Here is a 72,089-nt window from a genome sequence, read left to right as displayed (position 1 = left end):
AACACCACGCAGAGGTAAGGCCTCCTATTGCTAGAGAACTCAGGACTTGAGGTTGCTGGGATTTATTTGACAGTAATGAGGACAAGAACCAAATGAGCATCATTATAGGCATATAATAAGGCATAAATTGTAAATGAACTCCCTCAGAACAAATAAAGACCAACAACCTAGTTTAAGAGTTGCAAAATTATCCCTTACCTTTTTTGGATCTAATTAAGCGCTGCTTGGGTATTGTGCATAAATTTTAGTTTTTGCTTGTTTTTGTGTTTTGTATTACATTACAGTACATTTTGAAGTAAATGAGGTTAGCAGGTGTTTAACTCAATGAGTGGATAGAGATGTGGACTTGGATACAGAGAGATGAAGTGCTGTAGGTTTGAGCTATGGCCTTTCATAGGATTAGTTTATCATGTTACAAGGAACAGGAAAGAGTGGGATAAAGTCAGTTAGACAATGTAGCAGAAGAGAAGAGGCATGTTTAAGATCTGCAGAGATCAGGGTGACCTAAGGAACCACAGAGATTCTCGGCAGAGGCAGAAGAAAAGCCAAAGAGCAGCTTTGTTTAATCTTACAGCTGACTGGAGATTTTTACTCACGCACACTACAGACCTCTCTGAAAATACCAAGGCTTATGTACTTAAGAAGAGTGGGTTTCTCAAAGCTACAGTCAAATATTCATAAAGAGTTCAGTAAAATTCAACACAAAAGGCAGCACATACAATACGCAGAACATTGTAATAATGCATAAAGAGCAGCTAATAATTTAGCAAAATAATAAAGGTATGTAAAAGGTGTGATGTGATATTTCACTATAACAGCAACAAAGCCCATTAACAAAACAAAAAAAAATATTGAATCAAATACCAATAAGAAAAGTGAATGATTGTGAGAGGCTAGTGCTTGAATTATGAAACTAGAAATATGCTTCGCTTCCCAGCATACTGAGCAAGGCAGTGGCCTGTCTGCGTGAAAGTGCTCCAGTCTCCTTCCAGGGACAGCAGCCAATTGTCAGGCAAGAACAGGAAGCCTAGAGAGCAAAGGTCATGGGAGGAGGCCAGAGGAATAACTGTCATGCTGTTTGGCAGGTGCAAGAGGAAGATGACTCATCAGATTACAAAAGGAAAGAATGAAGATTCACAGAGTGTGAAAATATGATACTCTTTGTAGATCCCCTTTGTTTTGCTTTTTGGTGAAGTTTCATAAGTTGTTTATCTTAATGTTTGTTACATATATTTGGAACACTAACAAATCAAAGTGACATTTTAAAATAGACTGGTTATAATCCAAACAAATTCCCAACACAAATGAGAGGTAAATGAAAATGTATTGCTACTCCTCAGTTTTTTAATTAGAAGATAACTTGGTTCTGCTTATGACCTATGCTTAAAAATAATTACATTAAATGATATTTAAACCATTGAAGTTCAAGTTTGCTGATGGAAAAGGATCTTGCAGTATTGACATGTTGCTGTGACCTCAGAACCTTCTGATTCTAAGAGAGATTCCTCCAGTTGTGCAAGAGATAGTATTGCATTTGCCAAGCCAACTCATGGCACTGTCTGTGTTGTGGTTTCTCTTGCCTAAACAACCTGTCCTTTAAAAAATAATTTAAAAACCTGTTTCCTTGTGATACTTAATTAGTTGTTTCACATTGGAAAAGGAGTCCAGTGTCAGTTGTATTCCGAAAATACTAATCCTGTAGTGGTTTATGGGCATGAACGATGAGACTCTTCTGGGAGCAGAAGGTCTACTGAGGATTCTTTCACTGGGAACTGGCAGCCTCTCCTCCTCCTCTCAGGGAGAAAGGGCTGTGACATCTGCCAAAGAAGAAGTAGGTGAATTATTCCTGAGGGCCTAGGTGTGATCCTTATTGACCATGTCAGAGTGTATTTCTGTCACCAGTCAGCAACCACCTGTCTCATCAGAGATCTCCAAGCCATTGCAGAGATGTACCCAGTGGAGGCAGACAAACAAGGACAGGAGAGAAGCTTGTTTGTCTGCTTGGATTTCAACATAAATATTGCCACCTTGCAGAAGTCCCAAGTGCCTCTCCTTCCTACCAAGTTGTCGTTTCTCATAAAGTGTTGGATGGCTGTGCTTCTGCACCGTTGCGGCTTTGTCCTGGCTGGAGTTAATTGCTTGTCATGGGTGTAGATGACCCAGGAGCCAAGGAAAGAAGAACAACTGCTTGGCAGGTATCCAGCTGTGACAAGATTCAGCACAATAAGCACACCTGCTAACCTGGCCAGGTAATGAGTGCTTACCTCCTCTTTTCCTACCGTCAAATGAAACTCCCAGATTCATAGGTGTTATCCGTTGCTCAGTACACTAGATGTTAAAGAGTGTTTTATTTTATTTTTTTTTGTGTTAATTTCCTGTGTATTGTTCTTTGTTGGGTGTTTGTTTTCTGAGTGGGTTTCTGATCAAACACAAAGCATTTATAAACTGCTATTATTTTTACTGGACCCTGCATATCTTTTTCCTATTGTAATACTCATTTGGACAAGAGATTCCAAGTTAGATTGTTACACAGTAAACAGGTAAACAGTAAGTCAAGTAAATGCTGACAATATTCCTGTGTTATCTTAAAATCAACACAAGAAGGAAGTTTCCATCCACACATAAATAGCACCTCTTCTTTAGAAGAGACTTGCTTAGTACTGTAAGATCCTTTCCTGACAAAATTATGCAGTTGTTGTGTTAGTCAAGGCAGTGTCCCTTAAGAAGTCCTTTAAAGAGTTAATGATTCACATCCAAGGAAATCTGGTATCCCTGAGTGCAAATTAAACCCCCTGCTCCTGAAGATCCTTACAAAAAATCACACATACCAATTAGATCTTCACAACTAAAAAAGTGGGTGTATTACAGATTTAAGCCACTGTAGAAAAAGCTTTCACTGTAAAGATAGGATATCAGTGCAAATCAATGAGAGAGCAGTTCATGTGTGTTCCTATGAGCTCCAGGAGTTCCCTCCAGGGATGGGCTGGTCCCACGGTGGGGATAGCAGGCTGTGTTAGAGCCGTTAGGACACTGAGCACATGGTGTTTGTGCTACAGCTGCTGATGCATGAAATAGAACTCAGACAAGCAGCCCTGCGTGAGCCTTTCCTTCTCTTCCATTCTGCCACTGCATTACGCCATTGATTTTGCTTGAGAAAGTTAAAAGAAACGAGCCGATCCACTTGTATTAGTTTGACCTAATGTCCGTGTTTGAAAGTCAATGGCAGATCCTTGACTTACAAACACATGCTGAACCAATGGGGCTACTGACAGTCATGCAATTGATGCAGAAGCTTCTGGATTCACAAAACACCTTTTTATAAAAGGCACACCCCCTGCACGAAAAAAAAAACAAATGTAAAAATTAACTACCATGAGGTATTCTTGGTTTGCAAGCTCAATCGTTTTTATTTCTTCTAGGAGGGTAGCATGGAGACCAGCACTGCTGCCTCATAGCTCTTAGTTCTGAGCTTGATTCCAGCCTGTGGTGCCTTCTGTGTGGCTTTCACATGGTTTCTCCAATTTTCTGTGGGTGTTTTCTTGTTGCACCTGTTTCCTCCCACCATCCAAAGATATGCTATTAATTGGTGTTTCGGAACTGTATGGGTGACCTATACTACAGTTCTATGTTGTCATGACTTGTAGCCTAGAGCCCCAGTACAGGCTCTCCAGGGTGCTGTAATGAGCACAAGGAATTAGCATCTTTATGATTTTTGAAAATGCCTGGGCCTTACTTATCATTCACCAGCTGTAAGCGGAATTCCAGAGACAGAGGGGAACGATTTAGGAAACTCTATAGGCAGCCAGCCAACCTGAAGTGGCTTCAGGAAACCTGTAATCCATGGAGCCCAACTACACCTGAAGTCTAAAGAGACAGAAATTAAAATTCTGTTTAAGAACCATCCACTGTTGTTAGTGATTTTATTTTATTTTTACAAAAATAAAAAAAGAAAGTGAAAAGAATTATAGTGCACTAAAGCAATTTCTTATACAGTAAAACAAAATAGGAATAAAGGAGTAGCAAAAAAACATTTTACAAACTGCTTATGCACACTGATTTTTCTATTAATCACAGTCAATTGAGGCCTATGAAGAGAGACTTCTCTAGTCCATACATACAGCACGGTCTAAGAGAACACCCTTGTAATTCAAATGACCATTAATTTAATTTAATAAAAGCATGAGGTTACCAATTTTATGGATTCCTATTTTCTAAATCAACAATAATCTAATTCATTCGTTAATTAATTCAGAGAACAAAATGTCGTGTTGTACCTCAGTGCTTGAACATTTACAAAACAGAAGGTATTTACTTGAAGAGAAGTTCGCCGTGCACTTACACCATGACCTCAGTGGATCCTAATGAATGGGTTTTGATTAGGGCTGATCCTCCCTGCCTCAGCTTGTAATCAGAGTTTATTATAACCTTGAGGCTGCAGCCTGGTAAGACTTTTTCATCCAAAGTCATTCGCAGAAAATGTTCTTTTGTGTCATTCTGAAGAGCTAAATTATCTGCTGCATGCTTTTTAAGGTTTGCACGATTATTTCTGAATTGTATTGAGTTATTCATTTTATCTTAAAAAGTTAAATAAATCTCATTATATATGCTTTGCATTTAATATAATGAGGGCAATGGCTTTTAAATGTGAAGATAAGATCACAAAATGTTAAGGAAGGCAAATCAAAAACTATTTTTTGCATTATGGACTTTTTTACAAAGCGTTTGTTTATTATTGTAATTGTACTCCTTTGCAGGTGATTTGGTGTAAATAAAGCAATTGGATGTGTATTTAAATGTTGATAATAGAGCAAAGAAAAAATCAGTTTTAGGTCCTACATGTAAATAATTTAGCAACCAAATAAAGAATCTTATATAAGTTTTAGATGCAGCCTTTAGAGTGATTCCACAGAGCTCCGCACAATCACTGGATTTAAATACATACCTAACATTAGAAAGTTCACGGGTTTGCAAATGATAAATGGTTAATCCTGATCAATACGAGGCATGCTACTGTTAGTCGCAAAATCAATATTGTTTCATTTGCCATTACTATCAGCTGTCTTGTTGTAAATGAGGGTCATAACAAAGTTGCTTGGAAGCTGAAGCTGTAGCCAGAGAATCCGGCTTCTGTTTTCATCAAGGGGTCAATTAGCTTACTGCTAATTCCCTGGTGGCTTGGAAAAGGTGCACCTATATGCTAATATATATATATAGCTTCAGTGCCTTAAACTGGGGCAGGACACAAATATGCATTATGAATAGAAATGCATATTGTTAATTCTTCCTATTTGACAGTAGTTAATCAGTTTAGAAACCGAGCGAAAGAAGGAAGTACAAAGAAGAATGCTTTAGTTATTGTTATGCTCTAAAGAACATTCTCTGTAACAACCCTACACTGGAGCCGCAATCATGTTCTGCATCAGGCTTTGTGAAACCTGTACTCTCACTTTCACCTCACTCATGTCACAGAAATATCTCAATGTCCTGACAGCCAGTGGTTTCCTTCAAGCAATGAACAATGAACCCTAATTCAAAATCTGGAATGAAGCATTCATAAACTCAGTGTATTTTAATGTATTACAATCGACACAAATATTTTAACAGACAGTTTTTCCCAAACTGTACAAGCTGCCCTTATCTTTCGCATTGACACACTTAACTTCAGTTCCAGACTGTTGCTGACATTAAGATTTTGTCCCTTTAGTAAACCTGAGGAAGTGTGATGGAAGCACTCTAGCAATTCTGGAACAAAAAAAAATCTGGAATCAACAGAAAATGACTGATACAGAACCAGTGACAGGTAGGATGTGACTTCAGTAATTGGGCAGAAATTGAAAGAGAATGTTCCACCATTTTGATTTGTGTGTTTAATTTTCCATGGGTTCCTTCTGTATGTAAATGTCTTTATCTCACTGATATTATTAGCTTTAATCTCGGTCTTAGGGAGAACTGAAAGACTGAAGATGTTCCAATTTCTGGATGTCGCAGCTGAGAGATGAATGCGTTGAAGTACACTAATTAGACAAGAGAAACCACAACACAGACAGCGCCATGCGTTGGCTTGGCACATGCAATACTGTCTCTTGCACAACTGGATGAATCTGTCTCTTAAAATCAGAAGGTTCTGAGGTCATAGCAGGATGTCAGCACTGCAAGATCCTTTTCCTTTAGTAAACGAACTTCAAACAAGGAAGATTTGTAAGGATGAGCAGATGTCATCAAAGCAGATCCTCAGTTTCGTTTAGCCATTTATAACAGCATCTTAGTGCCTTTCATTTCCTCACGTCTTTGGACTTTAGCAGTGATATTAAAAATGATGGATTTAGTGCACATGCTTAAGTTTCATTAGCTAGAATAGCATCAGAACACATCTTTACAAAGTATGCAATACTTTTACTGATGAATACCTCTGTCTGCTGTAAATAAAGACTCATCAACTCATCAACTTTCCTATACATAAAGAAAAAAAGGAAACAGAAGCCAGACAGAGATATGACAGATTCATATCTTACTGACCTCTCATCCACCTTTTATCAGCATGAATCTTATTCCTGGTGACAGTCGCAACAATGCAACCTGTTCTGGAAGATCAAGGCTCAAAGTGGGATTCACTCTGCATGGGACTCCAGTCACCTCTCATATCAAGTTGTGCTCACTGGATTAGTAAATTCAAAGGCGTGTCAAGATCACGTCTGCCAGGTAAACTCTGGTATTCTGTCGCTTGCTCAGCTGGCAGCAGGTCCATGCATGTGCTTTTAGATGACGCTCAGTGATCCATGCAGTGTACACATGTCTCAGGCCACAAGGCTGCTGGCACTTGTGTTCCTCCAGGAACAGTGGAAAAAAATCATTTCCTTGTCAAGCCCCTCAGACAAGCCGTCTGTGAATAATTGGTATAAGAATGGTAAAAGACACAAGACTGTGAGAGCAGGCATGGAAGATTTATTCTGGCATTTCCAAAAATACTGTCATCTGCACAAGGATACCTTGCGGCTGTCTGGAAGGAGCAAACTGGGCAGTTGTGGGCCCAGATCTTAGGGAGCCCCCTGCTGCTGTACCCTTGAGCAAGGTACAGTACTTCAGTCAGACTGCTCCAGTAAAAGCTATATAAATGGGTGCAACTGCATATACCTGGGATAAAGGTGTCAGGCAAATAACTTAATAATATGATATTGAAACATCTATTCCCTGTGGTCCTATCAAACATTAAGGACACTTATTACTAAGCTTCAGTTTGCATGTCAATAGTTCTGGTGCTATAAAAGGTCAGACCTGTGGGGTGCATGAGGTCGTCACCCTCAGCCCTGTAGCCTGTTTCATTAGCACTCCTCCTACAATGCTGTTCATCCTCTCCATTACCCAGCTTCTCAGTGTCACGCCCACATTCACAGGTTCTCTATAGCACCTGAACCTCTCTTAATGTTCTTGTTTTTTGTCTTCTGTCTCATTTAACTCATAAGCATATCGCCTTAAAATACATAGAGATATAGTTCCTCTTTAAAAGTCTTTATTCGTTCAGGCATTCAGCACATTCAAACACTGAAATCAGAAGCAGATGACAATAAGTGACAGTTCAGCACACCTTCAATTTTACCATGTGCTTTTAAGGGCTCATAAACTAAAAATAGTATTAAAATTATTTGGAATGAATGGAATTTTTGAAAAATATTAATAACATTTTCTTGTGTTTTTAAAAGATTTCTATTGTTAGACCCTTCTTCTGACCAGATCTTCCTTCATTTGTAGAGACATCCCTGTTGCTCATCAAAGCATCTTCCAGCCTTTACCTGCCACGGAAATCAGGCAAATTCCCAACAGGTGAGGAACCACAGCCCTGATCAAACAAGTGCTGTTTGTTAGCTTAGTTTCTGGTTTGTGTTTAGCTTATCTCTTCCGGGTATAATTCAATTAGAGTGTTTTTTTAAAACTAGGGTTAAAGAATAATCTTGATACCTCCAATATGATTAATGGGGCATAGTATTATTATCTATCAAGGATTTCTGTGTTCATTTAGTGTTCCTCTTAAAAGATGACAGGAGACCTTTAATATTTTTAGCACATTAAAATGGTTTGCAATATTCCCAGTGATTTATGTAAAGCATTATTTTTAATAAGGATTTACACTAATCAGACTGCTAATTTTCACACCTTAATTAACATATAGTAATCCCACACTTAAGATAAATTAATTATTCTATAGTAAAATGTTTACCGTACTCCTGCAAATTGCACTTTTGTTTTTTCCTTTGTTAAAATGTGCAGATAATCATCCTCAATTGCTTTTCAAGATTCTTATTGGTGACAGGTAGGTGTAAAATTTACCCCTGTTTCAATCTCCCCACCGGGCTCTCACACCCCCTGCTAGGGAACAATCAGCTCACACTGCAATTAATTGTGCTGGAGGAGCTGCAGCCGGAGCTCAGTGCAATGTAGCTGAAGAATAAGCGCTCTGTTTGTGTAGTTGCAGCTTCAGCCTCCTTCACAGAGCAATAAAACAAGAGCAGAGGAATGAGATGCAGGAGACATTTGACACATCTCCTTAAGCCAATATCTACTTTATCATCTTTGGCAGCTCTTATTGGTCCTGCTAATCAAGTGGAAGAGCTGAGCGGAGTCACCACCTACTACACAGTGTGTGACAAATATATTATTGACTTCAGTGAGACGTGTGACCTTGCGTGTGTCACCTGAGGACCTGCCTGTTCTTGCTCCTCAGGCAGGAAACGACCTTCATATTAAATCCCTGCAGAGGTCAATAAACTAAATAATTCACAAAGGTTATTCACTTTGCGCTGAAATCCACAAAAATAAATGCCAGTTCCTTAACCATTGCTGCGCAGTGCCCTACGCCTTTGTGTCAGAATCGGCACCACTGAAGATTCTCTGCCCACCCAGCTCTGTTTGTATTTTGAAATATTGTATACACAATGATTTATAATAACAGTACGTTCTTTGTAAGTGTTCTTCAGAAATCCCAGATTGCTGTAAATTAGTATATGAATTAAATGAGTTTTAAAAACATTGGCAGATTCACAGTGCTGGACCAAACCAGGCTCTTTTTCAGCCCAGATAGATGAATGTGCACATTAATTGGTATGCAGATGGAAAGACATACCATGATCATCAAACGACACCAAGGTTGTGAACAATGGCATGGTAATGACCATCGTTACATAGTTGTTTTTGGGAGCCAGTCTCCTCATAGTTTAGTTTACAAATGTTCTGTTACATTATTATCTTAATATCAGACTGGCTACTATAAAGTACAATTAAATATAATTTGCTCGCATCTGCCTAAGTCTGCAGATAACTCTGAATGTCATTAGCACAGCAGTGAAACCCAAAATCATTCTAGAGGAAACTGTGACCATGAGGGAACATGTACAGTATATGGTTAACAAGACAGATCCCAGTGCGGAACTCTGTGGAACTCCGAGTAACTGAGCAATACAGCCAAGTTCCAGTACATTCATAAGTACCTTCCCATACTATCCAGTAAAATGGAATGACTGAGTGTATTAAAAGCTACATTTATACAGTCGATATATACCAAAAGCTTACCTTTGCACTAAGGAAGACAAATCTTAAAAGGTCCTAGTTAGAAATAATTGGCAAATCATTACCTTAAACAAGGGCTATTACAGAACTGCGTCTCGGTTTAAACCCTAAGGTAATGAAAGGTACAAAAGAACTCATTAGATGACAAAATTGCAACTAAGCTGCAACCACTTATTTCATTTTGGTGAGGAAAAGCAAATTAGAATAAGAATAGTATCTATAAGGCACTTAAGCACCTAGAAAAGTTTATTGTTTTTTTACCACAAGTGTGATGGTAGCAGGATTTAACTCAAGTCTTATTTATGTAAGTAACAAATGGACAAAGAGCAAAAGAATTACAGTATGTTTGAGTAGAGAGTAGGAAAAGGGTCCCAAGCACAGGTAGAAGGGCTCATTCTAGCTACCATCTCTGTCACATGAATAATATCAGCTGCAGTAGAATGAGGGAAACTCAAATCTGTCAGAGCAGGAGAGAATGTGACAGCATGAGGCCAGCTGCTGATTATTAATTTTGTGTACTTTCTTGAGATAAATTCTATGAAGGCTTTACACTGTTCAGCAGAAGGGAAAAAACACTTATTAACAGACTTAAACAATTTCTAGACTACGGAAAAAAGTGACTGTAGGATTACTGCAGCCCTTTACATTTTGACTAAATTCTGGAGTCCTTAAGAGCATCCCAACAGGGCAGCTGATACTGTTCATATGATGAAAAAGTTACTCTTTGCTTTTATATTTTTAAATGACTCTCAATACAATCCCATTTGTTAATGATACTTGTTTCTGTGCTTCAGCAATCAACCCAGTCCTGTCACAGATTTGTAGGGATCTTTAAATGGCTGTTGCTCCTTGCATGGGTATTGTGGAAGGAACAGATAAAACAGTATATTCCAGGGTATGTGTGTGGTGTAAAATCTTCTCAATGAGTTCCAGAAGGAGGATGTCCTCCCAAATGTTCAGGTGGTATTCCAGCACAGCAGGGACATTCACTAATGTAAATGCACTGAGGACAAACTGGGATGGTCCAGAAAGGTCACAGGTCACTCATGCCAAATGGTAGGGTCACCACAGTTTTGCCTTCCCACAATTCACTAGTATTTCAGTTCAAAGAGATTGTTTCAGTCATGTTAAAATAAAGTTAGCTTTTATTTTTACAATATATATATTCTGTAGTCTTACTTATATTTTTAAGTCGTGAAGTTGTCTTGCTCCCTGGCATTTACACTTCTTAAGTCACAAGAAATCATTAAGTATAAGCCTACTCTCTTTTCTAGGACCACGTCCCTAAGCTGATTCATAGAACTGGATGCGTACGATTCCAGGTTCCATGATGTTGACAAAGCTCTTGTGAAACTGTTCCAAAATGCTAATATTAACCATCCTCGTTTCGTGACTAAAGGGGATTCAGCGGAAAAGGTCCAATGCAAGTGAATAAGCAGAGCAATTAGTTGGTGAAAATGTGTGTTGGCACTGGTCATCCCAACTGCGTCTGGGTTGAGAATTGCAGGTTCTCAGTGTAGGTGTCAGCCTGCTTAGTTTCTTTATCTTGGATGAGAGAAAGCATTTCACTAAGAAAAGAGGCAGATGTTTGCAATGCAAATCTGAGGCAGAACATTAATAATGTAAACAAAAATCAACAAGATAAATAACACTAATCACAGGAGGTATCACTTTTTCCAACTGCTTTGTTATCTAATGCTCTGAGGCCCATGTGAGCTGGCAAATATTAGCAAGGTCCAGGAGCAAGGACAGGCCCACACGGAAGCCGAAACAAGGAGAAGAGAGGGAGGGCTTCACAGTGTAACTTGCTTTTGTCTCTGAGTGGGCCAGCCTTCTGTGGAGCAGTGCTTATCTTAACACCTCAGCTAAAAAAGGATTGCAATTTGTCAGAATGGTGAGGCATGCTTTGGCAAACACAGTCCCCCACAAGGCTGTTTTACACTTTAAAATAATTTGCAATTTTATTTCTGTTATTTAATCTTTTTTTGCAGTCCAAATCCTTTGATCTCTTTTCATGCAACTGTTACCTATAATGTTTTTATTTAAACAGAGTTGTCTGTTAGCTAATACATATTAAATCTCAAAGTACAGTGAGAATAGAGGAACATCCAAAGACATTTGCTTTTCTATTATGCATATTTGGAACAGGATAGGGCAGAGTGTTTTACAACATGTGGCCTGGTATCTATTTTGTATGTGACAAAATCAAGCTCTAAATCAATCTGTCTCAGGCATATAGTCCAAGAAGATATTTTCCAATAATGCCACTGAGGAATAACGAGCTTTAAGAATTTGCCCCCAGTGAGCTTTTATTTTTAATTATTACTATTTCATAATTCATTTACTACACGATGAACACAAAACACAGGAACTTTTGAACTCCCAGTGTGTTTGTTATTTTATACACTATTAATGGTTAGTGATAGTAAATTAATCCAACTCAGTGCATGACATTAATACACTGCTGTACAAAGAAATACTCATGTGCGATGTTAGATATTTAACAAAATCACAGAAGATCTGAATCTGAAAATATGACTTGAAGAATTAAGATATATTTTCAGTAGAGATATGACTATCAGTAGCTCAATGGTTTTGTCAGATCGGTTCCACAAATGTTCTATTGGTCTCAGAAAAAAAAGCTGGCCAAAGACTTCCATAAAAATGTTTTCCTGACATTACTCCCAGAATCACAGCACTAAATGGTTTGGATTTGCTTGAAAATCCACACAGCTTGCAAGAACAGAAAAACTCTCTGTGATCAAGGATCACAATGTATCACTGAGAGTAAATTTGTCCTCGGTTTGCACCAAAGGCATTTTTCTTTAAAAGAGATTTTCCTACATCATCATACTTACTGTACATTACCCTAACAATGCCACAGTCAGCATAATTTTCACCACGCCATCTTCACGTATGATGTCTTCTGTCAGACCTGCAAGGGCAAAAAGGTGAACGAAACTACCCAAGAGCATCCAGCTCAGATGTTTTCTTACCCACAGTTAGTGGTGATGATGTCTCTCAGCCATCAGTGTGTTACTGCTGTCTTGCCTCCAAGCAGGCAGATCATTTTCATGCAGACAGCTAGAGTCATTCTGCTGATGCACAGGTTATGTGTTCCTGGAATTTCGTGCTATAGCCACTGCAGTCTGGAAACGACTGCATAGATGAATCAGACAGACGTGATGGTCCTGGGCAGGTGTAGTGGGCCTTCCAGGACATCGGCTGTTCCTCCTTGAGCTGGTTTCCTGTTTCCTCTAGACAGGGTTTGCTGATTAAAGCAGAACATCCCTTTCTCCTGGCGACTTTGGGCAATGCATTGGCTGCCTTCGATCATACCAGGCAATCATCATTGAACAAGCAATCCAAGGTCATGTCTTTATTCTCATTGTATGATATAAAACAATGTATTTTATAATGGACATATTGGTTGTCCATGAATTCCTTGAAGTTTAATGTTGATTCAATTAACAAGCACTGAGAACCCAGTCTTTTTCTGAAACAAGATTAGGATAAGTTGTATCGCAAGAAACATAAACCTTTCTGCTCACTATTTAGAATCAGAATAAAATTATGTGTAAGTTCAACAAACTTTTGATGAAAAACGTAGACTGTGGTGTTTTCATTGTGCACCAGTCTATTATTTCAGTTCATTATTGATTATTTACAACTGCTTTAGCCAATAAAAAGCCCCTAAAGTGAGACAGGTCGTTGCAAAGAAGTCAGACCTTTTCTTCCTTATGTGTGCCATTTTTAGACATAGTTGCATAACTGACATCTAAAAGATGCTGATACTGTAGTAATTTTTGCAAATACAGCATCTCCTGAACTATTCTATACATCAAGGATGTGCCTGGACACATAAATGCCTTATAATTATTATTTTTTTAAATGCAGAATTCTGAAAGATCCATGTTGAATATTTTGACAATAAGGCATGTACGCATTCAGTATTCACAACTAGTGGAGTTCCTGAGAAATGAAACAGGTAAAACTGTGATCACTGGACTTCGTACCGGAACAAAGACTTTATGACAACTGTATAAAACCTTATAACGGATGTTGGTGTGCAAAAACAGATTAATAATGGTGTGATGACTATTAGTTCAATGGGACACTCAAAAGTAAACATACTCATAAAACTGGCACCAGACAGATATGCTCAGCGAGAGACGATAGGCTTGATGATGGCATGAACGACAAGGTCAATGACCCACATATCACTTAGAGGATTGTATTCCAGTTTCACTGCAAGGTCAGACTACTTATTTTACATTTGTGGTTTTCATAATCTGTTTTTTATTTAGTAAGCAAGGTTCTATTGCTGGCGAAATTACAGGCTAGCCTTCAACAGGCAATTCTACAAATCCAGTGTACTGTACATTTGTCTGTTCCCCCGAATCTCTGGAGTAACTGTGATCCTGTCTTCAGTAAAGCGCTAATGAGAACCGATTGATTGCTTCTAAAATCTTGTGCCTTTGTGCCATTGCTTACTGTAAATACATTCAGTGATCACTTGTGACAACATAGAACGTTTCAAGAGATAAATAGACATGTGTCTATTGCAGCTAAGTCACATACTCTGAGTTAGCTAATGTTAAGGAGCTAACCAGTGATGTGTGGAGATACTGTACTAATGTTTTGGGCTTTGCAGAGTGGCCACGAGCATGCGTGACTGAAATGGCAGTTTGAATCCAGTGTGCCTCAGTGAACCCATGGAGACTCACATTCACCAGAGGATACCTTCCAAAAAAATGCAGCCATGGCTGCTATAAACTAGTACTCTTCATCAGAAGACAGGATACAAAAAAATATTAAAGAAATGTTAATGTCCACCTAAACAGTACCTGTGCATGTTTATATCTGTGTGGAGCACTGCAGCATAGTTGCCTCATAACAGATGGATTTGAGTTCAAGTCCTCAGTGCTGACCTGCTATTGTACCATGAGAACTGTCCTTTACCTCAGTGGCTACAGTCCACCTAGCTGTATGAATGGGGACGAGCACTGCTAGGTAATCCCTGTGATAGATGGGTGTCCTGTCCAGGGAGGGGGGTTACATGTTCTCTTGTCTTAACCCCACAGAAACCTGAATGGACACTGCCTTGTGTCTTGTGTAGCTCTAGTTCATGTTTTCTGGCCAAACAAGAATGACATATTAATGTTTTTGAAGATGTACCTTTTAGAAAATATAAAGGCATCTTTGAAGCATTTCTGCTGTTGTGTCAGACATGGTGGACAGCAAGGTCTTCAAATTCCTAACAGTCATTAATTGGCTTTGCAAGTGAAAAAAAATTATTATAGAGGAATCACTGAAGTCTTTGGTTTGAAGAAATGAAAACTAACACTTCACTGACCTGGCTGGTCTAAACATGCCTAGAAGTCTTTATTATCTATAATAATTTTATATTCTCTTTTGCTCACAACATTAAGCTATGCAATCACATCAAAAAGCTCCACTTAACCAGAATAGAAAGATAATTCTCTGACCACTTGGGTATTTGTCATTTCAAAACATTAAATGCCTGTAGCAATCATTGACTCACAACTTTAAAAATGTGCATTTAAATAACACTGTGTTCTCAAAATAAATGTCAAGCTAAATCTATAAATTACTGTAGTACATTGAAAACCCCAAGATTAATTATTTATAATCAATTTGGTATTCATTCCACAGAAAAAGTACAGCACTATTCAAAGGGACTTTATTTTCAATCCTAAAACACCCTGGCTTACAAAGTTATGCAATTAAATAAGAAGATATAGAGTCCACAAGACCACCACATTTTACAGTTTAAAGGTAATGCAGCAATCAATATTTTTGCAGTTCTTTATAAAAATATACTGTATATGCAACCATACCTGCAGCTTTGACATGTTCCGTATGTTTGCAATTTTTGAAACAGCCAGAGGGTCAGCATGGTACCCTGAGCCACAGAGTGTGCTGGGTACACTTCCAACCTTTATATGACGAAATGGTGCTCTAATGAAACACTGTGTAGTACATCTTCTCTATCACTGGGACCTATGACACCGTTTACAAAAAGAAAACCCTTGCTCAATGTGTCTAATCCCTTGTTTGTAACTACCACGCTCCTGTCATACTTTGCACTTTCTTAAGTCATTTATAATAATACTATCATTAAGTCATTGAGTCATTAACCCATTTGGCTTTACTGCAGAGTTGGGGAGGATGCTGTGCAGTGGGATCAAAGCAACAAAAACCTCACCGTGTTTTTGTGTGTAAACCAAGCAGCACAACACTAAAACACCTATCACTGCCAGTTTAATAAGTAGACTAGAATATTTAAATACAACAAACAAAGAATATAACACGTGGACTAGAGGTTGTTAGATCTGTAATTAATTGAGAGTTGGTTTAATTATCACTGCACTATGACCACACAAGTCCGCAGTGTTCGGAAGGAAATTTCCCATGCTTCAATCAGTACAGTATCTGCCTCAGTCCGTGTTCCCCTGTTTCAAAAGAAGAAACATACTGACTTCACCTAACCTTCAGCATTATAACTGCTGGCGCTCAACACCTTTACCTTTCATGACACTGACTTTCCTTCTGTTTGACAGACATCAAGTTCTTATCTAGGAACTTGCAAGAATATGCACACAATCCATGTGCCACAAACACCTGGGCACTTCTGAGCACTCTAGCATGGTGTTCATTGCACTCAATTAGGTTCCTAAAGTAGGAGCAACGGCAGCAAACACATTGTATCTCTGCCCACAGCCAAGAAGGAAGGAAGAACAAAAGTAACGTCATGTTTGTTAATCATCTAAATCAGAAATAAAGTGAAGAACGAGAATGAAGATGGACTGGCATCTTTGTACCCTGCCATGCGCCTGTTTCTTGCTGGGATAGGTTCCTGCACATCTGTGACCCTAAACTGAAAGAAGAGATTAGAAAATAGATGGACTGATGGATGGATAAGGATGAAGATAAGTTCTGTTTGCTAAAAAGACTTTGAAGATTTTATTTCAGGATGAGAGGGCATTGTGGCAGTAAGTGTTGCAGGCTCACAGCTCTTGGGTAACAGGTTTGATTCCACGACAAGGACACCTTTTGTGAGGAGTTTGTATGATCTCCCTGCATGTGCATGGGCTTTGCTAAGTGCTTAAGACTCATCCCACCTTCCAAAGACTTTGCAGGTAAGTTAACTGGTATCTCTAAATAGTCAGTGCATGTGTGTGTGGAAGTCTGAGCATGCCCAGTTGAGGACTGGTGCTCCATCCTGCTTTCAACGTGATTCTTCAAGGCAGGCCAGACTCAGAACTAATAGCTTTACAATACTGGATTGAGGAATTCACTGAATGCCACGATGGGTTGCCTCTAGAATCTGAGCCTACCCCCACCTCTCAGAATATGATCTGTAACACAGGCCATATTCTTGATATCATTCTCTAGATAAAAAATTAAAAAGTTCTTTAGAAAATATGCAAGATCTTCTGATGATCTTTGTAAGTGCAATTCTTCAAACCTTTCTTAGAATCCTCCTACTGTAAATCTCAAGTGGTGATGAATTAAAAATAAAACAATAATGAAGCTAAAATGTTCTTCTTACAGACTTTTTTATCCACCTATGTTTGAAAACACTAAAAAAGGTTAAGAAAAACTGTATATATAAACTATAATACATCTAATCTTTTCTTTTAATCATACAGCCATCTGACGTCTACAGAATATTTTGAGAAAATGACCCCACGGGTCCACTGCCCCTGGACCTTGGTAACCTATGGCAGTGAGGAGTAAAATGCCCCAGACAGTTCCCTGCTGATCTGGTAATGAGTAATCAGAGCAGCTGAATGTCAATAGACCTGTGTGCACTGAGGTAACCCCCAGCAGGGCCCAGGCTAGCCAAAGCAGGAGCAGGTAATCAGCTTGACCCCAATGACCTTGCGAGGGCTCAGCTCCTGTCCTCCAGGCTGCCTGCCTGGGGGACTGCCCACAGTCCGCAGTTTCTTCACACACAAACATCGCCTGCTCAGCCAGCAGACAGTGGTGAATGGAGACGCCTTTGTACTGTTTGTGTCCATGTGTGTGCACATTTCTGGCCTTAATTAGTCCAGCAGTAAAAAGAGATGCATATATATATATAACAACAAATAATAGGTTTATTACATGCTGAAAAAATAAGAAACTCACACCTGAAGAAGGCTCCACAGCTGAAACATTGTGTTTTCTTTCTTCCTTTTTCAGCATGGAATAAAACTATTACTTGTTCCTTTGCAGCCTACGCATGCTGACGCAGCTACCCACCTGAACTACTGCATATATATATATGTGACCGAGTAAATTCAAATCTCTACAGAAAGCAAATTTCCATAAAACTTTTCTTAGAAAGTGATTAAGCCTTTTCTTTCCTTTTTTCAAATTAAAATATTGAAATTGACTACTTAATAAGTAGAAGCAGGTTAATTGCTCTCTCTGCCCTAATTAAATACCAGTAAGGTAATTACTCTTGCTCCTTTTAAATAGTACAAGTTGATTGAAATCTAATTAATCAACTGTGAAATAAGCATACTTAATGAGAGGAAAGATACACCTTTCTTTCAATGAAAATAGAAATTGAAAAGTTGTCTGAGACATTGAAAACAATCTTCTTCAGTGATCTCTTCAAATGTTATCTGTGGTATATATTGAATTAGAAAAAATGTAGTTGTAAATTTATAGTCTATAGCTGAACTCTACATCATAATTAGAAAAGTAACAGACAGAAATTAGACTTAACACTGATGACTTTGAGAGGCAAATTGTACTACAAAATTATGGTTTTCCTTCATTCCCTGCTAATCCCTTGCATACATTTTAACTGTTGTACTAATTAAGGCAGTGTACTAATTATACAGCATGTACCCTTCCATCTAATGCAAACTGAGCAAATCACAAGTAGTTTACCTAAAATCTAAACAAAGACTTGTTTTATCTCTTTGTAGTTTTAAAACCTGAAACTATTTGTTCAGCGCACAGCTGGCAGAGTTTGGACAAATGCCAGCGATTAAGAACAGTTGGCTGGTGTCTTTTAGGGTCAGTTTTAAACTGGGAGGATCTGAAATCTTTTCTTGTCCTGTTTTTGCAATCCCAAGCATTACAGTGAGTTGCAATATGAAAAGAACAAGTCTTGACCTTTCCAAAGTTTGTAATTACTAGTGGAATATTACTGCAGTTCGGTTTCTGCATTTCCAAGCATACTTTTTTATGTTGCTTCATTTAAGATTTTCCTAGAAAATGTATTTTAATGTATTTTATTTTGCTATGATTGGAAATTGGTATATTATGCCTCTCTGCATTCCTATAAATTGTGCTTTACTGCATTTTATATATAATCTATATATGTGAATTTTTTTTCTTCTTGTCTTCAGAACATAATAGAACATGTACTTTGCTTTGTGTCTACTGTACCATATGTAGTTTGTACATGTACTTTGAAAAGGAACAGTTCATACAGCATACAATTTTAAATATTATATAATTAATAAAAAAGTAACAAAAGGCATTTTTCAAATACTTAAAAGCCTTGTGTGTACCTAGTCAGGAAAAGGCTTTTGAGTTTTGAATATGCATCATTTGAAAGTCTCATGCTCTATGCTTCTGACATGTAAAGATGTGCACATGGAAAACAAATGCAACTTGCTTGTGTACACACAATCCTTCAGCACTCTGGCACTTTGCATAAGCACTGGGTCCTTTTGCAAATTTTTCTTTTTTTAAGAAGAAACTGGATGAAATTCTGATCCTGCGTCCTGCTAGGAACTGCTGACAATTCCGCTGAATTTGCCTGTATCTAACTTTTAGTGCAGTGATTTTCCTGCCAGATTTGTATTATGGGTCAGACATAAAAAAGTATTCAAAGGGCATAGTTTTGGGGGTATGCTACAGCTCACCAAATTCAGTTATCATTACAATTCAGTCTTGTTCAATGAAATCAGGAATGTGTTAAGGAAGACGTGTTTATTGTGGGTGAATTTAATTTTCCTTGCATACTTTGTGGAGAACCACCGGGGGCAACAAATGAAAATGAAATGGTACTAATGTAATCAGCAGGGAATGAATGACAAAGGCTTCAAGAGATTCTGCTTGAAGAACAGAACAGATTCACCTCTGCTGTGCCAGTGAAGCAAATTAAAGGCTTTTTAAGCAGTAGCTCATGTGAGATAATAAAACATAAAGAATAACATTATTTGAAAAAAAATGCTTCCAGTTTAAATAACAAACTGCGAACACATTCGAAAGGATATTAGAAAGGCCAAGACAGAAGAAAGAAAATGGCTGATAATAACATAAGAAAAGCAACAAAACAAAGGTGACCACTTGGCCCATCTAAACCACTTGATTATCATCGGTACCTTCTTTCTTGGAAAGAAACTAGGGTTTCATTTTCAACAATATGGCTGCATAGCTTGTTTCATACCCCCACATCCCTTTGCCCTTTAGCAAAGCAGTGCCTCTTGTTCTCGGTTTAAGCACTTCCATGTAATTGTAACCATAACCTTTTCTGGGTTTGTCTTTCACTGATCATTTGGAAGAAGCCTGCTGGGTTGACATTCTCTGTGCCTCTTAGGATTGTGACTGCTGGTATCGTGCTGTCTCATAGTCTTCTCTGTTCAACTGAAAAGCTGACAGCTCCTCCAGTATGCCAGTGCAGGACATTCCCATAAGTCCTGAAATGTTTCTGGTGATTTAAGCTTTAAAAATAGGTTAGTCTTCCATACAAGTTTTTTTTATTTCGTCTATACATTTTAATTTTAAAATGATGTAATTAATTAGTATATTAACTAAAGAATTGTGCATTTGCATCACAGTGCAGGATCATTCCACTGAAAGGGAAAGGTAACTCTGGAAGATCACTCAACTTTGGATGCACATTTGTATATTACAGATCTTCTTTCATATCACAAGCTTAAGAAAACATACAATTTGTCTTACGGGAATAGGCTAAAGATCACACTATTACAGTTATGTTAAGATTCTTTAACATGACATCTAATGCTGTAGTTGAAAATAGAAGAATTATCAATGTGTAGGAGAAGTTTCATCATCATAATCATGTGGCAGAAATTAGGTCAAGCACTGTAAGGAACTACACGCCATACACTCAACTTTAGATATCCCCTGGCAAACCAAACCTACAGGTTAATTGAAGAGATTCTGTCTTCGTCTTCAGATATTTTAACGAGAGACTTCTTAGAGAGGGCTCCACCCAGACCACCCATTGAACAGCACCGGATTAGTGAAAGAGCACAAAGTAGGTCAACAAGACACGGAAACAATGTGCTGAGGATAATGAATAGCACAATACAGTCCTGCAGGTTTACAAATCTTATCTGATTTACCCAGCTTAGTTTTCACATGACATGCAAGAGCATATATTATATATACGTGGATGATCACTGACCTGCTTTTCACATTTGAATAGCAACTGAGAAATGTATTCAGATTCTTTCATTGGTAAATAGGCCTCTCTAACAAAGTCTTTGTTTAGCACATGACAAGAGCATTTTGTAAATTGATTCATCGATCAAATGCAAACCAATTTAATGTTGTACACTGATGTATTTATGTGTATTGTCATTTCTAACATGAATACAAAGAATGTTGTGCAAAGCACTTAGACACAATCAGGAATTACAATACATATACAGTATATAATGAGCATCAGCAATTCACTCAAAGCATACGTTAAAGTCGACTGTTATAATGATCTTGGCTAATATAAATACATCTGAGTTTGTGTAAAAAGAACCCAGAATTGCCATTTAGCATTTTTACTTCACATTGATGAGAATGTAAAAAACCTGAATATAACTCATTCTAAACAAAATGAGGAAGCTACTGTATATGAATTGTAGCACCTGTATATGTATATATACTGTAGCAACTGTATATAATTATAGCACCTAATCCATCACATTTATATTCAGATCTTATTGACTCATTGTTAAATCATTAACCTCATTTGTCCCTCTATACACAACCATAAAGCAAAAAGGATACTTTTCATACTACAAAATACTGCTTACTTAGATGTTCAGGTGTTCTAGATCTTGCTTAAATAGATGTTCAGCAGAAGATTGCCAGAGTCTTGCTCCTGCATAAAGAAGGGAAACACTGAGTGAACAGAGAACAGAAGGGCAAGATGTCTAAGACTTGCCAGAGTATTTGATCTACACTGGGAATTACTCAAATTGTATCTGTTTGGAGTGTAAAAGATGGCCCATTGACTTGTTTCTGAGATTTCACAGCTGGTCATTTTTAGATTCACTCAATGCTTTTTCCAACAGCCTTCCACCTCTCCTACCGGCAGGAGATCAGCAGGAATCATTCTCAAAGCAGGGGTCACAAAGCATCCAGGGCAGCCTGCAGATCTGCCTGGAGCAGTCAGCCCACTCCGGTTCCCTTCCCCGACACACATATTTTTATATGATCATATTTCATGCTGATGACCTGTTACAGGCACAGAGAGTTTAGCTGTAGTATATGGGGTGCAAGTGTGATGCAGATCAGAGTGCAATGAAACATGCAAGTGCTGGGTTAGCTGGTGCATTGGTTCCCAAGACAGGGGCAGTAAGAGCTGTGAGCACAGAATGGCAGCAGTGATCATTTTTGCATAAACAGTAGCCCTGTTCCACCATGTGTTAACTCTAATAATACCAGAATGATACATTTCCTGTCTTGACCAAGCACTTATTAAAGAGTGCAGATAACAGTACTGGGTGCACATGGTTTTCACACACGTGATTGGCCCACAGTGCCCAGGTTTTCCAAAGCAGCAACTTGTCTTCCCCATCGTGGATAGGAACCCTGATTCCAGCTGGGTTAGTGGTTTCACAGAAGAGGTCATTTGATTGTCTTTTAACAAGTACCAGTTGAATTGTCCTGAGCAAGTCAAAATCATTGGCATGGTTTAACACAATGTGCTAAGTTTCCAGTTGGCAATAATTTCTTTCAGAGAAAATGTTTTAAAGTAAACAAAATTTTGCATAGAGTCCAAAGTTGGGGTGAAAGACTACAGTGATTTATAATATTTTGAAAAAGGTGGAATTAAAAAACAATACCCTAACAATAATAGGACTCCTAAAGCAGATTCATTGCTTGAAAGCTCACTAGAGTTTCTAAAATGTTATTATTGAAAAGGTGAAAAGGTTTGTTTCAGATTTGGTATCAGATCTTAAACAGTCATAATAACGACCTTTCATTCTATGAAACACATTGCACATGCAGTGCACTTAAAAACAACAAATATTGATTGCTCTGGGAAATAATGGGGATCGCATTGCCAGGCAATGGGCTTAATCTGCTCAGAGTATGTGTTAGCCTTTTTCAATTTCTTCTCTTTATTTAGTCTCATTACTTTTTTAGAAAAAAAAAATTTTTAAGAAAGTTATATTTCAGAACCCTTGTTCCAGAAGTATATATCTACAAGACTGGATAGCAAAGCAGCAGCTGTCAGCTCATTCTGTGCTTCTTACCAAAGAGATAAACGAGAGGGCAAATCTATTAAACAACAAGGCATTCATTAAGATTACCTGTACCTGCACTGCTGACTTCCTTGCAAAGATCCATAGTTGCATCTAACATTAGATTTCTCCAGGGAAGACCTTGTTTGTCTAGATAATGACTTTTCTTTAACTTAAATATGGTTTGGCACACACGCATTGCTACACAAGACACAAATATTCAGATTCTTTTTTAGATGTCTTATCCAAGGTTCTATTTCACCCAGTTAGGGACTGGGGCTGGGGCCCAGCACTGGAACTGATTCCATGCTGAACAAAATTCAGATTAAAGTCATAGTAATCAATATCACTATTTACTTAATTTGATCATACTAGAAGAAGACTGTGATATTTTCTTAATCATCAAGGTGAGAGTCTGTTTGAATGATTTGTTAATAAGTCAGCATAAAATTGTCACATGGTCATTTCTAGCTTCAAGATAGAATCTCTTCTTTGGTGAACCTAGTGCTGATTCCTTTATTCTTTTGTTCATTTGCCATTCCTGAATTTCCATATCCTTTGTTTGTAGCCCCAGAAAAACCACACTGAACTTGTTAATCAGTAATTCACCTCTCCTCTTTGTTTTAGTGACTAAGCCAGCTGCCCAGAATTAAATACAAAGGTCCCGTTCCAAAGTACACTTTCTGCCCTCATCATATCCTTGTTTGCACCTGCCCAGCTTCAGAGCCTTCTGCTCTTCCTGCTCTGAGTAATTTTAGCTTCAGTAGGAGTTCAAAGGTCAATGTTTGCTGGCACTCTGACTAGTTCCCTTTGTAACAATCAGGCGTCTGAGTCTAAAGTCTCCTGTTTAACCCCACAGACAGAGACACTAATTTTTGTTGTTGTTAGGGTGAAACTGCACAGAATGTATCTGACAGTATTTGGCAGGATTAAATCATGTAGGTGTGCAGTTTCTGGAATCTTTTAGCCTTTTTTCAAAACATGCAGTTAACAAAAGATATAATAAAAACTCCTCTGGTGTATTCATACAGACGATAATCTGTCCTAGTAACCAAGGATTGAACTCCTTGAGGTCCTTATATCAAAGCTTTTTGTGAAGAGGCAGAGGAGTGTGATTAAATTTAATCTCTTCCTGCTGCTTGATTATTAAATACATAGTGGATATATTATTTAATGGGCAGAAACAGAGATCGAGGTAATTCATTGTGTTTATATACCACAGAATTAGTCTGTTTTCTATAGCACTGCAAGAAGACTGTTTTATAGTCACTGCCTTCACCCTGAGTTGAGGAGACAATTAATCAGTCAAAAATTTGATACTATTCCAGTAAAGGATACACATTTTAAAATATCATAAAGAAAAAAAGACAGCTATGTCATTCAGTCAAAAGTTTCAAACATGCCATTAAAAATTTGGATATTGGACATTTTCTCTGCTTATGAAAGAAAAATGTATTTAATTTGGGAATAAAACGCTTAATGAATTTTACTACTTGTGTAACATCAGAAAGAAGACTTTCTTCCAACCAAGATTCAAGATTTTGATGACTGTTGGAACACAGCACACTCCTCTAGGGTACAGTAATTCAGTTTTTTATGTAATTGAAATTTGGCAAATTCTGTGTAGTTTAATCAAAGAGAATTAATCTGCCACTTAGCATAATTAAATTGGATTCCAAAAGCTACATGATGTTCAAGTATACAACTATGTTCTCTTCTCTAGTGGTAAAAAAAACTCCTATGGAGGGAAAATCAAAATGCATTTTTGTTCTTTTGTTTACATCTCAGCTAACAGTCAGTCGGGTATCCTCATGTCTGCACATGTCTAAATATGCCTACAAGGATCAATCTCACCATTTGTGTTGTGGGTGATGCTGATATTCTCATGCTTGTATTATCTGAGGGTAAAAAAACATTAATGTCTTGTTTAACAATATGCGGCAGAGCTCAAACACAGCACTCTTACAGATGACAATAATGAGATTCTAACTCAGAACTTGTGTTGTCACATGCTTATCAGCTGTTTGAAATGGTACACTTCCAATGAACGTGTTTTCCCAGGGATGTAGGATGTTCTATCCCCTAAATTGGACGAAGATAAACAGGTGCTAAATGTGTGGATGTATATTTCTGAGATTTTCACTCTGAAATGCACTGTAAGATATAAATTAATGCAAACTTTTAAAATGGGGACAAAGCGATAGCTCCAGTATAAGACAATAAAACAATATCTACGGTTTCTCCAACAATACACTATACAAAAAGTGATGAATAATTCACTAACTCTGTGTATATATCAAGAAAAGTTTCTCTTCAATTCTTAATGCATTGTAGTAAAGGAAACTAAATTATTCATTGGGACAAATACGCCCGAGTTCACTATGTTCAGAATAAATAGTTCAGGAAAGAGTGCTGAAGAGAAGGGCTATATTTTTCCATGGACATTGCTCTCACCCCTCAGGTCTCAGATTAGCCTGACAGTTACTCTATGGACAGCTCTCTCTCCACAGCTCCCAGCCTGACCTGGACAGTGCACACAGTGATTAGGACAGCAGTGTGGGATTTAAAGGCTGTGGCTCATAAAGCTTCAGGGGCCCTTTACAAGAACTCTTAAAGTGGTTTTAATAGGGTGTTAACTTAATGGCCTACTAAAATCTCACCAGGTTTTATTTAATTTCTTTTTTTGGCAAATTATGAAAAAAAAGTTATTCTGCTTCCTTTTTTTCCTATGTGTGATTTTTAAGAATTGGGAATATTTAATAATTTCCTTTACCCACCCATCTGTTATCAGAAAGTCATTTCTTCCTGATAAAGCAACTCTAAGAAGCATGGGTGTGAAGTGGGAGTGTGACACCAGTCCATCACTGAGCATGCACTTGAACTCATGCACACACGCAAACACAAACTCAACTCACACACACGTACACACAAATTCAACTCACACACACATGCGCACACACACAAACTCAACTCACACGCACACACACAAACTCAACTCATGCACACACGCACAAACTCAACTCACACACACATGCACACACACAAACTCAATTAACACACACACACACAAATTCAACTCACACACACACGCACACACACAAACACAACTCATGCACACATGAACACAAACTCAACTCATGCACACATGAACACAAACTCAACTCATGAACACATGCACACACACACATGCACACGCACACAAACTCAACTCACACACAAGGACACATGCACACAAACTTAACTCATGCACACATGCACACGTGCACAAAGTCAACTCACTCACACATGCACATGCACACAAACTCAACTCACACACAAGCACACATGCACACAAACTAAACTCATGCACACATGCACACACACAATTTAGTGGCCTAAATTTCTTCTCAGTAAGTCCTGAAATGTAAACACCAGGAGATAAGAAAGGGGCTCTGGGAATTACCTGCAAACTCCACACAGAGGGCACTCATATCCACCCAGGACTGTGGAGCAACAGCTTCGAGAAAAACAAGTTAACAATCTTTTTGTAGCACAAGTCGACTGCTTTATTTATTTTAAAACGTGTGCTCAAATTATTTAAAAATGTGTGTACTTTATGATTACCATATGATTACCATTAGTCATATTTGTTAGAATTTGCCATGTATCATATTTAAGAAAATTAAAAATGATCATCCTTGAGAAAGAGTTGCTTAATTAACCCTGTTGGATTTCCTCGCAGTGTGGAAAATTACTTGTTTTTTTTTTACACACCAAATGTTGAAAACCATGCTCAATCAGTTGCTCCATGCAGGATTTATATTGATCCCATTTACACATTATTATGAAACACTATTATCATTTTATAAAATTCTCCATATTAGCTACTACAAATTACTCTTGTAGAACACGTGGTGTTTTCAGTCAAGCTCACTGGGTCGAGCACATTCACTTATTTTACATAATTCCCCTGGATGATGCAGACTCACAGTGTCCAGAAGTCTGTCTGCCTGGAACTGCCACAAGGCAAAGTTTTAATTTCCAACCAGCTCCCTGTGAATCCCTAGCAGGAAGGCAGGGGGAAGGGTAATGAAGTCGTGGTGCAGATCTGGTGTCACCTCACAGGGTATTTCAGGTCAAAGTTCAAGAAAGAAAGGTCAGGAGTGTACAAGTTTCTATGGCCAGATATAGGTTAAACTACTGATGATATGCATTTAACAGACACAGGAAAGTCATTTAGGATTTGGTTTTGAATTTTATCAACAAAAACTGAAAATGAAATAAAAATTGAGCTTGTTTTAATTTGAATTCTTCTTTTAAAAATGAGGTTCATATGTACTTTTAAAATAAAATCTAAATCGTGTTATCAATATATTGTATCCTACATACTTTACATTTAATTAATTTTCTATTGTTTTAATTCTATGAGATCAACATTGGAGCATTTTTTTCTGGAAAAAATAAAATGTTTTGTCATGTGTCATTTTTACCAAATAACTCTACAAACGTCCCTCGCACCTCAGGATTAACACAGAATGCTGTTTGGGTGGCCTTCGACCTCACTGTTAAGGTCATATTCTCCAAGCACATAACAATTATTTGCATTTTGTATTTTTACGTGTACATTATATTGCAATACGATATAACTGTATAGTGTATATACACTATACATTGAAAACATCACTCCCCTCCTTAGACAGAAAATGCTGATTTCAGCTCACCAAGAGACAAAAAATCCCTGATCGTGACAGTCACGAACGTTTGGATGAGTTAACAGAGATAAAAATTAAAAAAAGTATAAATATAATAGGCTGATTACAACAAAGGCGTTTAACGCTTTTATTACATGATTAGGATCAGCTCAAGGATTTACCATCTCAATATAAAAACACATTTTTGCCATGATTTCAACTAACCTTACTTTTATAGGAGTCATACCTTGAGTTCTAATTCTTGACATGGGGTCGCAGTGCCTTACCGTTTAGTTGCTATTGCTACGACACGTTTGTTCATACATTTCGGGGGGTAAAACCGCGGGTTTCGGAACAGGGTCGTGAGATCAGGCCCTGCACGCAGAAACTCAAAGTTGCTCTATTGGCGAAATGAGAGCGCCGCAGGGGTGGGAGCTCTGGGGGTCTCAGCGGGGAGCAGGAAATGTGTTGCCCTGCGAGAAAAGTGCAGGTATCTGGGGACGGGTTGGGTACATGAGGATTCAACGCTTCTCATTCACCAGAGAACTAGGAAAAACCACCAGCAGCTAACAAGCTCCCAGCATGAGTCACTTAAGGGACTGGAGGAGCCTTGGCCTAAACCAGCTCTAACACGAGGTGTTATACCATCAGCAGTGCTGTTCAAAGGGCTGCCAGTTTTCTTCATCATCTACCTTCCAGATCAGTGAGGGCTTTTTTCATTTCTATTTAAGTCAGCCTGTATTTGGGGGAGTAGTAAAACAAACGTCTGATTTAACACAACGACAAAACCATATTTATTTTATTATCCGCAAACAAACATCTATATTGTTAAACGAAACTGTATGATATTTTAACGTATGTACTTTTCTTAAATGGTTCATGTCATGGTAACGTCATTTTTGGAGTATTAAAAGGCACAAAGAATTGCAACCACTGACACTTTGCCACGTACCCTACACTAAACAAATACTCGACGATCCTAGTGGAAAGTTATTTGCTTCGAACTGATAATTTCTCTACAGAAATCTGTTGTTAGCTTCTCCTTGTGTCCTTTCTTGGGAAATTTCGATCAATCCGAAGCAACAGAAGCTGTGAAGTTCAGTGGCTGAGGAGCAGTGGCGTCGCTGCGCCTTTAAGCGCTGTCGGCGCTGGGGGAGGAGAGAGCCTGTGTTGCAGACTGCTGGGGGATTCCTAGTATAAACACTTCAGCCAGACTCGACTGCGGAGTGCGGAGCTCGATTGCTACAAATTGACCTAGAGGCGTTTTATTTTTCCCAGAGAATTGTTATTATATAGGTTTTCGTAGGAAAACGAATGCTTATATGTGGCCTGTATCCTTTGCTTTTTTATTTTTTTTTCGTTCCTTGTATATAGTCACGGATATCAAGTGAGCCGAAATAAAGCAGGTTGCAAAAGGATTTCCCACGTTTCCAGAGACGCGACTCATGTCTTTGCTGGAGTCCTGTCCATAACCAGGCAGGTACGTGTATATCTGGCGGAACTGCAAGGCGCTAGCACCGGAGATAGGGCCGTGCTGCTGATCTGTGACAGTATGAATTTATCTACATTAACACGCATTTGTGTAAACATTGGAATATTTATTTTTTCGAAAAGCTAGGTTCTAGCACAGTTGGGTACGTATATCGACATTAAAGTGCTGCCTAAAATGGAGCTTTAGTGATCGGTGAGCGGTGCCTCACGTCACTGGTGTAGAAACGTAGTTTCCATTTTGTTTTATTTTATCAGCTGAATGCAACATTAGTGCCTCTGAAGGTCCGTCGCATCTCCGCTGTGGTCGCGGGTTGAATTGCGGAGTCGTGTTCATCGTTGTGGCTCGGTGTGCGGGTGGAGTTAGTTTACTAAATGCTCATTTTCAACAGAATAAAATCTCGCATTTTCTGCCCTTTTCTTTTTGATGTCTTTAATTTTTGCATGTTTTATGCTTTAATGTTGAAATACTTAATAGCTTCCCAATGGAACATTGACGAGGCGTCTAATAACATCGGGTTCAACGTGGCCTTTAAAGACAAACACTTTTTAGCAAGCTGTTTATCGTAGCTTCATGAAATGGGAGACTATGGTAGCGCACGCATAGCAGGACTGCAATTCAATAGTTAACTTGGTGCTGTAAGAGGTGGATCATATGGTTTCGATCCAGAATAGAGAAGTTCCTTCTGTAATTATACACTGGCACACGTGGCCATCAGACGTAACGTTATGTTTTGCAGCAGAAAAACAAAATTTAGTTGATAAGATTGGAATTCAGATAGTAATGTTAAACATGTACTACTTTGCGAACAGTGGTTCTGTCTCTGCCTGTAAAAGTACCGTTTTAGGTTAGCTCTGTAGGCGCTGTTGAAATTTTAGGAAGTCTGTAGTAACCCATTGGAAAATCTACAGGGTTACTAATTATCAGAAATTTAACTTGGTGTCATAAACTGAAACGGACAGCAGCCCACGTGCACAACCACAAACTAGAGAAAACACCATAATAGTTTTCTTAATTGTAATGAAAATATACTCAAAATGTCAATTCTAATTTTTGCTTTTTTTTTGCTTAATTGTTTACGGAAATCTTAACATCTTTTCGTTTACTAAGGACCTTTAAAGAGTTCTTACAGGGCTGCGATTATACTTTTCATCCACAAAAGACTTATTTTTTTAAACATCTTCAGTATGATTAGGGCCTAATACGGAATTATTTTTCAGACCGTTTGCGACCATTTCATAGCCTGTGTGTGCTCTTCTGGACTGATAGACCTTCATCATCACTGGGGAAGCTGTTTGATCCCTGAGATCTTCACAGTTCAAGATGTGTTTATTGGGAGCGCCGTTAGTTTGGTTTTCTTTACATCACAACAGCAGACATTATCATTAATTTGTGACTGGGTCATTTCCAGTTTGTTAAAATACAGCGTGTGAGCTTGCTAGTTGTGTTTTCACAGAATTTAGAATTTAGATAGTTGCTTGTATATCAAGTCCCTTTCAGGAGGGGGTGCTCTTTAGTTAATGGGGAGCTTCTTGGTTATTGCGATACCAACAAGGCATCTTTCAAAGTTGTGGGGATACACATACTTCGTGCAGAATGACTGAGACTTGGCAACTAGGAACTCGCACACGATATAGTAAGTGCAATGGATACTACTGGATTGAAGTTGGATTTTTCTGCTGAATACCTTTCGTTAGAAGCAGGGGCTTCAGAACCATGTCCTATTGCGCTCATTGGTATCCGATTGTACAGGATTTCTTAATTCACTTGTATAGATTTGACATGAAAAATACTTTTACTGTGAGCTGCTCAGAATGTAGTGTTGATTATTTAATGCATTTTGTTGTAGGACCTATTTATCGTGTTGTAAATGAACACATGCTATTCACATTTCTTACTATTTTGTGAAGTCTTTGATAATAGAAAATTAAAAAAATTAAAAACTCTGGTCAAGTTTGGTTTAAAAGTTATGTTTTGTCCATGGTATACTTAAAATTGTATGAACAATGAAGTGGTCATGTTTTTGGAATAGGGTAGGTTTTTCATCAGATTTGAGATTGTTCTTTATATAAAACATTTTACATAGGTGTTTTGGGGGATCACATGCATACATTTGTGGCTTTCAGAATAAGATAATTAATCCTTATTTTTTGCATTTTGATTTGTTGAATTTGTTTTGAATGGATTCCTGCAAACTTGCAGAATTTTAAGTTTTGTGCTTTGGATGCAGATCCTGTATATATTTTCTAATGAAGAAATCTGAATGCTTTGTTAGATTTGTTGGATAATTTAAAAGCTTATTATATGTTAAGAAATTCACTAACCTTTTCTCTGGATTGGAGGAAATCCAATAGGTTTTTTGCAGTGTTTATAAAACTTTCATTCGGTTCTGCAGAACAAAATCTAAACCTCATCTTGTCATTAAAAATGTTTATTCTTGCTTTGTACATGGAATCAGAATTGACTGTTTGAAGAAAAAAGTTAAATATTTATGGATTTGGCTTTAGGTAGGTTTAGTATTGTTATATTAACTTTTTCTGTTTCTGATCAATGTTTTGGGTTGAAAGGCCAAAGGTCTAAGTCGGAAAGGTTGTAAAGTCAGATGCAGAGCCACACAGAGGGTAACTCCTCTTTTATTTGTTCAGGTGCTCACTGATGTCCTTTGAACCTCCATTTCAGAATGAATGGATGTATTCTAACTGGATCAAGGAGCGCTGTCTCACACTCTAGAAATAAACACATTTTATCAATGTAAAATTCATTTAGAGATGAGAGAGAAAATGCTGTGGAAACATTACAGTAGTTGTTTTTCTTTGTCTGTTTTAAGTTGTAATGTCCTGTATTTTGGCATGAATACTTTAGATATAGCTTTGTTTGCTGAACATTTTGTCAAGCCAAAAATACCTTAATGAAAAGTGGTGTTTCCTTTAATGTTTTCAATATGTTTTGTTTTTCAGTGGTAAAATCCAGTGAGTTCTCCATAGCACCCACCCCAGTAAGAATATTGCCTTGTAAATTGTGTTCTCATTTTTATAATCTCCTCCACAGCTGTCTTCAATGATTGAGTTGATTCATCCTGGCTCTTTCTCCATTCATTTTGGCTAGAAAGCCCATCTCTGAGAAAATGCCTGCTCTAAATGGGAGTGGTTGCCTCCTTCCTAGATATAAGAGCAGTCACAGCTGCAATTATTATATGAAAAGCAAATGTCAAAACACTTTGTTTACTGCTCGTTCATTAAAGTGGCATGAGACAGTTTTATTAGTAATGGAAAGATTCACATTATAACATTTGTTGTAAACATCCAGTAGCAGACCATAACACTGTGCCTGTAGAAATAATTACAGTGTGAATAATATTGTAGAAAACCAAGTTAAAAGATAAAAGGATTGACAAGAAGGAATGACAGACAATTCCCTTGTTTTTTATTGCTCCCATAGCTGAATCTTTGGGTCTATAAACTGCTTTGCGTGTATAATTGTTTTTGAAATGGTCAATTTTCAGAATGTGCCTTAAAATATGTTTTTGACATTTGACAGCTCTTGAGAGTACCTCTCATCTCAATGAGCCTGTTATACTGATTTGTTTTTGCAGATGAGGTAAATTCTCACATGTACTAATAACTACTGATAGATCTAGGTCAGATAACTATTATCCAAAACGCCCACACTTCCATAACCCTTTTCAAAAATAAAATACAGGAAGTAATATAATATTGACATTCAAAGACAAACTAAAAAAAAGACAAAGGATGGCATTTACTGTGGCTGCATGGTGTAACTGCATTCAGTTTTAGTTTCTTTTGTTTTTAGGAAAAAAAGAGTACATACTGTCAGTTATCTATAACCAGCTTTATTAACTTTTTGAGAATGGTTCCAGGGCACAGGGGTGCATACAGGAGAACAAGTGTTAGAACATTTCACTGTCCTCCTGAGCAGATCATCTACATTTTTGTTTCATTAAGTCTGCAGATTTCCCTATCTGCAATGCAGAAATGTCTCCTACGGATTTCCAATGGTTTTGTCAAAGAATATGTCCTTTGTCAAGGAATATCCTGTATGCAGTTATAATAATAATTAATAATAATTGCTTACACTTATATAGCGCTTTTCTGGACACTCCACTCAAAGCGCTTTACAGGTAATGGGGACTCCCCTCCACCACCACCAATGTGCAGCATCCACCTGGATGATGCGACGGCAGCCATAGTGCGCCAGAACGCTCACCACACATCAGCTATCAGTGGGGAGGAGAGCAGAGTAATGTAGCCAATTCATAGAGGGGGATTATTAGGAGGCCATGAGTAGTAAGGGCCAATTGGAAATTTGGCCAGGACACCGGGGTACACCCCTACTCTTTTCGAGAAGCGCCCTGGGATTTTTAATGACCACAGAGAGTCAGGACCTCGGTTTTACGTCTCATCCGAAGGACGGCACCTGTTTACAGTATAGTGTCCCCATCACTATACTGGGGCATTAGGACCCACATGGACCACAGGGTGAGCGCCCCCTGCTGGCCCCACTAACACCTCTTCCAGCAGCAACCTTAGTCTTTCCCAGGAGGTCTCCCATCCAGGTACTGACCAGGCTCACACCTGCTTAGCTTCAGTGGGTTGCCAGTTGTGAGTTGCAGGGTGATATGGCTGCTGGTGAACACAGTTGGGTCTGTGTTCATAAAATGCTCCTTTTTAAAGTTATCTTTCATTTGTGATGCACACAACACAGGACATGTCAAAGCATACAAGTGATCCTTCTGCTTTCCAGAATTAATGTTAAGTTTAATTTAGAGATTACATGCTGATTTACATTATGTTAAGTATGTATTGTCTTATTTGGTGTGACGTCTTAAAACAGCTACATGTATCTTCAAGGAAATGCCTTCAACTTTAGAAAGTTGCCTTCTGTTCTGTTGGATTATGTTTCACAAAACAGTTGGTTTTAGTTTTTGTAATATATACATATTATTTTAATACAGTTCATGGTGGTGCTTTCTGAAACACCAGTAAGTGCTGCAGTATAGCGTTCATTTGTAGTTGTACCGAGATGAGCACAAGTATACCATACAGTGCTGGGGGTCACAAATGTACTGTTTATCCATAGCTGTGTCTGAACTGTGTTAATGGTAATTAGTGTTGGATTTACTGATGCAACAGCAACATTTTTGTATAATTGACAGCAGAATCCAAGAGATCCATTTAACAAGCATCCACTTGCATGTGATCAACTGATGTGCAGCCAGTGACTTCATCTTCAGGCCACTGCTGAATGCAGATTGTGTTTGTCTTCTTTTGTGGTAATTTTTCAAGGTGTACAAGTGAGGGGCTGCAACCCCAGGGTCAGAGTGTAAGATGTTCAGCTTAATTCAGTTGCCTGAAATGGCACAGCAGTCTGACAGTTAAATGGGATTCTTGTGGACTTAGTGCTCTTATTCAACTATGTCTTAATTTAACTGGGTTATATTGAGCGAAGCCAAAGTGCACCATGGCTAACTGAAATGCCAGTCATTCCAAGCCAATTCTGAGTCCTGCGAAGGTTAGGAGCTTGTCTATGTGAGCTGAAGGATTGATGTATGAGCCTGTCTAGCAAAGAATTCAGAGTCCAAGGCCATCACAGTGCAGGCCTGTTAGCGAGGGTGTCCTTCACAACTTCTTAGCTGGCTGTCCTTTTGGGAACCTTCACAGCTCAGGCAAGGGCACTGTGGCTGGTACAATAAGCTGTGTGCAGAAATCCATCCTTACGTAATGATCTCACTTTAGTGTAGGATCTGACAGGGCACATGTAGCGTCTCCTGCTTGACAAAGAAAAAATTCCAGCTTAATTACATCTTTTTTCTTTTAAAAGCTTTTCCTTTTTATAATTAAATTTGCTAAGTAACTCTGAAGGGAATTCTCTAGTTATGAATGAGTAGGAAGACGGATATATTGCAGTGTTTCACAAAGGTTTGTTTTGTATGGGGGTGGGGTGATTTATATTTCTGTAGGTCTGATCTGCTTGCACAGAATAGTTTTTTTTTAAACTATTTTATTGTTGGTGTACTGTGCTCATTGGAAAAGAGTAGGCACTAATATGCTAGAATGTCAGTATCTACATACAGGTTAGTAAATGGTCTTATTTCTGGGTTTTAGGTAGGTACATTATTAATCCCATGTGGGAAATTCAAGTGCTACAGCAGCCAGACACAATCAACACAGTACAGTACAAATGTACTGAGGTCTGTTTTTTTGGTTTTGTTTTTTGTGGCTGTCTGACATGCTCTTTGTGAATTTGTGTCTGATGGTGCATGTATTAGTAAAATATAAGGCCTTTCTTTGTGTCGAGTCAACAGTCAATCTGTACAATAGCAGCTTGTGTTTTTAATCTCGCTGCAATTAATTTTGCCTCTCAAACAGCTCTTCTCATTTTGTTCATTTTTAGCATTAACGTATAGGTTCCAGGTACGGATAAGAAACTCAGCGGCTGGTTTCAGAGGAAGATTTATCACATCAGCTGATTGTTTCTATGGAGGGAGTGGAATTTCTTTCTCTGCTGACGAGTTGAAAAGGCAGCTCCCGGCCCATCTGCTCTGTGGGTAAAGGAGCCACTGGTAGAAAGTCAGTCCCTCTGTGCTGTAATCTTGGAACCTTGGAAACAGTGTTGCTTACTACAGCCTTTAAAAGTCAGTTATTTGTAATGTCCTGTGAAGCCGGTTGGCGCATATCATAGGTAAATGCGGTGAGCGCTAGCTGTTATCTCCAGTGTAATGCTTTATTCTTTTTAATCAGACCTGTTTAGCACATTACTTTTAGTTCTTGAGTATACACTGACATTAGTTATTGTCACAGGACTGCCTGGTGAAACACTTCCTGTGAACTTGAAAGAACATGGGAGCTGGCTACAAGAAAGCCACATCAGAACCGGTCACAAGGCCAAAGTGCTTTCTGTTAAAAGTCAGTAATTATTTTCAGGCGCTAAAAGGAGATGAAGCCTGTTGGTGTAAAAGGTACCTCAGCACTTGACAACACCCTCTCCCTAATTAAACCAGGCCTTGGCCATAGCCAATGGGGCATACTGCAGCTTGCACTCTGTTTCTGAGCAGTGAGTTCAGGCTCCTTTCCTGAGCTGCGAGATGATTGCTCGAGACCCTCCATGGAATCTCTGCAATGGTTCAGAGCTGCCGGTGCAAGGCAGTCTGGTCTTCATCACTGTCATCAGTGCTATTGTGCCAAGTGTATCCTTCTCTTCCCTCTCCCTCTGTAGCCCTATTAGGGCAGGTCTTGGAGCTCAACACAAATCGTTCTGACGGTGGGATTAGTTGTAGTTGAGGTTACTGTTATATAGCAATACCCAGATGACTCTGCAGTCAATGCAAGGGCTAGAATGATGTAAATATGTGATACTTTATACTAAAGTAAAAATAAATTATATTTTAATTAAACAGACATGGCTTTCTAATATTTCTTCATTACTAGTGAAGATCCGTATTATTCTACAAAAATGGAAAACCTCTCCATTGCATGTAGGAGTCCCAGTGTAAACATTTTGACTTGGGTGTATTGTTGATTTCAAACTACAGCGCTGAGGGTACATTTGAGAATCCCTTGCCTAGGTTGGTGTGTAATCTTGTATATTTTAGACCCAAGATGCAATTAGGTCCTAATGAAAAGTTTAATAAACGATAAATATAATTTATGGTCAATAACATAAACTTTAAACATCTATCTATCCAAGTAATGCTGTAGGAGATGCTACCTATTAGTGAACCTAAAGGTTTTTCTTATTGATGTGAGCATATTTACTGTTGGATTCTTATATGAAGTAATCTAAATATTTGTGTTATTGTCATCTTTTGTTAAGACTTTCATGAAGATCTATTTATGTTTCAGGTCTAAAATATACAAGAAAACAAGAACTATCCAGATATAATCAAACAGTTTCTTGGCACTGTGTAAATGTTAAAACAAATTGCTGTCCTGTCAAATTTATATTCTTAAGGTTTGATCTAAGCACGGTATTCATGGCACATTCCTGGATTACAGCTAATACTTCCAGTTCCAATGCAGAGCAGCTTTTGGGTTTTGTCTGTCTATACTAAGAGGGTGAATCTGTAAAAAAGGACAGAGTCCTTCGGTAGAATATTCCCATGTGAGGTAATGTTTGAAGCCCACTTTATTATTTTAAACTATTGTGTTCTTTGGAATATAGTAGAATACATTGTGATGGAATATCTCAAAACATCTGCACTTTCAGACTACTTATTTAAATGCTTTCTTTATTTTTTAAACAAACAGTTGTCTAAAACACAGTGTGCTGATGAGGGGGGAAAAAGCTTGTTTTTTTGCCCCCTGATTTATGTGACATTCCAGCTAGGTAAAAAACATATAGTGAGGTTCCTCTACTTAAAGCATGAAGAGTGAGGGGGGAAATGCACAACACCTAACGTATATAGAATTAGCGATAACATGACTCAGCTTTTTTAGTTCAAATATCCCCACTTGGTTTAGCAAAGCTTTTCTAAGCTTGCTGACTCATAGCACATGTAAGAGCAAGGTGAGTGGACAGACTGGGAGTTTGGTCATTATACTGTTCTTTGCTACAGGCATTTGCCTCAGGGATTGATTTTTGGGAAAGGTTTGTTGATGTTCATTACAGCTTTATCCTCTTGTTATCCTCATATTGTCTCATGATACAGGAAAAGGTGGTAAAAGAGCACTGTATTTAAGATTTTGAAATTTGACCTGTTGCAAGTAATTGCTTGAAAATTAATGCCTTTGTCTCAGCTAGCATGGCCAGCTGTGTATTGAGCCCATTGATCCAAAAAATGCTTCTTTACACAATATCACATGAATGGTGTTTCTTTTTCAATTTCAGTGCTCTCTTCAAGAGTCAGTTTTTCTTCAGTTTTAGTTATTAGCTTAAATATTGCATTTAAATAAATTTTAGCTCTAACTGAGACATTGTTTCATTTTGTCTTATTGTCTTCATTTTGGTTTTTGTAGTTTTGAGAAAACAATGTTTTGATCAATACAAGGTTCTTTTTATGAAAGCGACTGATAATGTTCATAACAAAACTTCAAAACAATAGTCAAAAGAGCTTTTCTGTTAACATTTTTACCCCCTTTTTGGTGATAATTCTTTCTGTTGCATTATTATTTGTTTTGGGGGCACAACAGAATATGCAGGAAATAAACAAAAATCAACAGAACTTATAGAGGTGGAACCCTGGTTTCCCTGTAATTGTTGTGATATTTTTTCTGTGTTTATTTTCAAATGTCAATGAAATCTGAATTCCCTGATTAAAAAAAAAAACTTGTGACATTTTGAAAGACCATAAACTCCAGTCACATGGTTTTTTTGCTATATTAGGTTTTTCAGAAAATGTGAGGATTTTTCAAAGTAGTTGTCATAGACATACAGTGTGAAACTTGGCAGCCATGTTGTACCATGTCCATGATAGAACTGTGCACACAAAAAGGTGATGAGTTTGTAGCTGCGTCCGCATGTACATGGCTGCAAAGGAACAAGTGAAGGTTCCTTTCATGCTGAAAGGAAGGGAAAAGAGACGCAACATTATGGCTGTGGAGTCTTCTTCAGGTGTCAGTTAGATGGTTTACCTAGTTTGGCTGCCATCTTGGATTGAACGATTGATGAGACTGTTTATTCATTATAAATTGTGCCATCTCACAAGATTCCCAATAACACATTAAAAATGGGTTTCCATGTACCAAACAAATTGAAGGGCTAGGTGGTTTTTGAGTAATATCCTTGGGGCACCATGAAGCGCCATGTAGTTCCAGTGTTCATAGGGATCTACAGTAACTGTTCCTTCATCCTTCAATGTCCCTGTCCACAAGTAAAACCACTCTGATCTAAGCCATTGAAGCCTGTAGAGCAGTGATTCTGCTGCTGCAGTAGGTGTCTTGACAGAAGTAGATCTCCAGCTGTCAACATATTTACTGAGGCATTAGAGCTGCCATAAGATTCAGAAAATCGCCATTGTCCATCAGCAAGCTCCATGTGCACATGGCCCCAGCATTAACATGTGAGATAAACACTCATATGAAGTGCCTGAACAACAGAGAGCACAGAAGGCTCATCCTCATCATCTTTCACAGAAGGCCAACACTGACAAACAAAAAAACAGCGTCGCATAAAATCTGAAAGTGTATCCATTTGCCATATGAGGACCAACACCATCAGAACTGAAACCTAACTGACTGTCTATCATGTAGTCATCACTGCTAATTTATTTAAAAGCACTGAAGATGTATCCCCTACACTACTTGAGAAAGTTTTTATGTATCAAGTAGGAGGACAGAAACACCAATATCCTCCAAGCAGAACCACAAGACCTGGAGCTGTGATCTTCAGCTGTTTTGGGTTGGTCATAATATCCAGGGGTCATATTCCAGGCTCCCAAACAAAGTTCTGTTCTACCAGAAGGCCTGAAGAAGCCTTTCCACAATATGGTAAAAGCAAGTTCAAACAAATGTTCAAGTTCAGTGTCTTTATGTTGGGAGGAAGAGGCAAAGCAAGAGCATTGAAGAGAGCGTGCCATGACCGGATTACATGTGCTCTGAGGTCAGTGGTTGGGCAGGCGCTGGCTATTCTTACACTCCAATTTACATAGACTCAATTGGCAGGCTTATAGACAGCAGTGTTATAATTAGACGCTGGACTATCGTTGCTGAAGCTCAGCAAGCACCCTGATGTAATTACATGATTCGACCAACCAAAGGCTGTAGATTTCTGCTTCATTATCACCTGACCTCACTGTCAAGCTGGGCGTTATTCCTCTCTGGGGAAAAAAGAAGTGTGATGAGTCTACTCTGACCTTTATTTGTGTTGGGGTTCTGAAATAAAATTCAAAATTTACTGTTATTGTTACAGTTATTTAATCATTTGCTTGCCAATTGCTAACAAATTGAAATGCATATAAATACTTGTGATGCCAATTTCAGATTTTGAGAAGGTAGGCAGTGCCTCCCTCACCTTTTCTGCACCTGCCCAACCTGCCAGAGACTGCACAGCGAGTATTGCTCTTATCAGTCACCCCCAATGTAAAGGAAAATAAACGTCCCCGACTACGAGGGATAACCAATGAGTGAACGACTAGAGCTCTTAGATACATTTGCATGAAGGAAATGATTGATTGATCACCAAATAAATATTTTGACAGAATTCTCATTTACGCTGGGAAATGAGTGGATTTCTCCGTGACCGTTCTGTCTATGAATGATGTTGTCCCTGGATCATACACAGCATGTGACTCGGTAATGTGCCTGCCATTAGTTTTTTGAACATCAGGTTCTAGGACAAGTTCCCTGCCTTTTAAATTACGTACTGGGCTGAACTGCAATCACTTAGTGGGAACTCAATGAGTTTTCCCCTGTAAGAAAGTATTTTAAGATGTAACCAGGACAGAATTTTGTTTGTTTCCGTTCGTTCAGCCTGAAGCTGTCATTGGCAGTGCTGTGAAGATAAGAGCATTTCAATCACAGCAAACTGGTTTAGACATCAACAGTACAAATGCAGCCAATGAAGAGAGTGGGTGTTGTCTGCTATTAAAATATTTACCTTTGTTAACCAGCAGCTTAAATGATCAACCTTTTGACTGGCATATTTTGAGAGGATATTGTCAAACATATTCACTTACTGTACTTCAGGTATCTAAATAGTGAGTGACTGGGATCTGAAAGTGGTTCATTTAAAGGTCGAGGTTGCTATACTTGCAACTTGTGATTGTCTCTAAGCCAATGACTTGGGTTTGTTGTGAATATGCATTTTGAGAGCTTTATCTTGCAGACTGTTGATAACCTGGGACCTGTTGTGTTTTGTATCTACCCACTAGCAGAACAGTAGCAGTCAGGTTTCTTGACTCTTATATTCTGCAACTTCCATGGAGTTACATAGAACCTTGTTCTATGGTCCTCATTAAAGTTCTTATTCTTCCATGGGGACAGAAGGAAAAGTTACAAAACATGCTCTTCCAGTTTAATAAAAACAGTTATTACAAAACAATGTTGCACTGTTGTGCTGCGGTATTAGACAGAAATGTGAATGTTGCTTTACAGACTCACTTCAGAATAAAGTGAAATCCTAAACAATGCTTTCTGGCAACTTAGGTTAAACGTATAGCAGTGTAGCTGTCATCAGGTGGTTGATTGGTTGAAGTTTCACATGCCTTTGAAAGCATCCCCTATTAATATCTTGCATACTTTTTTCAAATAACTTGTTGGACCAATTGAGTAGAAGGACTGGATATAGTTCCGTTATAAAGCTTTCCCTTTTTCAGACTGTTAAGGTCACCCAAAAATATTAGTCCTTTTATTAAGGTAAAAATCAAGTTGTCAGTAGACTGGTTAAAAAACAAAACTCCTTATGGTTTGACACTGTGTCTGTTCATTTTTTGTGTTGATATAAGCTGTGTCAATGGAAACAAGCTATTTCCTTTTAGTTTCCTCATGTTTTGTAAAAAAGAAGTATGTTTACTTTTAAACAAAATATGGTTTTGTGCCACAATGCAGTGCAAAAATAGCTGATCAGAACCAAAGTCTTATTCCTCGATTTTATACAGAAACTTTCATTGTCTCTCCAGTTCCTCTTTCCTAATCGATTTCAGAATGGAAAATCCATATTCAGAATGTCCATAAGGGTACCCAATCATGTGACACTTGTTCCAACTTAATTTAGAGGTGGCTTTCTTAAATGCTTAAATTGATACCTATAGTTAGCAAGCATGCATTAAAATAATGTTTACAACCATACAAAATAAATCTGTATTCCTTCTCAGTGAGGTGGTGTTTAATAAAATGCTATAAAATCGAATATTCTATAGACGAAGAAACTTAATTTGACAGATTTTAGGGTTTAGTTTTTATTGCCTAAAAACTTGGCAGTGACTTTAATTGCACCCTGATTCCACTGTGAAGCCCTTTCTGACCTGCTAGAGATGCTGTTGGGTGACTTTTGCCCTCTTTCGCCTACAGGTCTCATGAAAGCCATGCTTGTACACAATACGTCTCACCATGGCTTTGCAGTGCTTTCATTAAACTGCTTCTGCATTGCATCACATTCAACTTAGAATCAAGGAAGTCTGGCTTTACATTAGCTGTTGTAAGTAATGCTTTTTTGAATGGATGGGTGAAAGCTCAGGTACTGAGTTTGGCTGCATGATGTTTTTAATTATAATAATAATTGCTTACACTTATGTAATGTTTTTTTGGACGCTCCACTCAAAGTGCTTTACAGGTAATGGGGAGCCTCACCTGGATGATGGGACGGCAGCCATAGAGCACCAGAACACTGGTGTTTGTGTGTGATTGCAGTTTCAGGTATGGCTCATTGAGGTTTCCATAGTAGCTAGGTGACTCATACTTCGGTGGTCTTGCCATGTGACCTGACCTTGTTGATTAGGCTGTGATAGGTTGAGCCTGTGATTTGTCAACCTGGTTTCATGTCCTGTAGAAAAATGAGGCAACAGAAAAACTGAAGAGTTTTAGTGGGCTGAGTGAGGTGAGTAAATAAATGAAGGGCAAGAAGAGAATTTGGTGGTGGTTTCTTGACTTGGACAGATGTTGCCATACAGAAGTGTGTCAGTGATATGACAGGTTAGTTTTGGTTACAGTTGTTTAGGCTTCCTTTATAGCTAACTCTGCAGACCTAAATCAATGTTCTTAGACACATGCGCATCACATACTCCTCAAGTTTCATATGAACAATTTTTAAGTGATGTTGAATGGTAAAGGTATTTGCATTTATATAACATCATAAAGATCTATGCTTTATTTTTTTCTTCTTCAAAATTTACTCTTTTACTGTACATTACACACATATCCATGTCCAATTTGTATCTCTTAACATATAACTTCCATATTTGTGTCTACCTCTGCCTTTTCTGGGTTTATTAGGACCTAATTCTCATTAGGTTTGTAAAATTGTAGACAGGTAAATAGTTGCTTTTTAAATTCCTATGTCTGTAGTTTTTAGTAACCTTGCAGAAGACTGACTTCATTGTTTTATGAACAATGTCATATCCGTGTAGATGAATATAATTAAACAAGTGCTTATCATCAGTGGCAGGTCAAGCCTTATACTGAAGGTCAGGCTGAGGTTAACACTTTAATGTGTGCATCTCAGTACAAGAACATTTTCAATTTCTCTAAAGTCTGCCTTTATTTATTCTACAGTATTTATTTTAGTGCTGAGGAGAGTTATCAGCCGTAGATTTGCAACAGAGCAAAAGGGATATATATGTTCTAAAAGAATAAAAAAAATCAATAGCTGACTGTCGGTTCATAAGGAAGCCAAGCAGATTGTGTGTTCTTGTGTTGTCTTGTGTGTTCTTGGAACCAAACCTAGATGAGCGAGACAAATTCAGAATGAGCCTTGTTGTAAGTCATCAAACCCCTGTGTAGGGGAAAGAATATCAACAAAAAAACTTACCAACTTCTTTATAGTTTTTTGGTTAATAATGAGAATGTGTTATAATATATTCTCTCTAGTGAGAGGTTCTAGACACTGAACAAAATATCCCATTTAGTCACAATTCTGGAGTAACTGTCTACTAAAGCCCACAATTCATTTTCTTGATTTTTTTGAAAAGTCACCGTTTAGCCCGCTGTGTTTTGAGTCATATTAAGAATTGTATTACTGTTAAAATCTTAACACCCCTAAATGGGGAAAAATTGAATTAATTTTAAGATGTGAGCTCTGTTGATGTCTTAAATAATTCATGTCATGTCCAAATTATTTATGAGAAAATGTTGATTTTTAAAGACCTGGAGCCTTCATGCTGGGTGAGGAAAGGCAGCCACGGACCTGGTGAAATAATGTGGCTGCCTGCTGCATACATTTTGCTGGAAGCGGTATTTAATTAAGATGTGCATGGCTTACACAGACATATACTGATAAGAGTTTAATGCATTTTTGAGGCTATGAGAGCTTGGTTTCTGATTGGTTGGGTTAATGAAGGTTGTCTCTTTAGAGCTGCTTGATCAAACTCGCTGGAACTTTACAGAATGTATTCCATGGTCTATGAAATTGGGTCAGGGTGACCTACTTTCTCACAGTTCAGGGAGCTGGGTGGCTGAGTAATGGGAGTCTGTTTGGGGAGAAGTGCTTTTGAGAGATTGTTCCGGAGACCAGGCCACACTTCTACACAATGTGAGGAGTGGGCCAGCGTGCGTCTTGTGAACAGCATGCTTGATTGTGAAAAACATGCAGATGAATCCATGATAGTCTTCCACCTGCCGTGCAAGTAGGTAGTAGATGTAGCTGATCTTCTATATACTGGTCCTTGACTCGTGATGTGGGTTGGCCTATTATTAGTTCATATCATGATCTGTGAATTGCGTGGGCTAGTTATCCTGAAATTGTCTAGCTGTGATCATCTTGATGCCTAGATTCAAAAGGTTTCTCCATTTTCACTTAGGCCCCCGTGTAGCTTTCTTACTTTATTTTCATAACATTCAGACATAAAACACCCTCTTAGAGGCTAAAGTAACATTATAGTAAAACTTTCATGGGCCTTTATGACTGGTGTTCAAACAGACATAACATTACGAGTGTCAGCAGCTTCCATTGCAGCTGACACAGCAGATGTTATAGTATGTTTTAGCATTAGAGCTATGGTTAGAGTTAGAGTTTTGGTATTTCTGAAATCTTAAGTAGGCTACAAAAAGCATGATTCAAAGTAACTATTTGCAATAGGATGTTAAATATAGAGGTATACCATAGAATAACTCCCCAGTGTGTTGCAGTCTTTTTCCATGACGGTGAGTATAAAAGAGAGCTGTGACTGCAGTACATTACTGTGACCTTGACCTTGTCCTGAAACCTTGACCTCTGCACCAAAGGCTCAGCTTCTCCATCTGTTGCTTATCTGAGTCCCTGACAGGTGTTCTCTTTACGCGATATGTGCAACTTAATCTTTTATCTGGCATAATTTGGCATCAAAAAGGCCCCCATTTAAATTTTAGTGGCTAAATTAAGACCAATGATGTTGCTTTGGTTTGTCTAGTCTCCAAGCATTGCAAAAGATGTGGGCTGTTTACTGTACACAGCGTCCTGTGAAATTGAAATCCTGTCAATATTTTTCTAAGACCGAGGACATGAAATGCTGAAATGTATGCTCAAAGGCCATGGTGTGTGCTGATCACTGCATCTTAACTGTTAATCTGGGGAGATCCTCCTCTGCTCGGTTTCAGGAAATATCATGGCGTCATGCAGGGACTCCTGAGTGAAAACGTAACCATTTTAGGTTTTCTATGTGGCAAAGAGGGCAAAACAAAATGCATACATCCTGGAACCTGATTATCCTCCACCTCTTTGTCAAAAATTGCTGTCAGTCAGTTCATGCATACTGAAATTAACATTGGACTCATCACTAAAGAGGATTATGTAATTGGTGTTTAACCTTATCAATAAGTTTAATATGTTCCATGAATGATACTTTGTCACATATGGTATAAAAGCAAAGTGTGATTTAATATGTTAACTTTAACATGTTCTTATTTAGAATTTTGTATTCATGTAATTCTGAGACTAGTCATAAAACTGTTTTATTGGGCTAGGAATAAAGGTCACTGATGCACCCACTAGAATAACAAGATGTAACTTGAAGGCCCCAGAGCTAGAAGAGTGATCCCCTGATAGACTGGAGTGGACCTGTGCCCACTGTGGCAGTATCCTGTGCTCAGGATGAAGGATAGCCCTCAGGATGCAGCTATACGTAGTGTCTGCTGGCACATTCTCATTGGTCCCCGAATATAAACTCCGAAACACCCCAGAGCATGAGCTACTTTTTTCCTGCACATTTTGAGGACTAAAGTGAATAAAACGTTCATTCATGCCATGAATTGTTAATCAGGCTGTGAAGAGGTTATAAAACACATCTAGCCAGACATTTGGATTATTGTCACAATCAGCTCAGTGCTAAGGTTAAGGATAGAGTGTCCAGAGAAAAAAATCTTTTTTTCGGACTGGCACATATCCGCCTAAGAGCAACACAGATTAGTTAGAGGGAAAAAAACATTTAAAGAGATTTGAGATGTCCTTCAGCTAGTTTGAAGGTTTTTGTCTTGCAAATCCAGTACAAGGGCGCCTGCAGGCATCTCGACCCTGCTGCGCTACTGATGCCTCTCAAGGTCACACTAACCCACCCCGTGACATTCAGCAATAACAGGGAGAACGGGAAGGGGGTGCAGAGAAATCTCCTTTGTGATCTGCTGCTGTGCACAGGGAGAGGCAGCACAGACTCCTCTACTGTAAATACAATTTGTTACTTAAACGTTTGAAATTTTATGACATACCTGTGACAAAGTCATCTCATGCTTGTTGAGAACACATGTACATAAGGAAGCTGAAAGGCTTCAAAAACTCTTTGTAGTTGACACATATGCGGAGACAGAGATGGAGAAATGCACACAGAGAGAGATTTAAATTATTTAAAGGGGCCAACGTCCAAAACCAGGAGATTCTGCAGTCTTTGAATGCCAACTGATCACTCAACATGCACCTACGGTTTCCATCCTTCTCATTATCTCTTAAATCCAGCTTTATCTCCAGGTAGCTGGTAAGAGGACACTCCCAATGAGGACAGTGTAGGAACTGCCTGGAAATAATAAGCAAGTGAATTAAGAGTTTTCTATCCTCCTTCTACTAGAAGACAGATTCTCCCATTGGATAGTTTATGGGGCAGGTTTGGAATACTGTTTACATTTGGAAATCTTTAAAAAGATACTAGATCAGCTGGAAATCAATAACTGTAGTTGGCACTTTTGTAAAAGAAAAAAGCAAAAAAAAAGATTTCTTAAAAAGCTTTATGTAATTGCAATGTAGAACTTGGGGGTTTATTAATGTACAATGAGCACCTTTTTATGCCTTTTGCACTTGAAATACATTTCAGTATTGTCTCAACACACAATATAGATACATAAGACTTCCTGTAATTAATTTTATTCTTAATTTAAATGTGTCAGCTGTCATGCAGGAACCTGAAGGCCTGGCACACTAAATGGTGTGTGTGTGTGGGGAGAGAAGTGGAAGGGTCTGATTGTGGCCAATTAAGATTCTCGTGTGTCCAAGGGAGAAGGTTCCTGCCACGCAAACCAGCCCTCCGCTCCGCCACACATGTTGGCGGACATGCTGAAGCAGTGGCCTGTGTTTGTATGGCTCTGCTGCTGTATTGGGACTCGTACCGTGGGGCAAGAGCCCAGCCAGTGATGTGTGACGCCTGGCAAGCTGGCACAAGTCGGAGGCCATCTGCTGAACGCGAGGCTGTTGTGAGTCACAGAGGGCGGGGCTCTAATCCCCTCTCCCCAGCGCAAAACACAGCAACTTGGAGACATTAAAAATAAAAGCAGGCTCCTGAATAAGTCTTTTGAATTTTATCTTCTAATTTGTCATTGGAGGTTATGCTAATCCATTTTTATTGACATGGTAAATGGGGCTTTATCATAAAAAAAAGTATTTATAGAAATTATCTTCGCATCACAAGTGTCACTGGAAGACAGTTGAATGGACTTTTGGAGGAAAAAGTGAAAGATCCCCAAGCTTCTGTACAAGAGCACATCCCCAGAACAGCAGTCACCCGTTACACCTACACAGATTGCTAGAATCGGTAGAATTATCATTTCTGAGAGTATGCAGACACATTTTTATGCAAACTGTACAGGAAAAGCAATACTGTATACAAAGATGCTAAAAGTGCAGTCCAGATTGAGACTGAGATTGATTGAGACTCTATTTTGTGAATGTTACTGCTACTTTAGGTCTTTCTTATTCTTATAACACACCATCTGTTTACCCAGGTAACTGCACGGCATTACTTCTTTATATTCTCTCTCTCTGGGATATTTGTCAGCCCGTAGTTACACAAATGAAATCTTCTATACAAAAATATTTCTTATTATCATATTATACATTTCTTCTTATTATTGAATTACACACAATCTACCTGTCTACCTTTCTGTTTTGACTTTGAAGACATTATATTGGATGTTCCCTCATTGCTTACTGTTGGTCTTGCACCAAATCCCAAAGAGCAGAAGTCCAGGAAACATGAATATTATTTAATGACAGCTTTTTATTTTTTGCCTGTAATCGTCAAGAATGAAAACCCCTTCGTTCTGTTGTCTTGCACAGGCAGGGTGGGCTTGTCAAACACCCCCTGTTCTGGTGTTTGTGGAGGGGACTTGGACCACTCTTAGATACTTGCAACCTTGGATATTTGCATTCTGTTTCAGTGGTTTCCTTGAAATTTCCTTGAAAATACTGAATACCTCTTGGTCACACGTGTTTGCACTGATGACTTCAGTTAATAGCTCCGATGAAGCCCACAGTAGGTTTGCTTATTAACTGCCTCCCTGTCTGGGGAAAAAGGCAGGAGACCCAGACGCACTTTCCCTTTTAATGTACTGGCTTTTCTTCAATCGTTTAATTAAGAATGCTGAGATTATTCAGTCTGGAGTCAACTCCTGCTCTCTTCCAGGCTTTCATTTATCTATGATTAAATTGCTATCATTCTGTAACTGTACTGCGTGCTCTCTGAGAACCGCAAAAATCAAAAGATGCTGGAAAGTGTGAGAAAGGGAACGATGCAAAGTGTTGTAGTCAATTCTTGTTTTCATCCTTGTTGGCTCATTAAACACTTTAATATGTATCTTGCAGGTGTGGTATCCAGAGTTCCCTCTTTGGTAAATATGGCCCAAATTGCAGTTCTGAATAGTTTAGTTTATCCTCCATTTTGCTTTTACTGATTTAAAAAAAAACATTTTGTAGAATGTTGCAGCAGTTCTTGACAATTTGTCGGCAACTCTCAGCTGTTATTTTCTGAGTTTGAACAACCTGGCTGATATTGACAGTAACAGGTCCATAAGAACTCGGTGACCCTTAATTTAAGTAGGTGAAAGATTTCATTATTCTCCTTGTAAAGTATTTGAAACTTTTTGGATATGATACAGTTTAATGTGAATCTGATTTAAAAGAGCAAAATAGTAGAAAAGGGCATTCCCCTTTCACAGTATTAAATATTAAACAAAGTATCTTATTATTAAAGAATAATAATAGATGCGTTAAATAATAATGTCATTTGTATTGGGCTTCAGTTGAAAAGCCAGGACTCCCGATCAGCGGTCTTGAACGACCGTGTGAGAGCCTGGCACTCAGGCTCTGGTGTGCAGGTCCAGCTCCTCTTCCTCCGGCGCCCGAAGGGTTAATAGGTTGCTGTAATTGGCACCCGCAGCTGCTCTTTCTTTCGACAGGGGATGGTTTTGCAGCCTCCGCTTTGTGTGACAGCTGCCTAATTGGGCATTCTCCCCTTGTAGCCAGCCTGCCTCCTCCAGCCGGGCTGCTGACGAATGGCAGCGGATTACAGATGAGGACACGCTGACCTGCTCGACCTCCCCGCGGAGCTGTGGGAGGGGCCTCCTGCGAGCCCGGCGCCGCGGGTCACTGGAGGATGAGGTCGTGAGAAGGTGGAGATTCTGCCAGGTGGCGGATGACAGAGTGTCACATGACTGTAGCCTGATGTCAGTATGTCAAGGGCACAGGTTTTGGCACGACGCGTACCCTCCTCTTCCATCTTTTTTTTTGAAAAGGTGTTTTGTTACCGTTGCAAGCTCTTGGCTGCATCCCCAGTTCTTTTCAAACACAGGCAAAAGTATGATGATAAATGTTCTAAGTATTTTGATTTTTGGTCATTTATTTGTTCTGTCTTGCTATGTAGAAGACTTGCAGGATAAGGTTGTGTCCTTGCATCAAGAAGTGATAATCACCCTCGTAATGCTCATTATGAAGTATTTCTGGCACTGCAAACTCAGGAGCCTGCCGCCTGTTAGAGGCTCGGGAGTCTGCCCCTGTACTGTGATGCTGATGAAAGCAGTTCTGTGAGGAATAATGATTGATATGGAAGATTGTTTATCATTATTATAACGGTGCTGTCGGTGTTTGAGAAAAGGTCTTCCACAAACTTGAAAAACTGGTTAGAGTGCATTAAATTAGTAATTTTAATTGTGTAAAAGCTTCCCACTTATTTTCAGCATGTTGTTTTACTCAAGTATTTTATTGTAAATAGGGTTATTTGGCACTTAAGTAATTAAATCATTCATCAATGAGATGAGAATCAAAAGATGGTCTTCTTTGAGCTGACAGATTTTTGCAGAAGGTTTTGAAATAGAACTTCATCTCTCGGAAGCCAGTAAAGCTGCTCTGCAGATGTCCTTAACTCTTCGAGGAGACGGTTAGTGCTGGTTTCTGTGCAAAGTGCCCCAGGGCAGGTTAAAGCGATGAAGGGCTTGCTCTTACGCATCTCCTGCTCTGCTTCCCTGTCTCTGCTTTGTTGTGATCACAACCCCCCCCCACCACCACAAAGTAACAAAAGCAAATATGCAGTGTAGCTTCACATCATCTTAGCAACGGAGGCAAGAATCCCAGGATCTGTGCCGGTGTCTTGTTGTTGTCATTCCTCTAGGATGCAATTTCCTTCCCTGAGGTAAAAAGCCGTCAGTAGTAAAATGTGATGAATTAGTTCACTCGAGCAGACTCGCCCCTCTGCGTGTTGGTGTGTGCGTGCGTGCGTGGGTCGAGTGTGTGTCGGCATGGAGAAGGCTGTGGGGGAGAGTGCTGGCTGGGTTACTACAGGTTTAAAGCTGACCTTGTTGTGCATGTACTTAGCTGTATTTCAGTGCCTGAGTCAGGCTGTGCGAGCTCTGTAATCCCACGCCCTCGTACACGTATGCTTGATTAGTGGTAGTTGTTATCTGGGAAGAAGACAGTCCGCCCTCCTTGGGCATTGGTCAGGACGGGGGCACAGGGGGGCGTCAAGTCGAAGGAGAGAGATAGGAAGAGAAGGATCCACATTAGTATTCTGCTGGAGCATTGCTGCCTGCAGAGCAAATTGATTACTACAGTGTACCTGTGCTTGGCATCACAGCTTTGGAAGAAAGGTAGGGCTGTATATTTTGTTTCTGGTTTTGCATTACACAAGAAAAACATGCCATGACTACTTAACCTTTTTGGCATCTCTCACAGTATATCTGTTGCCTGTTGGTAGAGTTAGATTTGTTTTCTTTCCTGATTTTTGTATATTTGTAATGACTTTTCCTTCATAAATGTAGGAATATTTTAGGTTTTAATACATTGTTCTGAAGTTATGTGGTCTGTCGCATGGACATTGTTTTCTGTTTGTTTCCACTACAATCTTCTAAAATGCTTCAATAGGTAACACACTTATGTGCTTTTATTTTTCAAAAATGGAATTAGGATGCTTAAATGGTTGTATGATTGTTGCTGGAAAAGAACTGTTTTTGTTGTTCTGTGTTTACAAGAATTTTGGTCTTCAAACTTTGTGCAGATTCTACGTCCCGTGCTGAAGTAGATTCATGTTTGAAAAGTTGCAGTCTCCTGTTTAGCTTTTGCTCAGGTCTGAGGACAGTATTTCAGTTACAAAGAAGGGGGGGGGGGGATGTTTGCCTGTGTGCTGATGTTTCTTGTTACTTTGGCAGAAGCAGAAGCATCCAGAGAGATTTCCCAGCTCTCTTATTCAATGGTATTTGTAGAGAGTTTATATGTTCTTGTAAAAGTTGGCTCCAACAGTAGAGTAGAACGTACAATATTTTACTTCTAATATACACCATGAACACTTGCATGTTGTTGTAGCTTCTAATGCAGCATAATATTTAAAAGACCCTACCAGAAAAATACCAAAAAGTCAAATTTTGTATGTGATGTTTAAAGAGAGGCATACTTTGTGATCTTCCCAATTTTATTGGGTAGAGAAGTGTCTTGGGAAGCAGTTGACAAATCTACCACAACCACCTGCTGTGTTAACTGTTGGAGTGTTTGCCTGTGGGAGGGTTGTCACCCACAGGACCTCTTTCTGCAAATACAGTGGAGTTACGTCAGCAGCAGCTCATAACCTTACAGGCTTCACTGCTTCCATTAAACTTTTACTGATACTTTAAAACTTTAAAATAATTTAAATACTAATGTTGTATTGCTTTCAACAATGCTTTATACAATGTTTTACAGGTTGTGTGGCAAACATTTATGTGTAGTCTTTGCTTTTCCAAAACCACATTGGGTACCTTATGATTTTTAAGAAAAATATTTTTTCTGTCAGACTTTTGACCCAGTTGTGAAAATGTTTTTAGGCATTAAAAGGCAGCAGTGAGGTGTCAGGAAACTCTAGAGCTTGAGCACTGTGGCAGACACAGTATTTCTCTGTCCCATCGTTGTTTTTTACTTTGAGTTGAGTTGAAGTTTCCTCTAGAAGGCCTTATTGAATCATTCTATCTTTTAGTAGGCTAGGTGGATCTAATTAATTAGAGGTATTAATTAAATATCTTTAGTTTGTTTTAATGGATGAGCACTAATATGTAAGAAAAGAAAGATATTAATGGAATTGACAGCATGTTTTTTTTGTCATTGGAGAGCTCGGGTTGTAGAGCCTACAAGCAAAATGCTAAAGAAGATATTGAATGGCTGCAATGTGAAGTAATAGTTAGGGAACTGGGTTCACATTCCCGGTGGGACACTTGTTGTACAGTTAGGCAAGGTGCTTCACTTGCATTACTCCAATAAATAATCTGCTTTATAAACGCGTACCCCAGGTTTTCATTGTAAGTGAACATTTGTTCTCAATTAATATATCTAGTTCAATAAAGTATTAAGTTTAGAAAAATCAGGACAAAAAAAATTAAAGGCTACAGTGTTGTCTGAAAAGCATTGCATGAATGGTAATAACTTTGACTTTTTATTACTGTAACAAGACAAAATTTAGCATTTGCTCATCCCGAACAACATAAAAACATAATGGTTTCAAAAGCGATTCTATGCATTAAAAAATAGGAGTACCTTTTCTCTTCTGTAAGACTATATCTGTGGAAAACGCCACAGAATCCAATGGCTCCTTAAAAAAGTGAATGCTTTGAAATCGGAGCTCCAGAAACTTGGAGAGCATCGTGGAGGAACTTTCAAATCTCAACAATCATGGTAGTATCTCCTAATTATCAGAACATACAGAAACCAAAAGATGAGCCGATATTGTCACAATGTCACCTAACTTTACAACAATGTACAAGTTTGTTCCAGGGCCTGGAAACAGATAGCTAAATCTGGGCAACTCAAGACAGCAGCTTATAGAACATCGCCATAGAAGAGACAGCAGTTCTCAAGGAATCACAATAACCCCATCAGCACCAGAATCTTGAGAGACAGAGAGGTGGCAGTAGTCAGTCTTGGGATCAGTGCGAGGGAGATCCTGAGTCAACTGCAGTATGCCATCTCCCTGGAGCTGTGGCAGCTCACATCCTCCAAAAAGGATACAAGATCCTAGCACGGGCAGGAAAAAATGTAGTCTTGTGGACGAGTTGCAACTAAAAAAGATGGGGATGAATCCAAATAAAATCTGCAGAGGGGGATCCAGTGGTAATGGTATGAAAGATAACCCAATGAAAAAACAGATTATAAAAGGACCAAGTAGTGAAGCGCTTAAACCTAAATTTTAGGAGTATTGGGTATAAAATAGATAGTGTTTACAGCACCAGCATACAATTGTGTTGTAATTGGAGAAATGACTAACAAAACATGACGATAAAAACACAAAGGAAAGAAGATGCAGTTGTAACATTACACATCAAACAGGAGTGAAAGCTCAGGAATCAAGGGTCTCAATTTGCTTGAAAAAAAATGGGAATATTCAGATATGGCTGACGTAATTACCACGGAGAACTGAATTAGGACCAGTGCTCTGATTCAAAAGCAAATGTCCGTGTTCTGCTATGACTGCTATAAACGTCTTGTCTTTGTAAACTATGTTGGTCTTTCTCACACCTGAAGAAGGCTCCACAGATGAAACGTTGTTTTCTTTCTTCTTTTTTTTCAGCATGGAATAAACCTATTACTTGTTCCTTTGCTGCTATAAACCAGTCAGGTTCACTGGTGATATCAAAATACTATTTTTCTACACAGTAGAAAATGCAATGGAATTTTAAAAATACTTTGATAAATTCAAGACTGGGCAGGTGACATTTAACGTAGACAAGTGCATATTATTCCATGGAGGTATTATGGGAGTATAAACTATAAATATAAGAGGAGAAACCCTGAATATGAAGGAGCATCTTATGAGAAAGCCTCTGGTATTATATTTCTACTTTAGTGGGTTGGGACCTGATTCAAATACTAGAGGAAACATTGAAAACTATGTGCAAGTTCATTTTAAACAGGTTGCATGTTCTCCATAAATGTTGTGGAAGTCTCAAACTAGTAACATATCCATGTTGTAAAGTTGATACCCTGGGTTTTTTCAGTAAGTAGCTGGGTGAGATCCCTAGATCATTTAGCTACTAACATTTCAAGAAGCTAGATGGGCTAAATGTCCTCTCTTTGGTAGCAGGTCTTCAAGATTATCGACTGTACAATCAAATCTCTCCATGTGTTCTATGTTCTTTTGTTTTCCTTTAACATTATTATCAGGGCATTGGATGGATTTGTGTTACTGTATGTGAATAGGTGCTATTGATAATCAGATTAAATAACTTGCTTATTGTTGAATTTTCTTATCTAATGTTTTCCACCTAAACAAGTAGATTTCAGTGTCTGGTAGGTCTTGTTGATTTACATGAAAGTCTCTGACTCATGCCCTCAATTTATTGACTTCAAGAAAAATGTTACCTGATTGTAGTTCAGAAGTTAAAAACATTGTTAGCCTTTGGGTATATTACATTTGTTCTCATATATTTCTCAGTTTTTCTTCACATAACCTTATACATTTTTCTGCTGATGCTGTCATAGCTGAAATTTGGAGGATTACTAGCACTACAGAGAGAATTAAATATCTGTCCAGCTAAGAAGCCTTTCCATATATTATATGTTTATCTTTAAGGCCAAGATCACTTACAATATTTGTCGATTCTCCTTCAATTCAAATCTGATTTTTAAACAGTCATTTAGACAATCAATAACACTGACTCATTATAATGGTCTTTTCCCTTTTTACTTTCTTTGTAATTCCTACCTGGGTGATGGCTTCAGCAGAAAAAGACTAAACTCTGACACAGAGACACATTTTGATTCTCTGGTTTGCAGAATGTCATGGTTTCAGTTCACACTGGCAGCCCTTGTTGAGAATCACATTTGAAACATATTCATATTACTCAAGTGATTTTCAAAAGCCAAGATGAAGTTAAATGCTTATTAACACTCATCTAATAGAAGGCTCTTTACACTTCCAGTTTCATCTGCAATGCCAATCGTGTAGATATGTTTAGCTAATTTTCTCTTTCCTGATTTCTACATACAGGGAGCAGCAAAGGTACTTGATTTTAAATTGAACTGATGTTACTTTTTCTCTCTTTTGTTTTATCCTTTACAGTGAAATGTCACATTCTGGTTGATTAGTCTGGGTAATACTTGCAAAACATCATGTAATCATCTTGACCTTCTGGCTGCTGTGGGAGGCCAAAAAGAGTAGTGGCTTTGTGAATTTTAGTTTGTTCTGATTCAGTTCCATAATTCCCTGATCAGTCTTGCAATATAACACAGTTGACACAGGACATCATAAGGCTGATGTTCTTTGTTGTTTTCCATCTGCATAGCCAATGAATGACCTCCAAAGCTTTTTACAGCTGTGCAAATAAAACAACACAACTGATTAAACTATAAAAAATGGTAGATTTTTAGTCTTTATTTCCTACCTTGTCTCATCTTAAATTTGCATTTTTTTATTTTTTTGTTTTAGAAAATCATTAAATCTTTGAAAACTGTCCCATGCTCGTCTTCAAATGAGTGTGTATGTTTTTAACAATGATCAGAGATCCCAAGTTTTAAAACTACTGGTCTCTGTTGAGTTGGCTCCTGTTGAGTTATTATCACCACCTGAGTCTAAATAAAACCTAATTCAATCCTTAATTACATTCTAAGTAAGATTCTTTCCTCTGTTGTAGTTCGTGTGGGGGATGTAAGGGAAATGTTTTGATCCAGTCTTGCCATGGCAGTCTGTTTCTGACGAGGGAGGTAAACATTCACCTGTATTACTCAGCAAGAACAGCTCCACCCTGAGAAAGTGTGGTTGTGCAAAGGACCCCAGGTGTGCCCACATGGTGGACCCTGAAGTTCACACCAGCTCTGTGTGTCATACTTTGCAAGCTACAGTGTATTATTTTGACCAGGTTCACACCTAGTAAGATGGCATGTTTTGTAAAGGATATTTTGTATCTCAGGATCATCAGACACCTACCATTTTTTAATAAGAAATCTTCCTCCAATGTAGAAATTCTTATGGCATCAAGAATCAAGTACACCATTTCTCCTCATTACATTATGTTGACTGTTTAGCTCCACCCATATCAAGACTAAATGACTGATATAAAAGAGACTATGTTAGCATAGCTCTACATTAGAAAAGCTAAATCCTTCCAGTTGTGTGGACATTCCATTCCAGCATTTCTTTAGGTTACGAGTATCTGGGTCATGCTGATCTACTCTTTGCTTGGGTTCTAAGCTCTAATTGGTGGGGCTAATGAGTGTAGATTCGGCTCTGCTTGCCTTGTGTATGTGTGTGTTTTCGTCATGTGTCTTTGGAAATAGGTCACTGTGACCTAGTTTTTATTGTGCTTGGCCCTGATTGACTGAGACACTGTGCACTCTATCTTAAGAATTTGTAGCTGCATTTTGATGATGTTTTGCATGGGTGTTTGTTATAATAACAGCTGTAAATTGATTTTTGTTCAAGGTGACAGAGGACTGTATTTTTACAGTCTCTTTCTTATAACTGGTCTGTTCATTGGTGGAAAGTTTCAAAGATTTTCCGTTAAGTATGTTTTTGTTATTTACTTTTTACGCAAATCATGTCCGTCTTCTTTTTACCTCTTCTTTTAAGAAGAAACTATAAGTGTTTTACCCAGTTTGATATTGTAAGTGAATGAGCAAAGAGAGTTCTTGGTATATAGATGAGAGATTCCGTATGGTTCAGTCTTCTTTATCCCAGGTGGATGATGCATGGATCACTAATGGTAAAAGGACAGTTCTCTGTAATTATTTTAATTAGTATGTGGAAAATAATTAGTAATTGTTGTCCTTCTCCTGTATATTCAACCTTAACCATGACTTATTGTACTAAGAGTAGTTTTATATAAGCAGCGATACATACAGCAGGGGAAGGTTTGTCACTTATCAAAGCTCAGCACTTGCATAGACACCAGCTGTTATACCAAGTTTAAAGATTACCCTGTCTGTGACCTTGACTTTATCTATAGATCCTTTATATTTACACTGTGCATTTTTAATAACTTGAATGGGTTACAGTTCTTGAACAATGGAAATAATTTATTGTCCAGTGTTTTGGGGAAAATTAATCTCATACCTCTCACGTAAGCAAAATGGTTTTGGATATCAACATTATCAAACCCATGCAGTTACTATCAGGTCCACAACGTTCCCCACAAATGTTAAGACTTTGGTGACCTTCATACTACTGAATGTCTGAAAAGGAGCAAAAGAACGACTTTTCACAGATGATGTAACTTTTGCGTCCACATGGCTTTTTTTGCCAGTGGCTAGTAAAATAATTTAAAATGCTGTCGGATGTTATTGCCTGACATTGTCAGAAGATAATGGATAATTACCTGAAGTACAGTAAAGAGATGCATTACCTTTTTTGTCCAGAGGGGTCCTTTCTGGGCCCATTTAAAACGATGGATTAAGACAGATGCATAAGGTCATTTTAAATCTCTCTTCTGCAATATCGCTTAATATACACATCTTCCTCTCTTCACACGCCATGGCTTGTACGGTTTGGCTCTGACTTAATGGGATTTGTCTTCAGGGATGTGGTGCATTATTAAATGCTGTCTTTGAATTATAATTCTAGTACTTTCAGTTTTTTTTCAATTGGTTCTATATGTCTTCATAACACTCATGTTACTTATTTAGTGCTTTGCATTCCAAAAATTCAAATGGACATCTATTATTTAGAAATTGATTTCCTTAAAAACAACAGTGTGCATAAGCTTGACTACATTTTTTATATTAGAGGGATATTGTTATGCACAGATTTTGCTATTGCATTTTAACACCTGTAATTGAAGACACATTTTTTTTTTCAATCTTTATACCAGTATTCCCAGAAAACTGGTCTTTAAAAGTGTATGTAATAAGGGAAATTACCCAGTAATTACTGAAGATTGTAAAGAGCTGTAGAAAGCACAATTCATAATTGTGAGTGTAACACATCCATGATGAAACTATCATCAGATTTCTCTGGTCTTTTAAAGACGGAATTCCAACACAACTCGGCATCCCCTCATGTTCTCACTGTATTGAAATACATGGTGAGATAACAGGTCTTGCTGTCCCCTGCAAGAAGAATCTGTCACCAGTCTTCCAAGATTCTGTCAGGTATGTAAGGGGGTTTTTAAATGATAATGTTGCAAGATACTGTATAGAGATCTTCTACAGAGCTATTATTTTTAGGAATGATTTATAAAAACCCTGTCTGAATGATACCAACACTTGGTAGACCTGAGGAAAATACCTCTCCTTGTAATAACAGCTGTTAACCCTTTATGAACAGACTTTTGTTCTGTTCAGAAATCCTTGCTTTCAAACATGTAAAGGTGCAAGGAGCGTTTAACTGGCTGTCCTATAATATAGAACAAGGAGAGTCACCTCCCTGAGTATGTGCTGCCTTAGGACAATTAGCTCTGTAAGAGTTAGAATAAATGCCCATCCTGCTGATAGTGGGCGTAAGAACTGAGGACTCCCAGGCCTAATTTGTCTTAAGGTGCGAAACATGTGTTTCACCATAGAAACAGCATTTTTATGTCTTTGTAAGCTAAGCTGTACCAATTTGAATTTTTTAATTTTCAAAAGGAGAAATAGCACCTGGCAGTTTTTTGTTTTTTCAAGCTGGATGTTTTTGTTCCTTTCATTGCAGATGAAATTGTACAGAAATTTTTAAAGTATGATTGAAGATTGAATAGTGTTCAGAGCTCAGCACACAACACACCGGACAAGGGATTTGCTTGAAAGGGGAAAGGGATGGGAAATAGACTTTATTGGAGAGCTAATCAGTGTGAAATAGGATTTAGGCAGTTCAGATTTAATTAACCTTTGTGGAATTCGCCCAGACATGGGGGTTTTCTCCCCTCCTCAAGAAGGACATGCAGGGAATCGCTCCTGGCAGTTCTGCCAGGATCTGGGTTGGAGTCTCACTGTGGCGTGCTGTATTGAAGTGCTGCGGTGCCTGGTCCAGACACAGCCCTGCCCCGATGGGAGCAAGAGGTTTGTTCACACTCCACAGTCTCTCAGAGCAGGTGCCAGCCAAGGTGCCAATTAGTGTAAGAGCCATGTGACGAGGCCACTTGTCTGGACTCAGGACTAAGACTGCTGCAGATCATCTCAGCCTGCCATCAGACAGAGATAATGCCTGTCAGTATGGTTTCCTTGGAGCTGAGTCACTACTGTGCCATCAGAGTAAACGACATACTGGCTCTTGGGTAGACAGGGCAAGTCTGAATTTGCATGCTGTGTGCTGTAAACAGTGGGTCTGCAAGAGGGGAGCAGCGATTAGCCTGATCTGATCAGGGAGACTTTGTGCTGTACAAACAAGAATATCATCAATTGTTTTTGGATCCTCTGAATGGTAACACTTTTGGAAATTAACAGTGATGTTCTACACCTGTTATTACTTTAAGATTTTCCATTTATATGTTTGGTTATGAATGGTCATACTTTCATAAGAATTTCATACATCTTACAGAATTTCATAAAGAGTGTAATTTTGTAATCAATCTTATTTTCTTTAATGAAAGCATTTTCTATAAAACTTGAGTTCAGTCTTTTATAGTCATTGGCTTCTGCTTTAAGGCCTGTTTTCTTTTTCAGAGTAATATCCTATTTATTTAACATACGTATAGACAATAATGTCTTAAGTGTGATGGCATCCCAGTATATCTTTTTTTTCTAAGGAAAGCTGCGAGAATGAATGAAAAACAATCCACACTGTGTTTAACATTTCCAAACTTTTGAACACTACTGTGAATCATTATGCTATCAACGCTACAGCTGTAGGAAGAGATGGTGTCATTTTGAAGTGCAGATAGTGTCTTCTGTCTGTGGGCATTGACACCAGCTATAGCCAGAGCACACTGCGTAATCACAGCTGGGCTGGGATGGCTGACCTTACATTGTTTCATCTGTTGGTTGTTTAGAAAGTGCTTACAAATATATTGCAAAGCATGTGCTTCTACTTCAGTAGCTTTGGGGTGTAGAGAAGTCAGTGCAGCACTTGCAGTCTTTCAAAAGTGTTGAAAAGAATGATTTATATTTACTTGTAGTTTTGTATAGTGCAGTGAAGCAGAATATCCTCTTTTTTCTTTATTATGTAGTGTTCATTTAATTGTACTAACCTTTTTGAGTAACTAAATGAAAATAGATAAGTCATTTCCTCTTTCTACAGTCCTTCCAGGCGCTAGAGTTCATGATCCTGGTATTAACACTGTGTAGACAATGCATTTACGAGATTTATCTCGCAAGATTGTATTAATACATTAGTGAGCTATGGTCTGTTTATATGTGCAATTAGTCATCTCAGCTACTTTGGAATTTCTTAAACATTTCTTTATAGCTGATTTGGATTTTTTGTTGTGCTGTTGACAGTCTATAATGTACAACCTGATAAAAATACCACAATATTTGGCTTTATCAATCCTAAAAATTGATAACATAATTGGGTGCCCAGAGAAAACATACTTAGATTATGGGGGAAAAATAAATTATGGAAAAAGCAATACATATATATATTACACAGGTGTAAATATTTGTGGCAAACATATTAAGGATGTTCTTGAATTATGTCTGCTGTACACTCAAAAGTGTTTTTGTTTAAATTGTCAGCTTTTTAAAAACATCTCCTTTTGATTGTTTATTTTCATTTGGCTTTGTTCCTTGTACATATTACATTACGTTCATTTTCTCCCTAATGTGGCCCAAGTATCGGAGGCACACCCGGTGCATAGCTATGGTGCTGATCTGTTGTGCAAGTGACAGCTGGGAAGCAGGAGAAGCTGTTGTGTGAGAACTCGTGTTGGTGCACGAGTGTCGCTCATCCAAGAGAGTGATCTCTTGACTGCGAAACACAAGTTAGAGAGCCATTAACCTCCATATACATCGAAGCCACTAGGGTGGTCTCAGCTGTGCAGAAAAAGGCATAAGGTGATGCACATTAAAGACAGAAATAACATTGTTTTGTTAACATACATATAGTATGTCTGTAAACATACTATATTTGAATAACATGTTTGCAAGGTTATTTCTTTTTTACTTTTCAAAGTTTCCAACTTCTTTTTATAGCTCCATTTTTTCTATTTTTATTGATAAAGATTTTGTGTCAACTGGCTCTCAGGAAGTTAGGCATATATTATGTGTATCATCTGTTGTTATTATTATGGCAATTAGTTCACTTTCACAAAGTAGGTCACAGTTCACCACTAAACCTGAAAACAATAAAGGCTTATGTTTTGTTGTTTCCTGCACAAGTAGACCAAGTCTAGTATTTGTTCTTTTAACAGATGGAAAGTTAGGGATCAAAATTGTCTGAATTCTTGACAGATTTTCCAGATTAATGTAATTAAACATTATCACTATTAATACATTCGGTGCTATTCAACCACCTCCTGTCATTTCATAAATACATTTTTTAACCAGATCTTTTTAAAATAAAACTTTCATAATCTTTTCTTTACTTTTGTGGGAAAACAAAAGGGCATTTTTTACAAAAGATTTGTTGTGAAACTTAAAGTATCGAAAACCTGGATTTGAGAATTTCTACAGCAGCCAAAAATGTATAAGTTTACATTCAACAGCAGAATAGAATACTCTGAAATTGTGTTTAATCACTGGAATGTTCTGTTTTAAAAATCAGTGCTTTTCATAGTCTGTTCTTTTCTCTTGTCTAGGTGTGTCTCTCCTTCAGCCTGAGGGCAGGAGTGCTGGAAGGTATCTGTCAACTCATAGACCTTCCTGATTCTCCAATCAGATTTCAGACTCATCCACAGTAAATTCATGCATCACAAGGGCTTTTGTGAAACCCTGCTGACTGCTCTCTAGCCGCTGGAATATATTAATGGGACACCATTGTGGATGGAGGATTATGAAAGTTTCACTGCTACAGAAGGATGTCAGCTGGATAGGCTGCTAAAGACACTTGAGTCTGCTGTATTAGACATTCTTAATTTTTGTGTTTTTGACTAAAATTGATTTTGTGACTTTTATGATATCAAAGGCAAAACATATCTTTGTTGGGTTTTTTTTTAGTTGTTAATTTCAATATAATTCTGAGGAGTTTTTTAAGTACTGGTGACATACCATACAAGGGAATCCTACTATTGAACATGACTCATGGGGAAGAGCCTGGCTCTGAGATGCACCAGGATTCTGCTGTTTTAACTTATCTGGAAGGTTTACTAATGCATCAGGTGTCAGGCAGACAAAGTGCCGCAGCAACAAGACGATCTGATGCTGGGCACAGTGAGAGGAATCAGAATAACAAGACAGTTGGAAGCCACCAGCTGCCGAACCACAGTTCCAATCAGGAGGATAGGAGTGTTCCTCTTGGAAGGGCTACACAGCACCTTAAAAAGGCCAGACTGCTGCGTTCCTCTGAAGCTTGGAATGGGCCTGAGACCCAGCAACTGCCTGCTTCTGTGGTGAATTTAAATGGGCAGAACAGGGATCTGCTAACAGGAGCTCTGGACAGTTCTCCCAAATGCAAAGCAGAGAGCACTCTGCTGGCATCCCTGCTCCAGTCATTCAGCTCCAGACTACAAAGTGTGGCACTGTCACAGCAGATAATGCAAAACCTAAAGCAGCAAGATAACCTTCAGAGTGATAAGAGCACTCAGGTGGAAGATGAAGCCCTGAGATGTTATGGAAGTGCATCCAGTCGCTTGAAGGGCCTGCTGAAAAAGAACAAAATGCAAAACCACAATAGTGTGCCTTACCAACGGAGAAACAGCCAAGAGAGGTTTTCTGATTCACCTGAAGCGTCACAGAGCAGCGTTCAGCCTGCTGCTAGGGACTCCATATCCTGTGCAGCACGTTTGAAAGCCGTGGCCAGCATCGTGAAGAACCGGTCAAGCCCTACGTCTTCCCCAAAACCCAGTGTTGCCTGTAGTCAGCTGGCCTTGCTGCTTTCCAGTGAAGCGCATCTACAGCAGTATTCCCGGGAGCAGGCCTTAAAAGCACAACTATCTGGCCGGTCGGCCAGTGAGAGACTCGCAGCAATGGCCACACAACAAACACAGGATATAAAGCAGTCTAGCATGGGACAGCATCAGGTGTCCGCGGATATAGTCAACCCATTAAATGGACAAAATGGAACACTGCCACAAACGGTAGATTCCAGTAAACCTAGTCCATCACCCATTCAGGGGCAGAGCAGAGTAAACAGTTCCCAACGGTCTCTGCATTCTTTTAGGGACAAACACTCCTTTGACAGACACAGCTCAAGGCCCTCTCCAAACTGCAGCAGCTTGCTTTTGCACCTTTTAAATAACCACAATACACAGAAATATACCAATGGCAACAGCCTCATGGAGGAAGATTACAGTGTTTTTCCAAACCACAGTTCTCCGCTGCGGTCGGAAAGTGAATATTCCAACCTTGAGAACAGCCTCACAAAAGACAACAGTGATGCTGAGAGCTCACACTCAAGCTGTTCTCCAATAGACCTGTCCGTGAAGGGCAGGGCCAGTGGCTCAGGGTTAGGTTCTTCTTCGTCTTTAGATAAATTAACAGAGACCCTAATAAGTAACTGGAACCCTGAGACTTCTAGTCATAAAGTCACAGAGGCCAGAGAAAGTGAAAATAGCTCAGTTATAAAACCTCATCATAAGGTCACACTTCTGCAACTACTCTTGGGTCACAAAAATAATGAAAAGGTAAATAAAAATTCAGATAACCCAGATTTACAGAGTTGCACCACCTCTAAACCTAATTGTCTGCCTACTGGCAGAGTAACGCCAAGCAGTAGGTTTGAAGAAACAAGGACAAGAAACTCTCCAGATGCACTGTGTTTCAGAAAACTGCAGTCCTTGCCTGTATTTTCACAAGAACAAGACACAAATGGCAGTGCATCTCCCTACAGTTTGAGCCTGTCTCCTCAGGTGCAAGCCATCCCTTTGGATCTGTGTAAGGCTAAATCCCACTCCAATGAAAACGTGGAAGAATCCTCCTTTAGTGCTAGTAAGTTACTACAAAACTTAGCTCAATGTGGGTTACAGAAGTCCATTCCATCACCACCTGTAGAGACTTCTGTGTCTCCTGGAATAAGGCAGACATATGAACCCAGAACAGACAAGCCAGTGGCTTTGCTTGAGAGACTGAATGCCCCACTCACAAAGAACAAAACTACAGTTTTAGAGGAGCCACTGGTGAATAGTATGAAGCTTCCTTACGTGATGGATCCTTCACCTTCTGTTTCTGAGATTGAGAACCTACTCGAGAGGCGCACAGTCTTGCAGCTCCTTTTGGGAGCCACCACCAGCAAAGAAAAGGCAAGTGGCAAGAGGAAGAGACCAGTGGACAAAGGAGACAGTTTAGATAAGCATTCTGACCCATCCCCAGGCAGTGGAAACTCATACGAGCCAACGTTGGACATTAAAATAAAGACTGAGCCACGAGATGAGGTCCATCTATCTAATACCAATGGTGAAGAAAAAAGAAGTCAGGTAGAGGAGAGATTGAATGGGGGAAACAACCCTCACTCATCTAACCAGAAAGACATTAAATCAGAGGTTTTATCTGCAGAAGCTATTCCGAAAGATGGCCTTCTCAGCCAGCTTTTGAAACACCCACCCAGCACCTATCAAGTGAAAAACCAGGATGTTTGCACTATCAGTGGTAAAGAAGGGCTGTCATTAAATCAGGGGCCAGCTATCCCTAAAAAGAGGAAACTCTGCATGGGAATGGATGAGACCTTGAACACTGAGCCTTGTATAAGAGCAGTCAGTGCTGTTCAGAGGGATGGAAGCAGTGAGCCTTCTGGGTCTAGGACTTCTGATGGACGAAATGTCCACAATGAAGTGAATCGCCTGGAAGCAGATAGTCTGCTACAAGTTGGATGCCCTGTGAGTGAGTCTCTGCCAAAAGATGGGAAAGGCTTCAATGTGCTGAAGCAGCTTCTCCTGTCTGACAACTGTCTAAAAGATATATCTCTGCCAAGAAGTGCCACCAGCCCTTCCATTATTCAGGCTAACTGCAAGATCAATGGGAACATCCCAAGCAAGTCTGGCTACAATCATGACTTTGCCGTTTTGCAGCATAATTCTAGTCCCCAGGGTCCAGTTTCTCTGGACTTTAAACCGCTGAGTGCTGCTTCTGAAAGGAGCAAGCCACCAGGTTCTCCCTGGGGTTACCATGCAGCTCGACAGGATTCTCCAAAACTGAACCTCATCCCTGTGAAAAGAGAGCTGGAAGGCCCTATTCAGTGGGTTATCAGTGGGGAGGAGAAGCAGGACCCAAGCATCGATTCCCCAAGGCTGACTAAGTCTAACCCAATTTTGTACTACATGCTGCAGAAGGGCAACTCCCACATTGGCAAGTTGAGAAAGGCAGAGGCTCCAGAGTGTGAAATGCAGGTTAAGGTTAAAGAGGAGCCTATGTCTGAACTGGATGCTTACAGCCACCGGCTGCGCCTGAAGCATCATCACCAGCTCAGCAATGAGAAGCAAGGAAATGAAACTGAGAGTTTTAATAGGACAGTAGAAAAGTGCTAGTTGTTGGTAAGAAGAAAGGAAAATAGTCCTTCATTTTGACATGTAATGCTCTTTTTCTTTTGTCTGTTGTTTTGTATCACACTGGTTTGCCTTGATTATTTAATCACTTTTTGAGGAAAAATACAGTGCAAAAGACAACAGAGATGTTAAAGATGTTAAACTAATGAAGCACTGAAAATTAGTGAAAAAACTGAAAAGTTTTTTACATGTACCTTTAAGGTAGATTTTCATACTTGTCCAGGCTAACTAACATGATGAAGGAAATTGTTCTAACACTTCTGTCAAATGTTAGAATGCCTATTACTCAAGTGGAAATAGAAAGAAATATAACTTTCTATTAAATTTGGCCAAGTTTGTAGGACGATTCATGTTAGAATTCAGTGGCGTGGAAATTTATTTTTAAGTTCCTAGACACTGTCGTGCCATTTATCTTTAGTCTGGATTCATTCATATTTAATGTAGGGATAATATTCTGTTGCATATATTTTTTAACGGGTTTTAATGAGAAGTTCTCATTATTTGTTCTTCCCATAACAATAATACGACCAGGATCATACTGAACCATGCTTAATATTGTTAATCGCTGCCTGCAAATGTCCGTGTTTGTACGGTGTCCTGTAAAGACACTTTCAGCTTGCAGAAGAGCTTCCCTCAAGAATTCCCATCACTTCCCTGTGTTGCTTCAGGAGATTGATTTGTTAGTGATTTTCGATATTTTATTTTCTAAAGCATCTTTAATACAGAACATCAGTAGATATTGTCGAAAGAGAAAGTGATGACCTGAAAATTGCTCTTTATCTTATGAGTCAGATTTGGATCTGCATTAAAAACAGTTTAAGGAGACTAATTTTTGAAAATCAATCTTACAATCAAGTATGTTGCTGACAATGTCTTATAAACAATGAGATAGACCTTGTCTAAAGCTGCTGCCATGCAAGAGTATGAATAATTTTTACATCTTACATTTGCCTGAGGTTGATCGATATGTGTTGTGGTTTATCAGACTAAAGCCCCACTGTAGACATTGTATAGTGCACGCTGCAAGAGACACGTTGATTCAAATGCTCTTATTAGAATTTCATGTATGCATCTGGATGTTTTACTATAAAAGTTAAAATTGTTAGAATGCAGGAAAGGGAGTGGGAATTTGTAATCACTGAAATAACAATATTGCTGAAGTATCTTTCACCAAGAAGCCCACAGCTGGCCTGATTGTGCCTAGATGCTTTTCTCTGGTACTGTTACAAATCAGGGCCCTCATGGGTGAGCGAACATCCATCATGGAGCCTTCTTTTCTGAGCGAGTGATGGGTGGAACCATATAGCCAGGCAGAGTGTCTTGAGCTAGGAAAAGAGGAAGACACCTTGGAAATGTATCACTTAGGGATTTTATTTTTTGTTTGGAATTAACCCATCTGTATTGACGGGTGTTATTTAGACTTAGCATGTGAATGTTAGAATGTTCAATATTTTTATTATTTTTATTTTAGGCATTTATTCCGTTTATTCTGAGAATGTGTGTGGTGTTTCTACTGACCCCCTAGTGTGATAACTGTGCCAGGTAAAAAACTGAATTTAGAAAGCCACTGTGGCTTATGATGTGGCTGTATGTTTAATTTCTAAAATGAAAGTAGAAAACTTGAGCAAGTTAAAACAGCTCACAAATGAGGGGAGGCTTTTCGGCCCAACTAGCTCATTAGATTGCTAGTAGCTGATTGATCCGAGATTCTCATCCATCCATCCCTCAATGAAGACAGGGTATCAGCTTTGACAACCTGGCTGGGTAGCTTGTTCCAAACCCCTGCCACCCTTTGTGTAAAAAGTGCCTCATGTTCTCATTTTAAATGAACTTCCCTTTTAGTTTCCAACTGTGTCCTCTGGTTCGTGTTTCATTGTTGATTATGAAGAAGTCCATTGGGCTGAGTTTCACAATTTGTTTTGAGCCTTTTAGATACTTGAGTCAGATCCCATCGTATTCTTCTCTATTCTTTTAGGCTTGGGGAAGGACACTCCGTTAAGCCTGAAAGTGTATCTGAACACTCATCTTAGAAATGATTCCAGAGCAGCAATATATTTTTTTGTAATTTGGCAACCAAACTTATACACAGTATTCAGTGAGATCTTACTAGTGCATTTTATTATTTAAACATCTCTTGATTTAAATTTGACACCTTTGACCTTATATCCCACTATACTTTTTGCTTTCTTTATTGCTTCCCACATTATTTAGTAGATGAAGGCTACAAAATGTGGATATGAACATGCAAGTCTTTTTAATCCATAGGTTCTTCAAGCTCAGTGTTTCCCAACTTGTATTTATAGTTCTGAATTGAACCTCTTGCATTTCCATAGTGTTTTCTCCAGTGTTTGGTAATTCTCCTGTTTACCTAGTTTACTATACATATTTCAACAAATAGCACCACTGGTCCTTACACTCAAACTTGTGGTATTCCACTCTTTATATCACCCTAAGAAGCATTCAGAGCTTATTTGCACCTTCTGTTTGGTGTCCATTAACCAATTCTTAATCGAAATACAAGCATTACCTTGAATACCTGACACTTGCAATTTGGGAATTAACCTTGTATGAGAGACTTTATCAAAAGCCTTTTTAAAATTTAAATAAATCATATCACATGCCATTTTATATCCATTTCTGTTGATGCTTGATCAGATCATTCTATAGCTAAGTAAGAAAGACTTAACATTGTTTCCATAGCTTTACATTTCATTGAAATATGACCTTTCTGGAATTTACATGAATTGGTTTTGCCACCTTCTGCATGCTTGCCACAAGAGGTCTTTTCCACTCAATGGGTATTAGTCCTGTCTGAAGTCTCTTCCTTGGCGTTACTATGTAACACAGAATAAGGTCTCCTAGAGCAGTGTTGATTTCTTCCTTGGTTAACGCCTAAGAGACATTTCCCTTTCATTATCTGAAAGTTTCCCATTTCCCAAGTGAAATTGTTGATTACCCATATATTGTTTAACTGTAGTTATCGTAAGATAATGTAATAACCAAACCAATCCTGGAAATCTTAAATATTTTTAGTTCTTATGTTCTCATTTTGTCTGTGAGAAAAATGCCCCATTTACATCTAATATGGTGTAACCTATGTGATACTTTAATAAAACCCATTGACTCTGCCCTTGGTGTTTTAGAGAGCATGTCTGCCACTGTTAACAATGGTGTAATGGATAATAAAACCTTTCAGAGGTGTCACAATATAAACCTCAGACCCACATTAGCATCGCATGGAAGTGATGAATGACACAAAGACTCAAGCATATCTTTCTGACAATCCCAGTCATAGAGGCAGAACAGCTGAGTATTCCTGATCATTCTTGAGATGGGATTATTTATTGAATTTATTATTTTTAACCCTGAATAGTGCAGAAAGATAATCTGAAATGGTAACACTTTGTTAATGACAAACTTTTCAAGTCTTAAGTATGACTTTTTTTGTTTTCTTTGAATGTCGGTCATTCATATGCAGTCTCTTTACGTTCTACTAGGTATGAAGAGTGATTTTGTAAAATCAATTATATTTGTGTAAATAGTACTTTCATTATGAAAGATAACTATTTTGTATTGTTTAAGAGAAAGATAATGTACTAGTTTTCAACTCCCTGAGGTGATGTAAATTGTGTAATATTGTATATAATATGACAGAAGGTGAACTGTTTCTTTTGCATGTGTCTCTGTTGTATGCTTATGATTATCTTTGTTCTGCAACATGTTATGTTCTGTCAGATGCTGTACACCGCTGCCTGTTGCATGCAGACGCATGGGGGAAAACCTGTGCATCACTCCTGGCTGTGGGGAAACTGAAGTCTTAATCTAGGTCTTTTATCAAGGAGTGCTCATGACTTTAAATGTGATCAAAGACAGTATGTAAAATTATACACGTTAACAAATATTTAAACTTTGAAAACTAATGTGCGTTAAATATTTCCATTTATTGCTTTGTTTTTTACTGGCATCAAACAGGAGTGGTTTACCAGTTACAGTGTGTGCTTTGCCAGAGGAGCAGGGAGCAGGATAACTCACTGTACAATATCAATGTTAAGATTAAAAAAGACATTTGTGTCATGATGTTGAACCTTCATTCCACGTGATGAGCTGAAAATGTTGTCTTTTTTCCTTTTTTGGGGGGTGTTAACTTCTTGCACAGATTTTAAATAAAGTACTAAAATGCACAGTTTGAATAAATATGTGTGTTATTGCCTTTGTTAAAATTTATTTTGGATGTGGACTGACACAATCAAGCTGCCTCTGTTCTTTTCATGTGGCAGTAAATTACTGTATGCTATGCAGATAGAAGGAAAAGAGTGACTACTTTTTTTGTGATAGGAAACTTTCCTTATTTCTTCTAATGAATTTCTGGAATTAAAAAATTACCAGTCTCAGATCAGCTCCATGATCAATCATTAAGGTTACATTTACATTTTAGGTTTATTTCATGTAATAAGTTGATTACAAACTAACTTTAGGAACAATTCTTAAAATTCACATGGTTACACCTTCATTTATGAACAGATGTCTCATGCCCTTGTTTTAAGAATATTCTACAGAAGACTATAAAATTTAACCCAGACTAAATACTGAAATTCAGCTGGCCTACATTTCAAATTAAGCCTGAAGTTGTGACCTTAATTCCTGCTGGTTTCTTTGACTAAACACAAACACATGAGCACATGCAAAGTTTAAAAAGGCAGTTCTGTTCATTGGCTGGGTCAGCACTGAAGCAGGTCACCAGGCTCCATAATCGACCCAAATCACACACAGCAGAATGTGTCAATAAAATGTCAAGCACTCCTTGGGGCTTCTGTCTTAGTCCGATAGTAATAAAGCAGCGAATGATTGATTCAGAAAACTACACTTTCAAACTGTGATGAACTTCTGTTCAAAGTGATGAGGAATGTAGGGGTTTGTGGGCTCTAGTCTTCTTATTGAAAGAAGTATGAAGAAAAAAACAGCAACAGCACCCTGTCCTAGAATGACAAATCCTACAGGAAGATATCAAAAGATGTACACACAACTCACAACCTGTTCAACTTACACAAGAACGTGTGTGTGTCCTGTTAATTTTGGCCACATCACACAAAACAACAGCAATGCATGGACAAGGCAGAGCAAAAAATCTCATAGGATCTTCGAAACATGGAGTTTTGAGTTGTACAACCTAAATAATGCAGGGTTCAGGAATATTCTTTATTGATTTCTGCCATACACATGTTTGTGAACATGATAACTAAAGGCCTCTTTAAGTCATTTAAATCAGGATGAGGCTAATGGAATGTGTGCCAAAATTATTTTCACACACACCTCATTTGCTCTGTGCCAAATATATACGATAGTTCTGTATGTTGTGCAGACAGTAACTCACAATGCTCATGTTTCACAAAGGTGTGTCTTATTCAATTATTCTTCTTGAAAACAAGAAGTGTTGAGTCGATCCTCGTGTGATGAGAACAGCTTCACTGTTGTGTGCTTGTTGGTCTCTGTGAAGAGGAGCTGATTAGAGCAGATCTGCACAGGATAAGTAACTGTGAGTATGATGTCTTTGACATTTTAGCAGCTGAAGCCCCAGAAGTAGGTCATGGTTTGTTCTGTGTGTGCTTGTGCTCGTGCATCTGTCTGTGTCACAGTCGAGGTTTTATTCCAAGGTCAGGATTTATAAGTAAAAATAGGCTGGGGGCACATTTAGGGAGGGGGTGTCCAGGTCTGCGTCAGCATTGCTAAGCTTTTGATACCAAGTTATTCCAGAAAACTGTATGTCCACTTCATGCAAACTCTAAACAGTTTCTAGTAGCAACAAGGGCCATGTGCACAGGGATAGTTTCAGAGATCTGCATATCTAAAGCCATATTGGCTAGTTAAGAAAGATACAAATAGTCCAAAAAATTCTTATACAGCTCTTCTCTGCAGAAAATCAATATCCTTACTTGTCTCAATTGCAATGTCTCTTAGCCTCTGAGTTCCAAGTTTAAGGAAACTTTGATGTTGTATCTGTATTACTATAGAGTAGAGTAGAGTTTATTGTCATATGCATGTGCAATGAAATGCTTAAAAACTTATTTTTTGCAATGTTTTTGTCAACATAGTTTGTTTAAACTTACAGTATAACCAAGTACATTTTAATCAGCTT

At 38.5% G+C, this 72,089-nt stretch overlaps 1 protein-coding gene across 7 annotated transcripts; it reads left to right on the top strand.

Annotated features, from left to right (window-relative positions):
• The first annotated feature begins 28,862 nt into the window (after window positions 1–28,862).
• nrip1a (nuclear receptor interacting protein 1a) lies at window positions 28,863–70,137 on the top strand. 7 transcript variants are annotated; one of them, XM_015341360.2, is made up of 4 exons: window positions 28,863–29,177; window positions 58,436–58,559; window positions 59,291–59,444; window positions 62,120–70,137. In XM_015341360.2, the coding sequence occupies exon 4, from the start codon at window positions 62,555–62,557 to the stop codon at window positions 65,936–65,938; it is 3,384 nt and encodes a 1,127-aa protein (XP_015196846.1). In that variant the 5' UTR covers window positions 28,863–29,177; window positions 58,436–58,559; window positions 59,291–59,444; window positions 62,120–62,554; the 3' UTR covers window positions 65,939–70,137. The 7 variants fall into 7 exon arrangements, with proteins under 7 accessions (XP_015196846.1, XP_015196849.1, XP_015196847.1 ...); XM_015341363.2 differs by lacking the exon at window positions 59,291–59,444; XM_015341361.2 differs by lacking the exons at window positions 58,436–58,559; window positions 59,291–59,444 and adding an exon at window positions 49,487–49,636.
• The last annotated feature ends 1,952 nt before the right edge of the window (window positions 70,138–72,089 follow it).

Source organism: Lepisosteus oculatus, chromosome 5 (genome assembly GCF_040954835.1).
Source record: "Lepisosteus oculatus isolate fLepOcu1 chromosome 5, fLepOcu1.hap2, whole genome shotgun sequence".
In the NCBI taxonomy this organism is placed as follows: Eukaryota; Metazoa; Chordata; class Actinopteri; order Semionotiformes; family Lepisosteidae; genus Lepisosteus; species Lepisosteus oculatus.
This window is presented reverse-complemented; position numbering and strand designations above follow the sequence as displayed.

Bases quoted from the DNA above. Each gene is read 5' to 3' on its own strand.
- nrip1a (XM_006627853.3), top strand. From the start codon at position 62,555: ATGACTCATGGGGAAGAGCCTGGCTCTGAGATGCACCAGGATTCTGCT.